This window comes from Cryptomeria japonica, chromosome 10, assembly GCF_030272615.1.
Source record: "Cryptomeria japonica chromosome 10, Sugi_1.0, whole genome shotgun sequence".
In the NCBI taxonomy this organism is placed as follows: Eukaryota; Viridiplantae; Streptophyta; class Pinopsida; order Cupressales; family Cupressaceae; genus Cryptomeria; species Cryptomeria japonica.
In genome coordinates this window covers 325,718,213-325,790,301 of record NC_081414.1, presented here as the reverse complement: position 1 = coordinate 325,790,301, position 72,089 = coordinate 325,718,213, and positions in this window count along the sequence as shown.

Genomic DNA, 72,089 nt, shown 5'->3' with positions numbered 1-72,089 from the left:
GCGGCCAAAACAACTACAGACGCGATTGGATTCAAAAAAAATGTTGTAGAACTAATTGCAGATGTGCTAAGATAGAATGCTATACAAAATTAGAGAAACTCTAGGTAGTAAAAAATGCAATAAAAAGAAATAAAAATTCACTAAGATCTCCCAAAAACACACTAGGAATAACCAGGAACGTGACAAAACCAGAGCCTGCAAAACCCTAAAATTTGCAAAACCCTAGACATGATATAATAGATTGCAGACATGATAGAAGCTTGCAAAAATGCGTTAGAAACTTGGCAAATTAGACAAAACCACAAATGTGACAGAATAGACCGTAGACATGATAGAACCTAAAAATTATTGCAAATTTAGGATCTATGAACTTGCAATCACTTAAACAACAATAAAACGTCAAAAACTAGGGACTAGGGTCCCACCGGGCATGCCGAAATCTATATGTTAGAACTGGAAATTAAAATTATTGTAAAACCTAATTGATTCATTCATATAAACCTACTTCTACAATGAATCCAACATACACCAATTAAGAACTTAAAATCATGCAAACAACAAAATAGAAAGCTTATACCTTCACATGTTTTGAGGGTTTGATCGCCATTGATCTTGCTTGATTGATTATGGTTACTCTCAAATTTGTAGTGCACACAAGAGCTGAATAGAGAACAAATTGTGGTTGCAATTTGATAGAGTGTACGTGCTTATGCTTGAATTCTATATGTAAGGATAGGAAAAGGATCCTCTTTTATAAAGAGTACCCTAGAAATGGAGTGAAGGGATAAATAGTCAACTCAAATTAGAGTGTATGTATAGGAAATATAAAAAATATTAGAGAGGTGGTTAAAGGTAAAGGAAGAGATGAGTGACAAGTGTCATGGAGGGAAAAAGCTAATGGATTAAATAAATATATAAAGATTTTTTTAATTAATAGAAGAGGTGGGGCCAATTAAATAAATACAATATTTATTTAGTTTAGGGAAAGGATAATTTAAATAAATATAATTTTTTGTTTAAATAAGGAAGGGATAGAAAAGGCTTAATGAATTAATTAAATAAACAAAGATCTATTTAATTAATAGAAATCTTAGGCTAAAATAATTTATTTATTTATTTATTAAATTAGGCTAGGAACAATTTTAGGTGTCTACACTTACTATAACATCGTAAAGTGCACCCCGCGCAATTACATGCTACATAAGTGCCTTTTCTTTAAATTGATTGAAGAACCCCTTCAATTTTTTTCTACTTGACTACTTGTCTTGCCTTGTCACCATTGTTGTTGAACTTTTTTTAAATCTATTAACTATGTGACTCATGGACACTTATGTGTTGCGGAGATGTTTGTGCATCACATTAGCATCCCAATAAAATGCAATCTGAAGGTGGCCATTGGAGCCTCACGCTTTCCACTAGAAGAGGTTGTAACACCTTGTACGGTGTGCACCAATGTCAGATTCATTTCTGGGTTCCTTTTCTTTCCCTTTTGGGCTTCATTTGGCTCTCTCTTGGAATATCTAACAATCTTTAGCACTTTAATCAAACTCTCTAGCATTTTGGATGGATTTCTTTAGAAATATTTGAAGCATTTTCACACATCTTTTTGTTCTCCCACATTCTAAAGATTTCTCTTGGCTCTCTTCATTTCTTCATGCTTGAGATTCCATCACCACTATTATTTCATGCTTCAAGGGGATTTCATGCTTCTTTTGCTATCGAGTAATCTCTTCGCTTCTTGGGTGTAGAAGAGAAGTTTCTTCCCTGTTACTTTTACCATTTTATTTATCTCCATAGAATATCTATTATCTTGTTTACTTTGCATATTGTTTATCAATTTATCCATATCTATCTTGGTTGTCTATGGAGGTGGAAATACCAAAATGGGGATCTAACTGTTGAAAACCTCTAAAACATGGCCCCAACATTTTGGTCTCTCTATTTGTGTGCAGGTTGTTGAGAAGATCTATCTTTGTTGGAGCCTTCATTCATGGACTTGTTATAATCTTCTTCCTTTCCCTTGTATTTTCACTTCTCATTTATAGTTAGTTTAATTTCTATATGCATTTACCTCAGAATGCATTAAAACACATATCGAGCCACTTTGTATTTTCTGGTATGGAACTCTATACTCTATCCATATGGGATGCCAATGCATCACACTGTCATACACAACTTGTGTGTGCATCCTTGGGAAGATAATTATTGGAGGTCACTAGAAGATCTATGCGACTTACCCTTTTGGATTCAATGGTCAAAACCTTGTGATCTAGTAGCACTTGACAACTATCATGCTTTGTGCTTATCTTGAGTGAAGAGGCAGATTGAGTGAGTCCCTAAGAGGTTTCCTAAGGCCTTTCGGTGTGGTTTACTTTTTCCCCCTCTACATTTTGGTGAACCCAATGTGAATGCTTATCTTTTGTTTATTCAATTTATTTTAAAAATACTTTTAACATTTTTCTTAAAAATTATTACTTGTGTTTGGTTCTTGTCTATAGTCTTTTAGAGTTGTTGAAGTGTTATAGATTTTGTCTATGAGATTTACAACCCAGACAGACTTTGGGGTTGTTGTGAGGAGAAATTTTAGATTGAGTACTCATCTGAATCATTATAGTCCCACTCGGCCTAGTCTGATGTTCTTGGGTACTGCAAATCCTAATGATATGTTTTCTTCTTGCTCTATTAAGAGTATCATCATAGGGGGCTCTTCTACATTTGGGTCACAACCAAACTCTTGGAACAATACCCCAACAAACACCCCTATGTTGTCTCCTCCTGATGTTGATCATGAGTCTGTTCTTACATTTACACTTGACCAAATTCATTCTTTAGAGGAGAACCCGAGGGAATTCAAAGGGTTCCTAAATTGAGAGAAGGCCATCCACCAGGTTGGATCAGTGGTTAATAGTTTGAGAGATATGTTTATCTCAAAAAACAAGGGAACTATTGGAACAATACCCTGACAAACACCCCTCTATTATCTCCTCCTGATGTTGATCATGAGTATTCTCTTACATTTACGCTTGACCAAATTCATTCTTTTGAGGAGAACCTGAGGGAATTCAAAGGGTTCCTAAATTGAGAGAAGGTCCTCCACCAGGTTGGATAAGTGGTTAATAGTTTGAGAGATATGCTTATCTCAGACAACAAGGGTCTAGAGGTGTTAAGGGCTCTATCTATGATTGCATGATCTCATGTACCACTTGTTGAGGCCAACACTCAGGATGATTAGTCTAATACCACTGGCACATAAATTGGTGTTGCTATCCTTGGGGTGTCATTCCACATGGTATATTTTAGACCTTCTATTCATCCATTATCAGGTGGCACTATACCTAGTATTAGTATTTCTCAGATTCTCTTAGGCTATACCAACATGGCTAATACTTCTACTACTTCTAGTTCCACCACACAGGTTGATTTTGCTAGTGTTGGTGTGGGTGTTGGTGTTGGTCCTGGTGTTAGTGCTAGGAGTGGTTCTAGTGCTCATGCCCATATTTCTCTACCTCCACCTCCTCCACCTAATAATCCCATTTAAAATAGTATCTTGCAAATTATGGGATAATTGTAACAACTTACCACCATTGCATTTGCAACTAATCAACCTTTGCTTCTTTCTTACTCTCAACATAGCACATTTAATTTAATCATTTAAAACACCATACCCCCAAGGGGCAGAATCATTAAAATTTGATTGGTATAATGTATAAGGAGATCCTAATGTTCACATCAATTCCGTCATGATTGTTTATGTAGTGATTATCATAATTTGGACATTTTACTATTGAAGCTATTCTCTTGGTCCCTTAAGGGAAATACACTAGAGTGGTACAACTCATTACCCAATTATTCTACTAAATCATTCAATTAGCTTATGGATTCATTTCATATGCAATTTCATGCAAACACTGGAAGCAAGGTCATTGTAGTGGACCTTGTTCACTACAAGAAAAACCTTAGGCTACCCAGGGATGTGTCCCTAATATTTTTCCCAGGCATCTCAGTCCCAGGGATAGGGGATTCCTAGGGGACATCCCCATAAATTCTGCATATAGACAATGAATTTTGACAATGAATTCTATAAGATTTTTGACTTTGACTCTCAATTTAACACAAATTTGCCATAAGAACTCAGCTAGTTCTTATATTTAAAGGTTCAATAATGTATATGTGCATGTTTTATCCATGTTTTCTTTTAAATATTTTAAATTTTCCTATGTGTTTTAATTTTTCTTATTTTTATATAGTCGTCCTCTTTGCCATCCCTTGCCATCCCCTGCCATCCCCAAAATTGGCAAAAAAAACACCATCCTGGAAACACTTGGCCCTTTCCTTATTGTCCTCGTCTCGTAGAATCAAGGTAACATAGGAAAAAACCTAACAAGAGTTTTACATATTTTATCTCACTATCAATCAATCTCTACTAAGATCCCCTTCGCCCTACTAAATAGTGATTTACAGAGATTGTTTATCAAAAATCTATGACTTGCACTAAGGAGAAGTTGGCTCTTAATCATTATTATCACTTTACTAATCTATGTTTCATGATCACTAATTACCAACAAACTCTAACTTATTTCAAAGAATATTTTTTGAACTATTGATACTTTCGGAGGTGCATCTTCTACAATCAGAGGGTATAAAATAATAAAGTTATGGTGAACGTCATAATTGTGCCTTAAGCAAATGAGAGATCTATGCAGGAACCACAATGGAATTGGGTCTTTACCAAATTGTCCAATTCTTATATGATTATATTGCAAAGATTATTAAAGGATAATCTTGTAAGCCTTCCTGAAATCAGACCATTGCCTGAAAATAGACCAACCCTTGGTGTTATGATGGTTCCAAATTTTGTTAGTATCACCATGTGCCTAGGCACGACGTTGAGTATTGTATATATATTGGACATATATTCTGAGATCATATAGATAGTGGTTCTATCTAGGTCGGTGATCACAAATAAATAACAAGTATGTTGATAAGACCAACAATGAGCTCTAGATCTATACCGATCATTTCCTGCCTCATTCCTCAAACTTTATTTCTGCATCATCAAACATTGCATCGAGTGGTGGCTTGTATGTTAACATGGTCACTATCACTCTACTATTTCCTCCTAGCCAAAGGACAAAGACTAATGAAATATCCTTTACACCTCTGGATGCTACTTATAGTGGAGATCCTACTCCTTTCATCTCGACTAGGATAAATAGGCATACTATCATAGGTGTGATGGTTGATCCCTCATGTTGAGTTGATGTCATCATGGAAGAGGATCTATTTATCAATGAATTACATAAAGAAAGATATGAAAAGTGTTGTTCCTTTATTCATATGCATGACGGGTTGTCTATTCCTCCTCTAGGTGGTACTACCTTGATAGTCATTGTGGGACCCATAGTAGTATCAAGCACCTTCATTATCATTCCTGAGTCAAACCTATTCTGGGTTAATTTGGGTATCTATATCCCTTGGATGACTGCCATATAAGTACTCCCCTTGCTCATTCATAAGTTCTTAAACTTCCCTCGCGAGGACACAATTCATGTTGTCTAGGACACTGGATATTAGTCACTAGTTGTCCATGGGGGCTTTTCATTAGATCATTTTTGGCTTGCTTTGATTGGGCCTATACTTTCCCATGGATATTTTCTATATAAAGCTTAGTATAAATATAAGACGAGGTAGTTGGGTCCTAAGTCAGTTCAACTTGTGATCTCTCTATATTGTCTTGCATTGGTGTTCACTCCTCCTTCCATGTCTCCTATGTCGCAACGAGTTGCAGCCTCTACCCCTTCTTCATCAGGACTAAGTACGTACTCATTTCTCAAAGTAGACCTCCTCACTTGCCTAGGATTGTTTATCTCCTATGATATCCTATTCTCATGTTTGCACCTAGTGCAAACAAAGGAAAGACACCTACATAGTTGATGTTCGCAACCCACCCTCATTTTGATCTTTCGATCATTGTAGATATTTTTAATCTTGTCTAGTACAGTAAGGGTAGTCATTCACCCCAGGATCATCTAACCTTTGGCTCCTACATCACAACCTCCAAGGGTGCCCCTAGTTCCTCTAATTGCTCCTAGAAAAAAGAGAGGAAGGGTGTTCGTATCTACACATGTAGAACTTATTTCAGCAGCACCTGATGGGGTGAATATTTTGTAATCAAGTGACTGATTACAAAATGATATATTCAACCATAATTATGATGGGATATTATCTCTCCTCACAAAGGGGAGGTTTCCTTCTTATTTCTCACTTTATTAACTAGTATCTAAACTACCGCTGTATACACTTACTTATTTGAGTGTTACATGCATCTTATTCTCTTTTTTCAGAATATGTGTTCTTTCTCTTACATTGACACTTGATTCACAAACATGTGACAAATACAGAATATATGTTTCCACAAGATACTAATTAAAGCAATAATAACTGATAAATAATCAAGTTACGCAAAAGAGCAACTAAGAATGTACCAGTGATTCCTAAATAACAAAGAAACTCATGCAAGCCCAAAGTCTTTTATTGTTTCTCCAAGTTGATCACACGAGCATAATTATGATATATGTGTAGCTCAAAGTCTCTCACATACACCACAATTCAAACTAGTCTAAGTAGATAGTAGAATACAACGCAAAGTCTCTAAACTATTATCAATTTGCAGATATCTAAAAATTCAAATATAATGGTGTAGGACAAAGTCTACAAGATCAGATTTGAATTCCTTTAAATAATTTGCCTCTCCACAACACACAACTCAATGAATATAAGATAATGCAATAATAAGGACGTTGTTGGTTGAATATTTTGTAATCAAGTGATTAATTACAAAATGGTAGATTCAACCATAGTTATGGTGAGATTGTATCTCTCCTCACAAAAGGTAGGCTACCTTCTTGTGGTAATTTAACAACTAACATCTAAACTACACTATATTCACTAACTTAATCAAAGGGTGATACATTCATATTACTCTTCTTGCTTTAGGATAGATGTTCTTTCTATTCTCTTATTTCATAATAGACTTTCTCCTTATTGCAACTTGATACTAATTCGAGCCACAATAACCAATATTTAATACAATTAGATGTAAGAATAACTGAAAATTTTAGTAGCAAATCCTAAATAACTAAGAACAAGAAAATAACACAAGCTCAAAGTCTTTCATTGTTTCCACTAACTGATCAAATGAACAATATTGTGATGTAGGTGCAGCACAAAGTCTTACACACACAACCCAATTCAACTACTCTAAATTGATAACAGAAAATAGCACAGAGTCTTCAACTATTATCAGCTGCACAACAAGAGCTTCAATTGGAATAATGTAGTACAAAGTCTACAAAATTAGATTTGACACTCTTTATATAAATAATTTCTTCACAATGCACAATTCAATCGATATAAGATAATGAAATGAGAAAGACAAAAAAACAATCTTACTTCATTAACACACTGAATAGAAAACAAAGGTTGGATGCCACTTTGGTTTCTATATTAATTAAAAAAAATTATTTACATCTTAAGCTCAAAGTCTCAAATTGTTCCTCAAACCAATAGAGTTTTGATGCATAACTTAAAGATGATTATTTACAATGAGGCTTTTTCCTTTATATATAGAAGAGTCTTGAGAAAAAATAGGGATCCTACAACTACTTTGACTTATTCAATAGTACAGTTTGATTTGATCTAGGAATTGTACTATCTTTACATTTAATTTCATATATACAAAAAGACATGTAAAATATTGATAACAAAATACAAAATACAAACAATTGGATGACAATATGCATCTTGAATCCATCAGTCCCGAAAGTATGGCTTGAAATGATGAAAAACCCTTGAGATTGAATCCTTTATGTTGATATATCATTTTTTATGCTTCTTCAAGATTATTTCAAGATTATCCAGTCTCACTTAGAAATCTACTAATTTATCGATAAAAGATAATGTGAAATCACCTTCTCCAACCTCCTTTTGAACTAATCCACTAAAATTGTGAACAACAGTGTCAGCAGGGAGAATTTTTCAATCTTTATTTATAAACTTACAAGGGAGCTATGAAGCCTTGGTGGTAATGTCAAGCACCTTATCTTCATATTTGTCTTGCACTTATTGCAAATCTTTTACCATTTGTTCAAGAATATCTATGTGATGTATCATCGCCCCCTATACTAAATGTAGATTCTTCTAGTGGGGAATACTCTATCATCCACCAAGATTTCCAACTTGAAATACTTGAGCTTTGTTCGAAACCTAAGATCTTTTTCTTGTACTTGTATTTCTTGTGTGAGAAGATCAAGTGTTTGGCCCAATTTAGACTTCATACTTTCCAAATTTTACAACAACTTGATTGAAGATCTCAAGAGATGCATTCCCTGAGACTTAATCTTGTTGGTCAATGCATTGACATCCATCCCCTATGAACCAACTCATTCGACTTTCTTGATGGCTTCCTCATCAACTCATGATCTCACCGGTTCAATCACTTTTGAAGATTGAGTGAATTCGATTAGCATTGTAGTGATTTGTTCCACCTAAATCTTGAGTTTATCTTTGATAGCTTTATCTCTGTCATATCTCATAATCAATGCTTCAAGTGCAATCTAAGCATCCTCCTTAGTGCTTTCATGGGTCTGTTTAACCAATTTGAACCTACTTACCATATAATCAGATGCTTGGACCTCCCCAATAGACTTATCCTTGGGTGGCATAACTACCTCCACATACTTATTTTCTTCTTGGTCTACTCTAACCTATGAAATAGTTTTGGCCTTCCTTGCATCTTTTGCCTTAGTAGGAACAAGCTGACCAAAATCAAAGTCATTTGGAGAGATGGATTGCTTTTTCCTTTTGGGTGACACTGATTGTAGCCAAGGAGGAAGAATAGGATCTACTTCTACACTTTCAACTATCACCTAAATAGATGTTGTTTGTTATGGTGCAGTGGCAGTTACAATAGGTGTAGTGTGGATCATAACTGTGGATGGGATTTCCACAATTGATGTACTAGGCAAAGAATCGATCATAAATTTGTCAAAGTAAATGAAAGAAACATCAAGCATGGTGGTAGACACCTCAGACAAAATAGGAAATGAGGAGAGTGAACCAAAAATATTTCCCGCATTATCTTGAGGGCTTCAAGGATCGATTCACTTGAAGTAGAATAATGAATAGAGATTGGTCGGAATGGTTACAAGGACTGTAGAAACAATGAGTGTAGATGCAACAACAAAAACAATAGGTAAAGATTGTACAATAGATACAATAGAAACAAGGGGAAGAGATTTTACACGAATGGCATGAGAAGTGGTTGTGGTAGAAATAGAGGTGGGAAGCTTTGAAGCCACTTCTAAGGTATAATCTCATTTTGCTGTAATAGAAGGTTCTAAAAGATATTCCTCTTGATAGTCCTCTTCTTGTCTTTCTATCTCATCATCTTGTTTGAGAACCTACTGATCAAATTGTTCTTGAGCATGAACATATGCTTCCCATTTATCTTTCCTTTTATCCCTCTCCACTATAAATGTGATTTCTTTGGGGCAGAGACATCTTCCATATTCTTTGTATTTAGCTCTGAATTATTTTCAGAAGGTCTTGCAGTGTCCTCTTGTGAGCCCATTTTGAAGGGTTTCAGCTTGATCCCTTTCTTCTACAACCAAACATCGGTATTTGCAAGAATAAATTGAAATATTTCCCTTATCAAGATTGAATCCTTTTTGGACAGTTGGATCATTGGGAGAGAGGAGTTTTATCAATCTCATTCTACATGTACACTAGGTCCATGATGTGTCCATCATGTTTCATGGTGTTAGGAACAACTGCAAGCTCAATATTTTTAATTTCTTCTAATGTGAGTTGACTGTAATCTAGCCTTCTTACATCTTCTTCAATTCTACACTCAGCTCATATTTCCTTGATTTGATGCACATGTGTATAACTCTAATTGAGATTATCTTTCATTCCCCAGTAGTCAAAATCCTCTCTTCTTTTGAACCTTTTCATGGTGGCCCATTGCATTTCAGTTTCCATTTTCTTGGCTTTATATGATGTGGCCATTGCGTACCTACCGATAGATAGAGGAAACTTAAACCTGACTTTAAGTGCTTATGACTGTTGACTATGAAAAATCATTATTTGTCATCTCAACTCCATAAGGATAATTTTATCGCTCGGATATCAGGAGATCCGTTGTAGCAACCAATCCTGATGTATGATAATATAGAGAACTATAGGAATATACATACATACTTCTTGACAGTATTCCAAGCATCTTCTGACACTCTTCTTTTTTCTAACCCTTTGTCGAGTGAACACATGATTCCACCAAACAAAGCATCATTGACCCTTCTAAAATGATTCATTATTTGCTTAAGGGTTAATTGGGGACAATAACTATAAGCAGGGACAAGATTTTGTCTCCTTCTGATGTGAGACTTGGTAAATTTCTCATAGAGGCTACAACATATACCAAGTAGGAGGTCATGTAAAACTTCAAGGTAGTTGTTACCTAAGACAATTGTTCATATATTGCATCACTAATCTACTCTCCCTAATAAATCTTGTCACTACCTTTCTTGATTACTTGGATGTACTAATACATTACTAAGGAGAGTTATCATATCTCCAATTTCTTCCTTGAAATCACTTATGTAAAGAAACTTTGGCCACCTTGTGATTGTTGTCTTGGATGCCTCTAGCAAATTAGTACTTATGTTTCTTTTACATTTATTAGAATTTTTATCATAGTGATCATGACATGACTCCATAGTAATATCTACATATTCCTCTACCTCAGGACACTTAAAAATCTTGTTAAAGAAATTTGTATTGAGCCTAATTATCACTTTCCTGTCTGTGTCCTTGACACTCCTTGTATTCTTGTAAAAAATGTGCAGCTACCACAAAGATAAATTTAGGATCATGAGTTTCTATTGAGAAGGATGTAGCTAGATGAAGGTCACTATTGATAAGTGCTTGAATATTGAAACTTTGTGGTTGTTTCTTTGTCTACTCTAGGAATTTGGACATGTCCACATGTTTGATTTTTGTGTCTTTAATATTGGTGACATTTGAAGACACAAAAATTTATAGGAAAACACTTTGATACTTGTACTTTATCTTTTTACTTGGGGAAGGTTCTGTCATCCCAGAAGAAAATTGTAAGTTTTTTTTACATCTATTCTCATAGTTAGAAAAAACAAGCATTTTGACAAAAGTTAGAAATTGGGTTTTAAAACCCGATTTGCACAAGGGATAAATCAAATATTGCAAGTAGGAATGATAGTAAAAATAATACAAATATGTGCAAATCAGGTTTTGAAACCCAATCTGCACATTGTTGGAAGTGCAGTGAAAAAGTGTTAATCAGGTTTCAAAACCCAATTGACGTTTTTGGGGAAAATTGAAATCTTGCCAATTGAATTTTGAAACCCAATCGATAGAAGTCAATTGGCATAGTGTAGGTTGGTGTTTGAATATTGACCTACACCTAAGGGGAGATACCCTAAGTATAGGTCAAGATTCAAATCCCAACCTACAATAAGGAAATAATTTTGCGAGGTTGGTTGGTGTCAACCAAGAATTAGAACCCAACCAACACACTAAGTGTGTTGGTCAGGTTCCATACCCTGAACGATACACTTGATGAAGGCTATAGTAAGTAAATAGAATAGGGTGTTAGTATGGTTTTGTGACCCAACCAACATAATGAATCACGTGTTGGTCGAGTCATGAAACCCAAACAACACTCTCTTGTCTTGTGCCATTACAAAAAACCAAGTTAACTAAGGTAGAGTATCAGTTTGGAATCCAAGACTACATCAAACACAAATATAGTTTGGGCTTCCAAACCCAAACTCTACCACGAAGGTGTAGAAAACATGAAAAGAGGGATGGGGTTTAAAACCCTACCCTCAAGAAACAAAAATAAAGAAAGCATAGGAAATTAACGGCTAAGATGAAAAAGAAAATGAGAAAATAAAACAAACACATACATGTGAGTAAGAGATGAAGATCGTGCAAAGGTTGTCCTTATGTGATGCAAGAAAAATGTAGGAGACGCTAAGAAATAATAATGACTAAAAAAATGAGAGAATGATAATAAAAAGGTGTTTACATCAATTTTTAAACCTAATTGTAAGATGTATTTAATGCAAAGTGTATGAAATTTGGACTGCATTTTTAGTTTTGAAACCCAAAATGTAGTGTTGTGCATTTTAGGTTTCAAAACCCAAAATACAGTGACATGCATTTCAGGTTTCAAAACCCAAAATGCAGTTATGACAAACTTTAAACTTTTATTTTAGGTTTTGAAACCCAAAATATATGTGTATTTCAAGTTTCAAAATTTGAAATACATATGATTCTAATAAAAGGGTGCAAACTTAGGTTTTAATCCTGAATTTACACCAAAGGATGAAAAATACTAACTCCTAAAACTAAAAACTTGACAAAAATAAAAAGACTTATGTCTATCTCGATCAAAGAAACTTTTGAGAAAATGAATAACATGTGAGGGAGGACTAAATATTACCTTATAAAGCATTCTTAGATCATGTGGGCTACAAATAGACAAGTTTCATAGGGGTTGTCCCATGATTTGAGTCAATTACAAATTGGGGATAACAGATTTAAGAAAAATCTCACCAAATAAACACACTAAATCTAAGAGAACGATTGGAAGTTAATTTATTTATTTTATTGATTGAAACTTGATTTATAACTTAAGCACAAAATCTCAAAGTATCCTTCAAACTGGCAAAGTTTCAATGCGTGAATTAAAGATCCTTATTTACAATGAGGCTTCCTGCTTTACATAGAGGAAAGCATTGAGCGAAAAATAGGTATTCTACAACTAGTCTAACTTATTCGACAATACAATCTGATTTGATTCAGGACTTGTGTTATCTTTACATGCTATTGCAATTTTAAAAATTACATGAAAGGATAGTTCAAGTCATATGCAAATCGGGGTTCAAAATCTGATTTGCACTTGTGAAGGGTCACAGTGCACATCAAGTTTTAAAACCTGAGGTGCATGTAAATGATGCAAAGGTGGAGATCAAGTTTTAAAATCCAATGTGCATATGACACGGTGTGATGGAAAGTTAAGTAAATTGGGTTTGTAGATGGAATGATGTGAATCAGGTTTTAAGATTTGATTTACATGTCTATGGGACTCATGAATTCATGATAATTGGGTTTTAACACTTGATGTGTATTGCAAATGTAGAGGTCAAGGTTTTTCGATCAGGTTTTAAAACCAGATTGACATTAGGTTCAATGGTTAGTGATGTAAGGCAATGTAAGGTGGTTAGTCAAAAGGTGTTGGTTAGGGTTTGAAACCCAACCAACACTTTGTTGTGTTGTGGTGGTAACCAAAGTGCATTTTGGGTTTTAAAACCCAAAATACATGTACAATCAAAGATGTCCCTTTTTAATTTTAAAACCTAAATTGCATGTGGAAATGGTGAAAAAGTGCATTTCATATTTTAAATCTTGAAATGCATAATGACAAAGGGATAAATTGTATTACGAGTTCTACAACCCAAAATACATAAAGTCAGAAAAACTAAGACTTGAAAAACTAACTTGCCAATTTTTCAATAGACAAATTAAGCGGTCCAAATGAGACAATTTCTCGAGGAGCCTGACTATGCATGAGGGGGTTGATAGATGCCTCAACATATATTCTTAGAGCAAGCAGGCTAAGAAATAAATAAAAATTTGTAGGGGTTATCCCATTATTTGAGTGAGATAAAATCGAGGATAACACACCTCCTGCCTCATTGATTGGGCCTTTTGCTATGTCAAAAATGGCTCATGAGGCCTCTCTTATGGAACGAGATGTTGTTGGGCCTTCTCAGATCTATATACCTAGTCCCTATTTACATTAGAACCAACTTGCATGAAAACATAAGTGTTGTCAATGGGTGATGGACCATGAACATGAGGCCACCTTGAGAGATAAGGGTGAGTCGTTTATGTCCGCCCTTTCTCCCACTCTCGTTGTTTTAGTTGTACCTGTGCTCAATCCATCTTTCATGTTGTTTTATACTACTCCTGAGACCGTTTATGAGTCTCTCCACAAAAGGGTATAGGTTTTTATTGCCTCCTCCTTGGAGCTACCCCTTATCACTTCCTTTCCTGATATCCCTCCATTTTCCCAGCCCATTGACATTCTACATACATAGGTTGTGTCTAGTGAAACATTGTCTACTTCACCTACCTCTTAGCCTCAAATTTGTTAGAGATTTCTTGGGGCACTAAAACCTGCTACAATTAATCAGATGCCTTCACATCCATAGGAACCTAAGAAAAAGTTTCAGTATGGCCCCATTCCTAAGTTTCATCAATGGAAGCAAGCTCCAATGACCTCTTTATCTATTTCAATGTGTCTTTCTCTATCTCCATTTGTTTGCTTTGTTGAGGAGGTTCCAACTTCTCCAAAGTTTTTCTTCATCCATCTTCCAAAGGTTGACATGGAGCTTCCGTTTCGTCACCCCAGGTTCAATCACCTGCCTCTTCTATTGAGGATCATTTGTTTGACTCCTTAGAGGATATCCCAATTTGGCCCATGATCATTACATGATTGTTAACCCTCACCTCTCAGGGCTCTAGGATGAGAATGTGGAAGCTACATCATCCTTAGCTCTTGCCACTGGTGAAGTATTTGGTGTTGCTCTCATGGTTGTCCCTCTTCAGGCTCGTCCTCCCTCGACCGATATGATCAAAGATTGGGAGGATGATGATTTGATGGTGGGTGACTACTAGGACAATACCCTTCTTATCTTGTTGATTAGAGAATACCTTTATGTGTTTCCCTATGCTTTCTTTACATTATTTGTGCTTAATAAAGGACCAAAGTTAGTCCATAGGTACTTGGAAGCAGGGGGTGATGACCATCTTTATATGTTTGTTCACTCCTAGAGGATCCAAGTCACTTTGTAGGTTCTTGGAAATAAGGGATCATATGTCATAAAATTCTTCTATTTGTCATATCTTGATTTTTGATATTTAGGGATAATGCAAAGAATTGATGACATTTAGGATCTCTTCCATGTTGACCTAAATTTCTATTTGTTATCCTCAATTTTTTCATATTACGAAAAATTTGATGGTACCCCACAAATTTTGTGCCCATTTGTAGTATCGATGCTCTATGTGTTGGCATATGATGAACTGACATGTTGATATGATGATAATGTATGTTGTCATTGATGTCAATAAGTGTAAGTGAATTGGTATGCAGATTGAAAGAAGTTGGTGAACCAGTATGAAGAGATGTAGTGAATCGGTGTCGGGGTTTCACTAAGTGTGACTACCGGTTTGTAGTCTCAGCTCTAGGGTTTCCGGTTTGGCAATCTCGCTTGTGTGATGCAACCGATGGCATTTTGTGATGAGTTAACTAAGAGATGAGGATGAGATCATGATACCACATCAGCTTTGTGTACGTGAAGGATTTCCTTGAGGATCTTGCATGAGAAGATCGACTACATTAAAAGTCTACCTTAGGAATGAACATTCTTCTTGGCGGTATGAGAAGAAAGCGTGATGAGTTACTGATTCCCATGTGCGGTGAAGAATGGACGATGTGGATTGTCTTGTGATCTATTTGAAATTGTATTGCTCTATGCAAAGTGTTTGGACAGTCTGGATTAGACCACTTGTATTGTAAACCTAAGATGCTTAGGGTTTAGGGTTTATGCTACTGACCTAATTGTTGTCTATAAGGTCGATGATGTTTGTTATTGTAAGTAGTTGGCAAATGTTGTGTGTGTATCCGAGTGATAAGATACTTGCCAGAACAGTAAGAGAAAATTGTAGAGTGTGATTGCAAAAGTAGAGGAACTGAAAAGGATCTGCCTTGGTATGTATTTGTTGTTATCAGATCAGAGTTTTTACCTATTGTCTTCTAACCATTTCAATAGTTGGAAAATCCCTTTATCGAGTAGCTTTAACAGGCTTATTGTATATCCTCTAACCAGGTGACTTAAGATCATTGAGTTCTTCAAATCCTCTAGCAGGGTAACCTTTAACAGGGTATACAGCCATCCCTTAACTGGGTGATCTTTAACAGGATCGGTTCCTAGCAGAACCTTTTTGTAAAGTCTTTAACAGGACTAGGATCTCAACAGAGCGAGATTCAAAAGAGTTTGAAAACAAGCTTGTGGGTATTTATCTGCACCGTGGCTTTTCCCATTTGGGTTTCCACGTGAAAAATCTATGTGTCATGTGTTGTGCATTTTTCATGTGATGATTAAGGGTTCTTTATTTGAGTGATTATGCATGCAGAGCTAATAGGTTATGGTATTACTGGTATACCACATGCATATGTTTATGAGTGAAGTTGTTATCAAGTATTGAATGTATTTGAAGTGTTCAGACTTATCAGTTTATGTAGTCTGAAGTCTTACTGTGTTTAACTGGTATTGTCATGGTTAAGTTCAGTGATGAAGACAACCGGTTGGTATTGCTTTAACTTGATAAGTTGTTGAGAAAGTTTTTGTCTGTACTGATTCACACCCCCCCTCTCAGTACTAGTTAGGGTATCTGTTGTTCATCGTTATTCATCACTATGCACTCTTTACAATACATCATGTCATTGTAAGCACATTTTCCCCCCCTAACTTTCCTTTTTCACTTAAGTGTGGAATTTTGGTGCAAATCAAGTTTGTAAACCTCATTTACATTGTATACCCTTTAGGTACAAATCAAGTTTATAAACCCGGTTTACACCTCTCTTTCATTTGTTTTGCCCCTTAGGTGCAAACCATGTTTATAAACCCTATTTGCACATATTAAATGCACTTGAGTTATTAATTTTTCATTAGAGGAATTCTAATAGGAGTCTTTTTGTTTGATTTTTAAGTCTCCCTTTATCATTGTAATTTGCATTTGGTTCATTTTGATTTCACTTAAAGCTGGGAGAGGAAGATTTCAACTAATTCCTATTTGGGTATGTATTTTTCTCCCCGATTTTTAGGGTTTTAGAAACCCTTCTTTTAAATTTTGAATGCTTTCTTTGATTTAAATTCAAATGTACTCAGTGATATCTCACAAGATCACTGGCCCGAATGACATCTTATTTGGGATGTCATTTGGGTCAATGGTCCCAGGTGGCATCATTTTTTTTGGTTTTTGTCTTGCTATCGTAGTGTTGGGTGAGGCCGCCAGTTCGCCTCACACCACATTGTGGTGCATGGTGGGTCTGTGACCTCTCCTTGCACTTTATTTTCCCCCTACATGTTATACTTTGTACAATACCACTGTGCTATGTGTGGCAAGGTTGTAGGCTTGTCACACACCACATTGTGGTGTGTGGTGGGTCTGCAACCCCGACCACCACCATCCTTATTTCCTTTTTTCTTTGTATTACCATCATGGTGTTGGATGGGCCTATAGGCCCACCCCACACCACATTGTGGTGTATGGAAGGTCTGAGATGCCATCCACCACCACTAACATCATTCATTGTTTCATTTGTAAGTACTAAAACATGGTGTTTGGCAATTGTATAACCCCGCCAAGCACCAATTTACTTTCATTTCTCTTTGAGATTCGAAGCGGGTTTGTGTATCCCCTCTCCAATTGAGTTGCACCCTTTCTATTCCCTTAAGTGTTCTACGGGTTTATAACCCTACCCAACACCTACTTTGTATTTACACTTTTGAATGTGTAATTTGGGTTTCTAAACCCGAATTACACCCGAGTTTGTCCTTCCCAAGTGCAATTCGGGTTCAGCAACCTGAATTACACCTTGGATCCACACTTTTTAATAGGTGAATTTTGGAAGCTTATAAACTTGAAATTCACTTATCACACAGACCTAAATTGAGATTTTACATCTAATTTACCTCGGAGATTTCAAGTTATCAAAGAGGGTTTTGGAAACCCTAATGACCTAAAATGTACCATTTTCTGACAATTGTTCAGTTCAAATGAACAAGAAGATTGATCAAATGTGACATTATACTATTTATGATTTTCTTTTTTTTAGTGTTGTTATCATACAAATGATAGAATCTTCTCCAAGTAAGAGGGTGATGAAGTTCAAAAAGCAAGATTCCCATCTAGTGTTTTCGCCTTCTTCAGTCACATCCAATATTGGTCATATAAGAGATGTAGAGATAGGTCATGTTGACCTATCTGATTTTCCAAAGAGGTTTAAGAAGCCTTCTTCCTACTGTCAGATGGAATCTATCATCAACAATAGTATCCACTTGGTAGCAGCTTTCCCCATGTTTGCTCAGGACCCTGAGTTTGTAATGGCAGTTGCAAATCACTTTGATCCAGTCAGTAGAAGTGTAAAGAATGAAACTAAAAAGAAACTGACCAGGCTTGATAAGGACTTCTTTGATTCCATCTTCAAGTGTCCCAATATTGAGAAGTATTATGATATCACAATGCAATCTACCATAGCCTATTTTGATAGAAATTCTTACAAATGCAGAAAGAACATGAATGATAACTAGCTAAAGATCTTGAGACCTACAATTGCTAGGTGGCTAAAAACGCTTCCTAGATGTGACTTCATTAAATAAGTCAATGATTTGATAACTCTTTTGAGAGGGGTGAAAGGTCTTCCCACTTCTAACACTTTCTATTAATAAATGTATCAATACATTCATGTGATCAGGCAAAATAAGGAAAATATATTTTGGGGAAAACATATTAGTGATACCATTTGCGAACAACTCACCAAGGTACCTACCACACTCAAGTATTACATGACTTCCTACTTGGTGTATGTTATAGTTTCAATGAGACATTTTCCTTGTTTGTCTACAACTAGTGACATGAGACAGATTGAGGTACATAAATACTATTCCCAGTTGGTTCTTCAGAATAGTCATGGTCATTTTTGGAGAGTAAATGATTCATTATTCAGTAATTATATGGTTATGTTGAACAAGAATTTGTAGAATAAAAGAGTATTTGATCATGCATGGGAGGTGGTGAACCAATATGGATGCATGTTCCTACAATTCGCAATCTTCACATACCTCATAGCTGGTTGTTTTGCTGGTGAGCCTTTCATGCTCCCTAGGTATCCATTTGATAAAATTGTATTGATGGAGCTAGCTCATCAAATGAATGCAATACATGAGGCCCAATCAAGTTCTCATAAAACAGGTTTGAAGTTCTCTCTTACCATTGGTAAATATTCCATCAATTCTATCTACAAAGCCAAAGCAATGGAAGAGGAGACGAGAAGAGTGAACATGAGGTTCTTCAAAGCTAGGAAGGACTTCGACTACAAAGGAATGAGAAAAAAGCTAAAGAAGGCCTATGTTCATGTGCATTGAATTGAAGATGTTTGGGTTGATTGCAAGTTTGAGCATAATATAAGAAAACTTGACTATTGTTGGTTGACAGTTGATGAAATCAGGGAGTTAAACTTCGCTGATGTTCAAGATGTTATTGAGGATGATGGTAATATCCCAGACTTTGCATATGTTGATAGTAATGTTTATTCTACTCCTTTTCCTCTCATTCAATGGTCACAAAAGAAATGTACTTCCATCAGAGAATGGTTTCAGAGTATTCTTATGAATACAAATATGTGGCTTTGAAGAAAAGTTATTCCATTGAAATCCTTTCTCTTTGGTTCTGATGATGACACTACTAGCCCAATGGGAAGAAGGTCTGAAATTAGAACCAAGAACAAATAGGATTCCACCACTCCAGCCAAGGCTCCTAAACTAAAGTTCACAGTTGGAACTAAGAAAGGGAAAGACCAAGGAGATCCATCAGCCCCTAAAGTTCAAGAGACATAAGAGTCATAAATACCAGCTGAACACATGGAGGGAGAGCGTCTTGATGAAGAATCGATTGATTCTGATCAATTGGAAGAAGGTCATGAAGGTGATCAGGAACATGGTGAATTTGATGAAGAAGAGTTGTTGCAAGTAGATAAATCCTTACCCCAAGTTCCTCTTTCTTCATCTACATAATAGGCTCCTTTTTCTACCTTTGAGTTAGAACCCCTTTAAATATTATTCATTTATCTTCCATTGGTGCTAGTGAGTCCACTCTAGACACTCCTCATGAAAACATTGAGAATGTCTTCTCAGCTTTTCCCATGTTATCTGAAGCATTTGCAACCATGCTAGATGATTTGGCAAGTTCATGAATGAGTCGGCTCCTAGGTCAAACGAATTATCTCTCGAAAATCCCACCAATATAGTCACTGTTACCTCTCCTATTGTAACCACCACCGTTCAAGATTCTATCAGTTCCTCTTAGGATGTGGTAATAGGTGAGGATGATGATTCAACTTTACCACCTTGGTTGGTGTCTTATGTGCCGAAGAGAAAGAAGCAAGTTGTCTCTGTTGAAGACTATGATTTCAGTCAACTTATTCTTGTCAAACCCAAGACTATAGAAAAAGATAAAATATTGTCAAGGCTTAAGGTTGACAAGAATAAGAACAAGTATGTTGAGGTTGTTGTTCCTCCTGCGAATGTGTAATGTTCATCAAAATACCCTAGAGAAATAAAGCTAGATAACATGTAAATAGAGATAAAAAGTTTTTAAAACATCATCTAACACAACACATATTTCAATCATGAACATTAAACAATAAAAGCATAATCATATAATCTCATAATGCAAGCGAAAATAAACATAAATCAATATTCATCTTCCCTAGGGTATCTGATCATCAATACTTACAACATCACCATAAGCAATAACATCATGAATGCAACCATAAAACTACTCTTCTAACTACTACTTCTTCCATGCATAAATATAGGATCGACTTCTAATCTATCTATCATGAATTTTGTCATTAATAATGCAACCCATATAAACCCCATTAGGTTCATTTTAAAACACCAATCCAAATGTTCCTAATAACAATTTCTTAATCATCATCTAACATCATAATTTATTTCCAATATAATCTACCACATTACTAATCCCTTTCTTAAGGCACAACAAGCATCCAAATGACACTAATTGCATATCAATAGAACCAATCACATCATTACAATTAACCATTCAATATCCAATATACAATAGGAATACATCAATATGTCCTACTACAAGAGTCCTATACATTAACTAACATTACATGTACATTATCCATTTATATGAAGGATAATAACATACAACTACACATGAAACCTACAAATACATATGCCATATAAATCATGTACATCCATCTGCTACAATATCCATCCATAAGTTGAAGAGATAGAATCCAAACCATGCACAAGAGCATCCAACGAAGAACATCCCAATGGAAGAAGGCATCAAAGGACCTAACCAAGGGGAACCAAAGGAACTATCCCCCATGCTAGGAGATGACACAAGGTCCCACACACACTCTAGACCTAGGCTGACTCCTAACAACCAAAGAGACTCAACAAATCAAGGATTAGAACCAAGAAGCAACCAAAAGAAAAAGGCCAAAACATCTCACATGGATAACCATAAAGCATTGAAACTCCTAGAGTCATACCAACAACCATGGCATAAGAAATCAAGGAACAAGGACACATGTAGGAGTAGAGTGTCATCAAATACTATCATCAAATAGAAGGGAAAGTCGCACCCTAATAGACATGTCTCTACATGCTATCCTCACATAGAAGGGAAATACCAACCTTGATAGACATGTGAAACCGTCTCAACCTATGAGTGATTCAAGGGAGTTCAGCTTGCCATAAAAATGGACTTCCCAAGATTATCCTAAAACATTCTCCCTAGGAATAAGTCTTGGGGCTCAAACAACCATTATTATCTTGTTTAGAAGAATCCTAATTACCCAACCCATATAATCAATTATTAATGTTATCACTTATTTAATCAAGGAAAACTTCCAATGTGCCCTAGTGTTCTAGACTAAAGAATCCTTACTAGGCACCTCTTAGTAGCCTATCTCTCATGACCTCGGTCATCACATGAAAGCCCACTGCCCCAAACCATGTTTTGAGACCTTAGGGAAACACATGAAATAACAAGGAGGCTCAATAACAACATCATAAAGAACCCACATGACCATATGCAACAAGCCATAATGCCAATACATAAGAAAGAGCCTCAACAAAGATCAACATATCAATGCATAAGAGTAAGGCACATTCACTTACTCAACCATAAGAAACATTAAATCCTCAAAAATGAGGCTGAACCATCTCACTAGATCTAGACATGAAATCCACCTCATCAACAAGGCTTATCAACTTGCCGGAGAAAACATAACAACCTCTACAACAAGGCACTAATGAACTTGTCGAAGCCAAAAATCAAATCAAGTAATCAAATATGAACTATGGCAATACTGAAAATCTCAGAAACATCATCAAAAGGCTCTAGTACAAAGAGTGAACCCAGAAAATTTGACTCAAAAGATCAAAATAGCCTCAGGCATAAAAATACTGCAGAATGGTACATATAACATATTCTATAACACATCTGGCAGTTTCCTCAACGCTTCCAATGCCCAGAATGGTGCATTTAACACCTGTTATGGTGCTTTTGATAGTTAAACTGACACATATAGCAGATACAATAGCATTTTCAACACAGACTGCAACACCCTTGACACATACTATGGGGCATTTGACTTAGAAAGTAGCGCATACAAAATAGAGTTCTAGAAACACAGAAAACAGACTTAGACGTTTGAAAATCCAAAAAAAAATTAATTTAAGGAACAATAAGGTCTTAGATCGACCCAAAAAGAGACAAAATGAAATACAAACTAAAGAACTTAACAAATTACACAATGCAAATAAAAAACATAGAAGGATTGATCGACTCAACATAACAATTGCACCCAAAAATTCATAGGAAGCCAATACTCTGACTGAACATGAAACTCCATGATTCACACATTGCCAATCCAGAATATACTTAATAGCATTACACTCCAACACCTTTCAATCTAGAATAAACTCTCAGGGAGTTTACAACAGTTACAAGAAAACATAATGTCGTTCATGGAAATATAGAACAATCCAAACTAAATACAAATATCAATGCCCCAAATAACTCTATATGAATATACATATTTGTATTTTAATAAAACCACATGATATTTCTCCCAAATTTCCCAGCAATTAAGCTTAGCACATGCACAGAGAAGACATTCTTTTCCGAAATTGAAATGCACATAGAAGTAAAAATCAACTGACTTGGAAAAATAGAAGTTATGGCAAAAGAGAGCTGACAGAGAGCAATCCAATATCTAAACCTGACAAGCTCTAACAATAAAAAATCCAAGCTCAAGCCGAAGCCAAAATCCTCAATCGCATAGAAATTTTTCCTAGAAGCCAACCTCGGCAACACACTAGAAAACCAAATAAATAAAATGCATTTCAAAACTATATAAGAATTCCAGCCAATGAAAATATTCCAATAAACTATATTCTATACCAACCCCCTTCCTAAATTCAAGGTAAGAATATAAAATAGTATATTTTACTTACCCCAAATCTCAACCAATGGAATAACAGGGTAGGTATGAGTATAAAATTAATTAACCCATGTAGTAACAAAGGGAATAGTATTAATAATATAATAACCAATAACAATTAAATAATAAATCTAGGCCCAATAAAATAAACCAAAGCCAATGATAAATAAATAAACGACAATTATAAATAAATGCCACAATTAAACATAAAATTATAACCAATATAAGAATAATATTTAAACAATAAACAAATAATAAATAAATATCAAATAAACAGTAAATCAATTAAATAAATAGCAAAACACTAAATAAATATTAATCAATCAATAAAACATTAATAAAACAACAATAATAAATTGCTCAACAAGGAATTAATTTAATTTATTTAAACTTTATAAAAAAATTATTAATTAAATAAATAATCAAATACTCAGAATGCCACAAGATTATAACAACTCAAGATACTAACATGATGACTTGCGCCAAGATGCTCAACTTATAAGAACGACAACTTAAGCCTAGAGTGTGTAGAAGGAAGTCATGCCCTCTAGAACAACTTGCCATTGGGATAAAGACACGCTCCGATCTGTGAAACCAGGTGGATTTGGTGTCTAGTACCTGCAATTCCTACAACCACCAATAACCACGATACAACATATATCATAGATAATCAGGCAAGTGATAGATAATCACAACGTTATATCATGCTCATAGTGAGTGGTATGACATCGTCCCTATCTTGAATGCGGTAATAAGAAAATCACATACATCTTAGCACCATCTCATCTAATATAATCATGAAGTAGGGTTAGCATAATAAAGATGCCATCATAATCTCATAATCAATATAATCCATCTAGAATAGCAAGTGCATATAAACCATCAATGCAAATCCATCATCATAATAAACAAGGATAAATGTCATCATCCATAGAAGTCATCATATATCATGTGTCCACATTTATGTCTAGCATCATCAATAAACATCTAGCATATAGATAGAGTCAAAAACATGAATCAAAACATCATACGAGAGTCTAATAAAGTCTATCGATTCATGAACAAAAAGATAGGTCAAGGAGGGACAATACATCCTCCCCTCTTTGGCTAGGCTTACTCCTGGAATCCTGAGAACAAATAGGGGTAAATATTTCTCATTCATGCAACATCCTCCCAGGTCGCCGATGAATCATCACTCAGGTTCCACTGGACCCTTACCTGCTCTATGTCCCAACCATTGAGGGTCAACTCTTGATGCTAAAGAATGTGCACGGCTCCAAAGAAAGCTTCTCGTCCTCTACCTGCAATGTATTCTAATCCAAAACATGTGATACATCAAGTTAATAAGGCCTTAATATAGATACATGAAACACATCATGGATGTGGGACAATTTGGCCAGCAAGGCAAGGCAATAAGCCATAGGAAAAATCCTCTCCAAAATCTTAAAAGGTCCAACAAAATGAGGTGCCAATTTGGAGCCTTTTTCATAATGGATCGGACTCTTTCATGGACGAATCCTCAAAAACATCGTGTCGCCCATTGAAAACTGCCTGTCTACACGATGAGCATCTGCATACTTCTTTTTCCTATCCTACGCTGCTATCAAATACTCTCTAATACATGTCAGCTACTGCTCCATATCCTACAACATCTCTAAACCAAGAAGCACTCTGTCCTCCAAACGATCCCAACTCAAGGGCGTACAACATGGTCACCCATACAATCCTAGAAAGGATACATACCAATTGAACTATGATAACCATTATTATATGCAAACTCCACCGAATAGAGGTAATCCTCCCAACGAGACTGTTGATACATCACATACATCTACAACATACCCTCCAAAACCTGATTGACCCTCTCAGTCTAACCATCTATCTCAAGATGATATGTTGAACAAAAGTTCAGCTAAGCTCCTAAATCATGCTAAACAGAGGTCCATAATGCTGAAGTGACCATTGGATCTTGATATGATATAATATGATGAGGAATACCATGCAATCTCATTATAGTCTCCATGAAAATCTGAGCTATTGTCGTTATTGTGTAAGAAGATCTAATGGGAGATAAGTGTGTTGTCTTTGTCAACCTATCAATGGTGACCATGATAACATCATGACGACAAGAAGATATAGGCAGTCCAATAATAAAATCCATAGATATGATATCCCATTTCCAATCTAGAACCAAGTTTGACTGCAACAAACCTGTTGGATGTTGATGCTCTACCTTCACTCGCTGACTCTTTAAGCAACAAGACACAAAATTGGCTATATCTCTCCTCATGTCGACCCAATAATACAACTGTTGTAGATTTGTGTGCATCTTCTTGACACCTGGATGTGCTGAGTAAGGTGCACTATGAGCCTCTAACACAATCAAATCTCAAAGACCATCTAAAGGTGGAACACAAATACGTCCCAAATGTTAAAGAAGAAACCCAACTCTAGTGAATAACCTGCATACGTCTCCTCAAGAGCTTTGCCTAAAGCAACCTCTGCACTAACCTCCTGGTACCAAGCATCTAAAGGAAGTGCACTAAGAATATGACTCCACAAATCCACGCTAAGAGTCAACAATAAAACCTCATGCCTCCTACAGCTCAAAGAATTTGCCACCACATTCTCCTTACCTTGGAATATACTTCACCTCAAAATCATATTTACACAGTAACTCCATCCAACGCCGCTACCTAGCATTCAGATTTGGTTGCATAAAAATATACTACAAACTATGATGGTCACTATGCATCTCAAACCTATGCCCAAGAAGGAAATGCCTGCATCTCATCAAAGCATGCACAATTATTGCTAACTCTAAATTGTGAGTAGGATAATTCAACTCATGATCTTTGAGTTTAGGTGACTCATATGTTATAACACGATCATCCTGCATAAGAACTGCTCCAAGACCCTCCAAAGATGCATCCATATACACCAAAAAATCTCCCAATGGATTTGGTACTGCTAGAATAGGTGCACTAGTCAAATGCTCCTTGAGGATACAAAAAATTGTCTCACACTAATCCGACCACACGAACTTCTTCCCTTTCCTTTGAAGAGAAGTGATAGGATGAGAAATCTTAGAGAAGTGATAGGATGAGAAATCTTTGAGAAACCCTAGACAAATGGATGATAATAACTTGTTAGGCCCATGAAACTAAGAACCTCACCCACATTAGTGGGTGTCAGCCAATCTACAATAGCCCAAATCTTAGAGGGATCCACTACAATACCCTCACCTAAAATAGCATGGCCAAGATATTTCACCTATGTCTGGAAGGACTCACACTTCACCATATTAGCATACAACTGGTTCTCTTGAAGACACAACAAAACTTGTCTCATATGCTCCTCATGCTCCTCTATTGACCTTGAATACACTAATATATCATCTAGGAAGACAAGAACAAACCTATAAAGATAAGTCCCGAAGACTTAATTCATCAAACTCATGGACATTGAGGGTGCATTAGTAAGCCCAATTGGTACCACTATAAACTCATAAAGTCCATATCGAGTAGAGATTATTGTGTGGTAAATATCCACCTTGTGAATCCTCAATTGGTGATACCCAGATTTAAGATCTATCTTGGAGAAGACCTTTGCATCCTTAATCTGACCAAAGAGGTCATCAATCCTTAGCAAGGGATATTGGTTCTTCACCATCACCTTATTAAGATGTCAATAATAAATGCATAAGCAAAGAGATCCATCCTTATTCAAGAAAAACACCGATGCACCCCATGGGGAGACACTAAAATGTATGAATCCCTTAGCTAGCAACTCCTCCAACTGCAACCTCAACTCACTCAACTCCTAGGTAGCCATCTGATAGGGAGCCTTAGATATAGGCTTTGCTCCGAGAAATAAATCTATCCAAAAATCAATGTCATGCTTAGGTAGCATACCCAAAGTCTCGCTAGTGAACACATCTGAAAATTCTTGGAGAATGGGATGTCGATGAAAGATATCATCACGATCCCCTATATCCAAATCATTCACCCTCACTGCAAACAACTGGCAACCCTACCACACACAATGCTTCATCTGCATACTAGAAATCATGTGAAGAGAAATAGGTCATTGAACTCCCACTATCTCCACATTCTCCCCATTATCATTAAGACACCGCACCCCCTCTTACCATAGCAATCAATAATAGCCTGATGATCCTCGAGCCAATCCATGCCTAGCACAACACCATAGGAACCCAAAGAGAGAACATGAATATCCACTTAGGTGGTACATACTCCGAAATCCAATACACAACCATGCACAAGGGAATCCACTGCCACCTTGGATCTAGTAGCCAACTCAACCTGCTACCTAGCATCTTGATTTTCCACAACAAGCCCCATCACTCTACTACTAAAGGAGAAATGAAATAATTTGAAGCACTTGAATTAAATAATACTAAGCAAGAGATACCACCTATCTAACCCATGGTCTCAACAATTGTAGCCTGATTCTCAGCCCGACGGTTTTCAACGGCCACAAATATATGATGAGATTTCCCTGCATCACCTATTGTAGGCTCTGAAGCAACTCGTCTCTTTCCTGACATTTGTGTAGACCTCTAAGGATAATGAATAGCAATATGGCCTGGCTGACCATAAGAGAAGCAATCTCTCCTACCAAAACCTCTGCTAATTGGAGGCACACTAGGCTGTTGAACACTGCCTCTGTTGGAAACCTACTAAGAACTCTGAGCTGGTCGAAAAGGAATAGATCACCTATCATGCTACCTGTTGCAATTCCTATTACCTTGTGGTATAGCACCACACACAAATATCTAACTCTGAGGATACTTCTTCTGATACTGGTGACCACTCTGAGAAGAAGAGGGATAACTCCTAGCAACTCCTGAAGACTTTTGTTGTGCACCTCTAGCAACTGATCTTGAAGATGAAGCACTAACCGTCTGCACATCTGGCGCACCACCTAGTGCTAAAGTCAGGTTCTCCTCAGCCAAATGCACCTTCTCCATAGCTACCTCCATAGTCTTAGGCTTGAGAAATCGAACCCCACCACTGATATGGTCACTAAGACCTCTAACAAAGTGTTGAATCAACATGTCCTCATCATTTTCTATCCTAGTGTATTGCTTAAGTTCAAAGAACTTACACTCATACTTCTTAATTGTCATATTCTGCTACATCAAATCATGAAACTCATTTTCCTTCCTCTACCTCCAGTGGTCTAATAAGAATCGGGCACAAAACCTCTCAAGAAACAACTGCCAAGACATTGTCGCAATGTCCAAATGCAACTTCTTCTCCTCAATATACCATCATGTAGACAAAAAATAACAAAGACTCATAATCTCACACCTGGACTTGTTGTTACTACTATACGGATGCATAGAAAAATACCTACCCTCTGCCTCTACGCCATTGATAGAACCATCAAAATTGGGAGGATGAGACCTAAGAAGATCTCTCATGTGACTAACTCCACTCGCATCCTAATCTACAACAACATCAACTCTCCTTCAAGGTCAACGTGAACGTTCCATCTCTTTCTTCTGATACTCAACTCTCTCCTGGCATCCAGAATGATGAGACTCCTCCTGCTTATTCTCCTCCTATCTTGGCACCAAACAACCAAGAATCTCTTGAAGCACATTAACCAACTGCCGAATTGCATCACCACCCTGTTGATCTTGTTGTTTCTCCTTGTGGCTTCACTCTTCAAAAATCCCAGGACGAGGATTCCATTGAGTACCCATGCCGCCACCATTTCCACGACCTCTACCTCTAGCAGGCATCTTGTCTAAGTAGGACACAAAGAAACTATAAGCTAAAATATAGGGCAACTAAAGTAAAAGAAACAACTACCAGGGGTAACCATGTGGCTAACCCAAGCTAAAGTGGTAATATGCAAAATGGGCTCATATGAAACCATAGTACCCAGTATATGAACATGGGCTCTGATGCCAGATGTAATACCTACCAAAATACCCTTGAGAAATAAAGCTAACTAACATGCAAAAAGGGATTTTTTTTTTTAAAACATCATCTAACATAACACATATTTCCATCATGAACATAAAAGAATAAAAGCATAATCATATAATCTCATAACACAAACAAAAATAAACACAAATCAACATTCATCTTCCCTAGGGTATCTCAATGTCATTACTTACAACACCACCATAAGAAATAACATCATGAATGCAACCATAAAACTACTCATCTAACTAATACTTCTTTCATGCATAAATATAGGATCAACCTCTAATCTCTCTATCATCAATTCTGGTTGGAATCAAGGAACACAGAGAGGGGGGGGGGGTGAATTAGTGTTCTATCAGTTATTAAATTTTCTGACTTAACCTTAAACCACCGGAAGCATAAGCATGAAACTGAAATGCAAAAACACAAAAAAATCAACCACAAAATCATAACACCAGGATTTTTACGTGGAAACCCAAGTGGGAAAAACCATGATGAGATTTGAACCCATAATATTATTCTACTATGGCCAGTAGAAAAACAATATTACATGAAGGGGAATGCACAAGCATTCAGGCATACCGTATAGAGATTATAACTCAATTAGAATAAGGGCTACAACCCCGAAAGGCTGACTACCTTATAGATCAATTACAATGAAAGAACTCCAAAATAGCCTCTAACAATGCCTGGATGAGTTCTAGTTAAGTTCAAAACTCTGATTGTACCACCTCTACTACTCTGCTATATTTATTATCTCAGTCAGCTACCATATCAAGAATATGCATGCACAACTGCACCAAAAGGGATTCTCAATCACTAATTGCTCATATTACCTCATACCATACATCAAAAACATCTTCTCCACCATTCTTATATATTCACAATCACAAAATAGACAATTATCAAGTCGACCTGTAGTGTAATGTGTAGAATTGAGTTGGCTTGACCAGATCACCAAAAACAAAAGTTGATCACCAAAAGGATGATAAAATGATGTCTCTATGTCATCCCTATCATTCCATGCATGATTCATAACACCTCAATCACCGAAAATCTTCTAGACCAAAACTGCTCTACTCAACCTGAAATACCGGTTAATTGGTTACTGATTCACATCCACTTTTGGTTATCAAGATCCATGGTTACCAGATAGGATTCTCATGAAGAGTTTCCATCAATGACAACCCTAAACTATTATCCATGCACCGAAATTCATTGGATGAGTGTCAATTGCCAACAATCTCCCCCTTTGGCATTGATGGCAACACTCGTGAAAAATAACTAAGTGTTGAAACCTGTACACTGGATCAAAATTGCTATCAAAATTTCTAAGGCTCCCCCTTAGATCAAGAACTCAAAAACTTGTAACATTCTTTGTACATTTTTTACCTTTACTCTCCCTCTTTGACAACAATGCCAAAGATGGGGTGGTATCCAAAACTTATATATAGGGATATCTACCAGAGACTTTACACATACTTGAAGATATCAACAAAAATAGTCTTCAAAAATCCTAAGTGAGTGTCCCACCCACTCTTCAAGTCATCCAAAATTGTGATGAATGAGTTGAAAACATAGGTGTAAATCTCCACATCCTTCAATTCATATGGAACATGTTGTGCCATAGTCTTCATACAATCTACTTTATTACTTAACATGGTGTCCATTCGGGGGCAATAAGATTTTGAAGTTCACCAACTCTTCTCAAAACTCTATCCTTATCCGTATTTAGGCTCGAGATCTTATCATTGAGAGCCATTACCTACCCTTTTATATTGCTGGTTAGGGATACATTAGAATAAAAAGACTGTGAAACATCGGCTAGCTTATCCTGACATATACCAATTTGCTTGTCTATATCTACTGTAAACTTTGGCAAAATAAGACAAGACTTATATATTTTACCGCCTTCAGTTAGTGCATCAGCGATTATCCGCAAACCTTTATTTAATCAGACTATGTCATCCTCTATCATTTTCTAAAATATTTGCATTCTCACCTCCTTGAATCTATCTAATACCTGCTTAGTGGTAAAATTCTTCAAAGAATCAAAATTGGTATTTACATTATTAATCAATTGCAATAATTTACCAGAGGGGCTAGAATTGGGATCTAGTTAAAAACCTAGTACCACCTTCTGCAACACATCAACCGACATCTGAATAAGCTTTTTATCTTCATTCTCAAACTTGACTGGCATGAGCTTGTACTGTTGTTGCAAGCATCAACTTCTCAATGGCTGACATTTGTCCAATGTCAAGAGGGCCATCAAGATTGATTGAGATTTGAGGTAGGGTCCTTGTCCCTTTGACTGGAGGAGTGTTAATTGTTGGAGCATCAATAACTCTCTTCCCTTTATCTACCTCTGCACCTTGCACCTTTGTCTTCTCTAGTTCCTTTTCTTTAGCATCATTCCCTTTATCCTATGCACCGGTGTTAACACTTGGTACAGTGCCATCCTTTGGAATCTTAGGGACTACATTAATATTCTCTACCACCAAAAGATTCACATTGATCTCAGCATCAAGGGTTACATGGCCTTGATCTTCCAAATGTTCCTCTGTCTGAGTTTCATCCTTCTGATCACCAAAGACACCTTCCTGAACTTCCGGATGGGAAGTTTGAACTACATCACTATATAAAAGATTGTTCTTTATGATCCTTCTTCAGATTTCTTCAGTTTCCTTCCTCACTTCTTCAACTTTGCCAATCAGTAACCTATTCACCCTACTCCTACTTCTAACTTCCTTCTTATTTGCTTCCTCAATGAGCCTTTTACCTTCATCTTGGGAGATACAAGTATAGACATTGATCAATTCTCTCTCTTTCATTTCTTTATCTATTCTACTAGTTGTCAACCTCCTCACATCAATAATATTATATAGATTCTTAGGGATGCTACACTCCAGTTCAATCAAAGTTTTACTAAAATTGTGTAAGTACAAAACAACAGCTTCCTCAACTTTCCTTTGATCTACCTCAACTAGATTTTTCATAATAAGCTCCAATGTTCTTCAAATTTCCATCAACAATTATCTCGTCAACCAATTGATCTGTTTTCATTGGAGGAACAAATGTATACTTACCTTGCACATTACTGATTTCAAGATCATCATGAAGTTGAGTTCTGAGCTTCCTTCCCCTCTTGGGCCTTCCGGTAAGGGTAGGTTCTGATTTATCTTTCTTGCTCTGCACTGCACTACCAGATTGTGGTTTCCTCACCACCCTTACAAATTCTCCTTTCTTTTTGGCCTTTTCTGCTTCTTCATTTGATTGAGTCTCAGATGCCACAAGAGATACAACAACATAGGTTCATTTGGGTTTCTCCCTTTGCTTCAAAACTCCCTTTTTGGATGAGCTCTTTCATGTTGATGGTATTACCGGAGTAGGGGCAGACTTGGTCTTCTTTGGTTTTGTTTTAGAGGGAACCAATTCAGCCTTGGGCTTCTTGGATTCCTCCTTAGCTTGCATGTGATCATGCTTCTCCCTTGCTTTCTTCACTACCTCTCGAATAAATCCCATATGAACAGCCACCTCCTCAACTATTTTAGATACTTTTCTCTTTGTTGCAGGCTCTGTGAACTTCTTGTGCAACTCCATATCTTTCTCCTTAAAGGTGTCAAACCTTGGTTCATTTGGATCCACCGGTTTGCTTAGAAGGTGCTAAACATAAAATTCAAGGGTCTGACCATCCACCTCATAACCCATTGGAAAGATCCAGACTATCCTAGGCTCCACAACTTCCATGTGACATTAGTCTTGGTACATCATGAAGCAGATAGTATTCTCATATTTCTCAATAATCTCTTTGGGAATTCTTTCTCTATCTTTCATCCTGCCTTGGAAAGTCTTAAAGAAACTCCACAAGGTTGTTGCCTGATTTTTTTGTTACCCAATCTTTGCAAACCTTGTTTGATCTGGGTGGCCAGTGGTAAATCAAATTTCCATTGCACTCTGCCTATATCGGGAATTTGGTTCATGAAGTACAGTGCTAGACACTCAACTAGAGAACCAAACTTAACTACATTCTTCTTATTAGATTTTATCTTCTTCAAATTTCTTAGGAGATCTTCAAGAAGGACTGAACAAAGATCATACTGCATGTCCTTTTTCACCGTCTGATACACTTCATAAATGATTATTCTGGAGACTGAGCTCAGTTTGCTAGACTGGTAGACCTTGTATCTAATAATCATGGACGCAAATCTCACATCATGCTCCAAAAGATCATCAATTATCATAGATCTATTATCAAATTGTGCATTAGTTTCCTTTGTGATAGTTGTGTTACCTACCTTCCTCAGATTCATTTTGTCACCGGTTTGATGCACACATGTGACTGCATGAATGGCTTGCTTGGTGATTTTGTATGGCTTGTCTAGCCAGATAAATTCATCATGCACACAACTTAGAATATATCTTACCCACTCATCTTCATCAAACATGGGGAAATGCACAAACTGCATGAAACCCTTCCTTTGCAATTTCTCATATTCCAGTTTAAGGCTTCCATCCCTATCCCAGAGGTGTTTTTTGTAAAGTGATAGGATTGCCTCATTTCCGATCTCCTCAAATTTTTAGTGAATATAGGCTCTCACATTGTCAACATGCAAAACATCATAGGGAACAAATGAGAAGGCACCATTTGGATCATCTTCTATAGACTTATATGGGTGCTTCTTAAATCATGACCTTTCTCTCTCCAAAACCTCAACTACTAAAGGCGTATTAATAGAAGATGATGCCATTATGAGAAATTTAGGGTTAAGAGAGTTCTTCTGTAAATACCTCTTATTCCTGATGAATGCACAATAACTTCTATCAGATATTCAAATATTTTGATCTCCTTGGAAACCAGTTTGCCTAGCTCTGTTGCTTCAAATCTTCACTCGCAATGTGATAAATGATTCACATTTGCCCTTTTTAACTTTGCAAGCCATAATTTTAAGTTGACATAAATGCACTGATAAAGTTCAACCGGATGCCATGTCCAACATCAATCAACTCACCAGATGATCTAGAGATCTGGACAATCATCTCCAAGCATTTGCAATCTACCATGATTGATCACAGATCTCTCCAAGGATGTTCTACAAGATTTTACATGAAGATGCCACCCCTAAGGACAAATGCCTTAGTTATTGGATGAAGATCTTGCACCGAATTCAGGTGTAGATCCATTGTCTACCTTGAATTCATCTTTTCTGACCCACATATTCTCATGCTTGTCTCTAATCTCCTCTACCTTTGCCTTGCCTTTATCATCAATTTTGTTCTTGTCTACCAGAGAACTCTTGTTAACATTTTTGCTTCTGCAATATTTTTCAATGTGACCAGGTTTATTGCATGCGTGACAAACAACATTCTACATAGGTCTGAAATTCATCTGATTTGGTCTCATCATGCACTAGTTAGAGATATTTCCAAACATCTCACAAGCATAACATCTCTTGTTTTGAAAATTATTCATTATTGCTATGCACATGTTTGACTTGTGACCAAAATTATTGCATACGAAACACTGACCAATAAAGGTAGGACCATTGTTCATATTATTCATCCTACTTCTGCATCGATTCACCATATGACCAAAATTATTGCAAGTGAAGCATCTACCATTGAATTTATAGGCATTAGGCTATCTTACCGGAGGGTTCTTGTTCTTGTTCTAATTCGGCTTTGCATTGGTTTGACCAGATCTGAAGGATTCTCCTTTCTCAAATCCAAGTCCTCTAATGTCCTTCCCATGTCTTTGACTTTCCAACATCTCATCAAGCCTTGTTGAGCTAGCATTGAATGTCTTTGTATTCATTTGCAATAGTAAGTTCATCTCTTACGGAAATAATCTATCTCTCAAGTTCTTGACCATTATTCCTTGATTGTGTCAATTAAAGCTTCAATTGATCATTCTCAAAGGTAATCCTGAAGCATTCATCTGCTCTTTCCTTCAGTGATTGACTCAAATTATCTTCATTTTTCTTCTGGTCTTCAATCTCCTTAGTCAGCTTCATCATAATGGATTGCATCTCATTCTTCAATGCAACATTCTCTCTCTCAAGCTTGTCAATTTTGTCCTGATTCTCCATGCATTGATCTTCCTTCTCCTTCAACTTGTCCATCAACTCTTTCTTGTTGTCCCTTGAAGTGTTCACTTGATCCTTCAAGTCATTAATGAAGTCTTCAGATGCATTCAGGACTCTCTTTAAGGAGCTGATATCATTTCTTGTTGTATCAAGATCCTCAAGTGCCACACTAAGTTGTCTCTGAAAATCAGAATGCATTGATTCAATCTCCCAGACCTTCCTCAAGCGGTTAGGCTTCCTTAAAGGAACAAGGCTCTAATACCAATTGTTGGTATCAAGGAACACTGAGGGGGGGGGTGAATCAATGTTCTACCAGTTATTAAATTTTCTGACTTAACATTAAACCACCAAAAGCATAAGCATGAAACTGAAATGCAAAAACATAAAACAATCAACCACAGAATCATAACACCAGGATTTTTACGTGGAAACACAAATGGGAAAAACCAAAGTGGGATTTGAACCTACAATATTATTCTACTATGGCCAGTAGGAAAACAATATTACATCAAGGGGAATGCACAAGCATTCAGGCACACTACCTAGAGCTTACAACTCAATTATAGTAAGGGCTTAAACCCAGGAAGGCTTACTGCCTTACAGATCAATTAGAGTGATGAATTACAATGAAAGAACTCCAAAATAGAATCTAACAATGCCTGGATGAGTTTCAGTTAGCAATACTCTAACTATACCACCTCTGCTACTTTGCTTTGTTAACTGTCTCAGTCAGCTACCAGATCAAGAATGGGCACATGCAACTGTGCCAAAAGGGATTCTCAATCACTACTCACTCATATTACCTCATATCATACATCAAAAATATCTTCTCCATCGATGTTATATATCCACAATCACAAAATAGATAATTATCAAGTCGGTCTATAGTGTAGCTGTTAGGATTCCCAAAGATACTGAGAGGGCGGGGGGGGGGGGGGGGTGAATCAGTATCTAACCGGTTAAAATATTTTCTTAACAAAAAACATGTAAAGCATATCAATAATGTATACTGGTAAACAAGAAATAATGCAATAAACAGAGATAACAACAACCACATGAAAAACACACCATAACACAGTAGTTTAATGAGGAAACCCGGTGTGGGAAAAACCTTGGTGGGATTTGTGACCCACAATATTCACTTACTAGCCAATAAGAGAATATTACTGCTACAAGAGGGGCCTGCACATGCAGGAAGGCCAAGTGCCTAGAGCTCACTGCTCAATTACAAAATGGGAAGTCTCACTGACTTACAAAAATGGATTATATAAATCCAATGTCTTGTACTGCTTCAAAATAGCATCTACTATGCCAGATCCAGTACCGGTTCAAGCTCTGCTTTATACATAAAACCCTTAACCTATAATTTGCATAACAATTCTGCCTTATTTCACCTATCTTCTTCCTTTTTTCATTACTAAAATGTTCTACAATGATCTCTTATATATATGAGTCATTTTACAACTTGCCAAGTCGGCTTACAATGATTTTACAATAATTTACAAAATATATTATAAACAAAATTCCTGTCGGCTTCTGTGCCGGTATACTTCCTTTCACTGCCGGTGGTCTGTGTGTTAGTGTAGAGTCTGACCTTGCTAGTGCCGGTAAATTGTCTTTGCCGGTGTCATAGGATTGTAAGGTTGCCATCAATGACAAAACCTTCAATCACCTATAATATCTCATTGGAGTGTGCATTTGCCAACAATCTCCCCCTTTGGCATTGATGGCAACACTCATGAGAAAAATCCAAAAATTGTCATCCAAAAAGAAACTGCCAGAATTGTCTTACCAAAAATGTGTACCAAAAGAATATGTGCTCCTCCTGAGCTGATGATCCATTTTGCTGATTATTTTTCTCATTACCACTACTCCCCCTTTGGCATCAATGACAAAGGTTGTCAAGGTGTCAATTGAGTGTGGTTTCCATCTTCAACCTTGTAACCAGTTGGTTACAATCTGAAAAAGATATGCCAGTACCAGATTCGGGCTCTTAATGAACCGTTTGCTATCTTTTAATGCGGCCTCTATCCTTTGAACTGTACTGGTGAGGTGTTGCATTTGCTCTGTTGGTGTTTTCTATCCTTGAATTAAAGCATCAGATATTTCTTTTCTTAAGGAGGTGAGGTAGTCCAATTTTGGATTTAGTCTCCATTTTAGATCTTTAGCCTTTCCTTTTATTCTCTCTTTTTCTCTTTCCAACTTTAGAAGCTCCTCCTCGAAACCTGTTATTTTTTGCTCAAAAACTGATAATGGTTCAGATGAATTAATGAAATTATCAGCTAGTTGATTTATTTCTTCCTGTATCTTGTTGATCTTCCAGTCTATATCTACTGTCAAAAATTTAGTTTTACATGTATCCCTGTACAAAGTTTTAAATTCCTTCAATGTACTACATAGTTCCGGTAAAAGAGTGTCAAATTGTCTTGTACACTTCTTTATTTCTTCTTCAAAGAATTTGTGTTTTTCCTTCTCTAGTCTCTCCTTGAATGCTTCCTCTTTTATATGTTCAACTGCCACAATGTGTCAAGTTGTCTCAAAGAATCTTTATTATCTACATTGCACTTAGGTACTATCATTTTCAAAATTGGAATTGTGTCATCAATTGCTTTGTATGCTTCTGAACTACACTCTGTTATCTTCTTGATAGAATCCAAAAGAACTTCTGTCACATTTGTCAATTTTAAATCTGCAGTGGAAGAACCAACAATCTATATACCGCTGGTGGGAGCAATTTCTTTTCTTGTGGTGACCTCTGGTAGGTCAGTTTGTGTTTGCATTTCTTTAAACAAAGGTTTGGATTGCTCAGCTTTTGCTAGTGGCATTGTCTCTACATGAACTTGTTGCTGTGAGGGAGCCTGTTGCTCTGCCTATTTCTCAGTGTTGTCACCAACCGGTTTACCTTCTGTGCTATCTGTTGCCAGTGCCTCATTTGCCACATATGTTTTCCCTGTTGAATCCTTATCTACCACAATATTGACTTTCTGAGTGTCAATGTTCATTGTATATAACACCTCAGAATCTGGATTTGTGTCCTCATGTGATGTGTCCATACTCTCATTAGCCGTTTGATTGTCAGTGGTAACTACCGGTGGAGTATCTAGAGGTGGTGGGGATAAGTTATCTATTATTTTTATGCTGGGTGGACCACCAACCTTACCTTTTCCCTTATCCTTATCTTTTTGGTATACTTTGATGGGTTTAGGATTTTGATATTCTTCCTGCTTTTCCTTCTCTACAAGGAATATGTCCCATGCATTAGTTGTTTCCTCTGCAACCTCATTCACTCTACCAACCATAAGTGCTACATGTTGGCGTGCAGTTGAAAATACTGACCGGTTAGCCTCAGAGATCAGATCATCTATCTCTTTTGGTGAGTTGATAGGATGTACATTGAGTAGTTTTTCAATTTTTATTTTCTTATCAAGCTCTACTATAGCTTGCCTTCTAGCTTCAAGTCTTTTGAACAGTTTTGTTGGTAATTCATCCACAACTTGCATCAAAAATTTCTTGAAAATATCCAAGTGTAGGATTACACTGTTTTCAACTTTTTCCTTGTCATCAGTTGATAATGAGTCATATAATTTGTTGATGTTTTTCAGCTTTCCATCCTCTATTATTTCATTGAGAAGTTTGTCAATTGGAGCAATGGTTTGTTGAGTCTTCTTCTTGGGGGTTAACTTCTTCTTTGGAGTTAATTTCCTAGTTGTGGGCCTTACTGCCTGTTGTTTCTGTCTGGTTCTTCTAGGAGAAGGTGTAGATACCGGTGAAGGTTTCCTTTTTCTCACAACTCTTTTGAATGCAACTGGTATATCACTTTCCAAAGAATTTCCAATCGGTGAAAGGTGAGTTTCTGGTTGAAGTGCTTCTAACTCATCTTCAGTAATACCAGTTAGTTTGAGTACATCATCCTTAATAGCTTTTGCTTACCTGGATCCTCTTCTAACTGTTGCTTCAACCTTCTTAACCCTTTTCTTTGATTGAATTTGGTTTTCAATAGTCTCAGCACTACCAAATACCTCTTCTTTAGGTTCCTTAGGTGCTTCCAGGAGGGCTTTTGCATATGTTTCTATTATATGGTCATCAGTTTCATATCCCATTTCAGTAACCCAAATGGTTCTTGGGATAACTACCTCCATCCAAATTTCATCCTTCTTTATAACAAAACAAATTTCATCCATATAGTTGTTTACAATTTCTTGTGACAATCTGACTTTGGTCTTCATCCGGGCCTTCAATGCCTAAAAATACTCATCTATGTTCTTTTCTTTGTTCTCTCCCATGTTGTTTAGTAAATCTGACAACTGTTTGCCTACTGGTATGTCAAAACCAAGATTTCTATTACCGATACTGGGTACTTGTTTGGTTATGTGTAGCATTAGACAAACAAGTAGGTTTCCAAATCTGAATGTCCCCTTTTTCTCTTTCTTTATCTTTCCCAAATTGTCAATTAGTTCATCTTTAAGCCATTTGCACACATCTATTTTTGCATTATAATTAACCATGTCATAGGCACTCTTTATGCATAGGCTAGAGACTGAGTTTAACCTATTTGCATGTGTGGTTTTGTAGCCTAAGATCATACTAATGAATCTGTCATTGATATTTGTTACATCATTTACCCTTAAAGATCTCTTGTCAGATGTCGCACCGGTTAGGTTAATCACTAGGTCATTTGAGACCTTCTTTGTTTTATCAGGTCTGTTACTGGTGGAGGGTAACCCTGTCATAGCTTTTACTGCTTCTTTAGTGATTTTGTGAACTGAGTCCAACCAGAAGAATGCACCATGTACCCTACTTAACAATATCCTTATAGCATCCTTAGGAAAATCTGGGATACTGAGAATTTCAGTGAAACCTAGGGTTTCCACTATCTTGTGTTTAGGTTTGATATTGTTGGTTTCATCACAAATTTCAGTTTTACACATACTCTTGATTTCCTCATCACCTAATTCCTCTATGTGATTGTGAATATACATTCTAGGGTCTTTAGTAAAAACTACTCCCTTGGGGATTTGAGAAAAATCACCAACATTATCATCTTTCTTGGCAGTCTTGAGAACTAACTGAAATACAGGTCTAGGGCGTTTGATTACTTCGACAACAGTGGGATTTGCAATGAATTCAGGAACAGATGAAGAAGCCATGGATATAAATACCTTTATCTACCTTAGGAATGATTGCTTGATGAATTGCTTCTCTTCTTTTCTTGGGATGCCTTCGCTCAAGAATTTTCGCGCTCTCGAAGGTTTGAATGCTCAGTGAAGTGAAAATGGAGCCAAAACACTATTTTATAATGTTAATTTTGCCAACCACCACATTTTATGCTTGCCGGTTAAGTAATGACTTAACTTATCTGCCGGTATAGAATTAATTTCAACTTCTCACCATCAACCGAGGGAATAATGGCATTTTTCACATTTGATTGCCAAACCCTCAAAGAAATTTTCTTCAGTTGGATGAAGAGTGTCCTGCCGGTGGAGTGTTACTTTGTTCAGTCGGTGGAGGAGAATTCTTATCAACATTTAGTTCTGATTTCCTGATCCATTGTTTTGAGAATTCCTGCTTTACCTCTTCAACTTTTTCTTTACCTTTCAAACTAGGACCTTTGTTACTTACCGGTGAGGACTTGCTTCTACAAAATTTAGCAATATGTCCAATCTTGTTATAGGCATAACAAGTCACATTATTTTTCTGAATAGATTTTCCATATCCTATGCCGGTTTGTGTTTTGCATTGATTAGATAAGTGTCCAAATATTTCACAAACATAACATCTTACATTCATTCTGGAATTCTCTGAATTATGACCAATTTTGTTGCATTTGGAACATTGACCAGTGGGTGTATTAGTGCTTTGATAATTTCTAGATCTACACTGATTTGCTCTATGACCATACTTGTTATAGTTAAAGAATTTGCCATTAAATTTATAAGTAGTAGGTTGTCTTACTAGTTTGCTATGATCATGTGTGTTTGCAGTGCCAGAGCTTTCACCAACTTCAAAGCCAAGGCCACAAGTGTCACCATTAGGTTTCTGATTCTTCAACAAGTCACCAAGTTCTTCTGAGCTTTTCTTGAATTTTTCTTTGTGCTGATTTGCAGTATCCAGTTCTTTTTCCAAGATACCTTTCTGTCTCATGAGTTCATTTGAGTTATTTTGTGCATGCATCAGATCTATTTTCAACATATCATTTTCATAACTAAGTCTTGTGTTTTCATTTGCAACATCATTCGGTCTTCTAGTCAAGTCTTCTTCATTCTTCTTTCTATCTTCAATTTCTTTACAAAATCTCATAGTCATATCCTGTATCTCATTCTTTGTTGTCATGTTTTCTTGTTTCAGCTTATTCATCAGATCACTAAGAGTTTCCTTTTCATCATTTTCATTTTGCATCTTTTCACAAAGTTCTCTTCTCTTGTTCCTTGCAATAGTGAGATTTTCTTGAAGTGCTTGAATAATATCCTGTGTAGCTTTTAGATCATCTTCAAGTTTGATATTTTTCAACTTTTCTGCATCATAGTCTGAGAGAGCTCCTTCTAATTGCTTCATCAAGTTTTCCATCTCTACCGGTGTCAAGATCTTCCTCAATTTGTTAGGCTTTTGAAAATAGAGGACCAAGCTCTGATACCAATTGTTAGGATTCCCAAAGATACTGAGAGGGGGGGTGAATCAGTATCTAACCGGTTAAAAGATTTTCTTAACTTGACATGTAAAGCATATCAATATTGTATACCGGTAAACAAGAAATAATGCAATAAACAGAGATAACAATAACCATGTGAAAAACACACCATAACACAATAGTTTAACGAGGAAACCCGGTGTGGGAAAAACCTCGGTGGGATTTGTGACCCACAATATTCACTTACTGGCCAATAAGAGAATATTACTGCTACAAGAGGGGCCTGCACATGCAGGAAGGCCAAGTGCCTAAAGCTCACTGCTCAATTACAAAATAAGAAGTCTCCTTGACTTACAAAAATGGATTATATAAATCCAATGTCTTGTACTACTTCAAAATAGCATCTACTATGCTAGATCTAGTACCAGTTTAAGCTCTGATTTATACATAAACCCTTAGCCTATAATTCGCATAATACGTCTGCCTTATTTCACCTATCTTCTTCCTTTTTTCATTACTAAAATGTTTTACAATGATATCTTATATATATGAGTCATTTTACAACTTGCCAAGCCGGCTTACAATGATTTTACAATAATTTACAAAATATATTATAAACAAAATTCATGTCGGCTTCTGTGCCAGTATACTTCCTTTCACTGCCGGTGGTTTGTGTGCCGGTGTAGAGTCTGACCTTGCTGGTGCCGGTAAATTGTCTTTGCTAGTGTCATAGGATTGTAAGATTGCCATCAATGACAAAACCTTCAATCACCTACAATATCTCATTGGAGTGTGCATTTGCCAACAGTAATGTGTAGAATTGAGTCGGCTTTACCGGATCACCAAAAACAAAATCGAATCAACAAAAATATGATAAAATTATTTCTCTATGTCGGCCCTATCATCCCATGCATGATTCATAACACTGCAATCACCAGAAAGCTTCCGGACCAAAACTCCTCTGCTGAACTTGAAATATCGGTTAACTGGCTATCGGTTCACATCCACTTCCAATTATCAAGATCCGTGATTATTGGATAGGATTCTCATGAAGAGTTTCCATGAATGACAACCCTAAACTATTATCCATGCACCAAAATTCACTGGATGAGTGTCAATTGCAAACAATTCCTTCATTAATAATGCAACCCATTCATGCAACCCATTGAAACCCCATTAGGTTCATTTTAAAACACCAATCCAAATGTTCTTAATCATCATCTATCATAATTTATTTCCAATATAATCTAGCATATTACTAACCCCTTTCTTAAGACACAACAAACATCCATATGACACTAAATGCATATCACTAGAACCAATCACATTATTACATTTAACCATTCAATATCCAAGATACAATAGGAATACATCAATATGTCATATTACAAGTCTTATACATCAACTAACATTACATGTACATTATCCATTTGCATCAAGGAGCATAGCTCACACTACACATGAAGCCTACAAATACATATGCCATATAAATCATGTACATCCATATGCTATAGTATCCATCTATAAGATGAAGAGATATAATCCACACCACACACAAGAGCATCCAACAAAAAACATCCCAATGGAAGAAGGAATCAAACCACACGACGATGTGGAACCAAAGGAACCACCCCTCATGCTAGGAGATGACACAAGGTCCCACACACACTCTAGACCTAGGCTGACACCTAAAACCCAAAGAGACTCAACAACTCAAGGATCACAACCAAGAAGCAACAAAAAGTAATAGGCCAAAACATCTCACATGGATAATCATAAAGTATAGAAAATCCCAGAGGCATACCAACAACCATGGCATAAGAAATAAAGGACCAAGGACACATGTAGGAGTAGAGTGTCTGACATGCTATCCTCATATAGAAGAAAAAGCCGCACCTTGATACACATGTCTCTACATGCTATCCTCGCATAGAAGGGAAATAACAACCCTTATAGACATGTGGAACCATCTCAACTTATGAGATATTCAAGGGAGTTTAGTTTTCCATTACAATGGCCTTCCCAAGCTTACCCTAAAACATCCTCCCTAGGACTAAGTCTTGGGGCTCAAACAACCATTATTATCTCGTTTAGATGAATCCTAATTACCTAACCCATCTAATCAATTAGTAATGTTATCACTTATTTAATCAAGGAAAACTTCCAATGTGCCTTGGTGGTCTAGACTCTAAGCATCCTTACTGGGAACCTCTTAGTAGCCTATCTCTCATGACCCCAGTCATCACATGAAATCCCACTCCCCCTAACCATGTTCCAAGACCTTAGGGAAACACATGCAATAACAATGAGGCTCAATAACAACATCATAAAGAATCCACTTGACCATATGCAATAAGCCATAATGCCAATACATAAGCAAGAGCCTCAACAAAGATCAACATATCAATGCACAAGAGTAAGGAACATTCACTTACTCAACCATAAGTAACACTAAATCCTCAACAGTGAGGCTCAGCCATCTCGCTGAATCTAGACATAAAATCCACATCAATAGCAAGGCTTATAAACTTGCTAGAGAAAACATAACAACCTCTATGAAAAGGCACTAATCAACTTGTCGAAGCCAAAAATCACATCAAGTAATTAAATCTAAACTATGGCAATACTGAAAATCTCATAAACGTCATCAAAAGCCTCTGGTACAAAGACTGAACTCAAAAATTCCTCTCAAAAGATCAAAATAACCTCAAACATAAAAATACTATAGAATGGCGCATTTAACATACTATGTAGTGCATTTGAAAGTTTCCTTAGCACTTCCAATGTCCAAAATGGTGCATTTAACACATGTTTTGGCACTTTTGATAGTTAAACTAGCGCATATAATAGATACAGTGGTGCTTTGAACACGGACTGCAACGCCCTTGACACATACTATGGCACATTTGACTCAGAAAGTAGCACATACAAAACAAAGTTCTAGAAACACAGAAAACGGACTTAGACATTTTTGAATCCAAAAATAAATTAATCTAAGGCACAATAAGGTCTTAATTCGACCCAAAAAGAGATGTAAAACCAAATACAAACTAAAGAACTTAACAAATTACATAATGAGAATAAAAAACATAGAAGGATTGATCAGCTCAACATAACATTGGCACCCGACAACTCACAGGAAGCCAATACTCATACTAAACATGAAACTCCATGATTCACACAATGCCAACTCAGAATACACTTAATAGCATTACACTCCAACACCTTTCAATCTAGAATAAACTCTCAGGGAGTTTACAATAGTCACAAGAAAACATAAAGTCGTTCACAACAATACAGAACAATCCAAACTAAATACAAATATAATTGCCCCCAATAACTCTAGATGAATATAGACATTCATATTTTAATAAAACCACATGATAATTCTCCCAAATTTCCTATCATTCAAGCTTAGCATAGGCACGGAGAAGAGATTCTTTTTTGGAAGTGAAATGCATAGAGAAGTAAAAATAAACTGACCTGGAAAAATAGAAGTTACGACAAAAGAGAGTTGATGGAGAGCAATCTAATATCCAAATCAAATAGGCTCTAACAATCCAAAATCCAAGCTCAAGCCGAAGCCAAAATCCTCAATCACACAATTTTTTTTTCGTAGAAGCCAACCCCGACAACACAGAGGAAAACCAAATAAATAAAATGCATTTCAAAACTATAGAAGAATTCCAACCAATCAAAATATTCCAATAAACTATATTCTATACCAACACCCTTCCCAAATTTGAGGTAAGAATATAAAATAGTATATTTTACTTACCCCAAATCTCAACCAATGGAATAATAGGGTAGGTATGAATATAATATTAATTAACCCATCTAGTAACAAAGGGAATAGTATTAATAATATAATAACCAATAACAATTAAATAATAAATCTAAGCCCAATAAAATAAACCAAAGCCAATGATAAATAAATAAAGGGCAATTATAAATAAATGCCACAATTAAACATAAAAATATCGTGTTCTTCATTTTGGTTCATCTTATGCAGTCTTTATTTGCTCCTTTCATTGAACCCATTGGATGTCGTTATAGAAGGTGACTCTCAGCTTGTTTTTTATATGGTCACTAATCGCTCATCGCATTCTTGGCATCTCAAATATTGGTTGGATAAGATGCTTGCTTAGCTTGAGTTTTTCAATTCCTTCTCTATAGTCCATTGCTATAGGGAAGCCAACAAGGTGGTGGACTTCTTGGCCAATAAAGCATTAGATGAAGATATCTACTCTTTGGTTGATGTTGATTCTAGTGTTTTACCCCCTCATCCGGTTTAATCGATCCTAACCTATTGGCTAAGTCACGATCTCGTATATTGTTGGTGATTATATCTAGGTATGTTGTTTAATGTGGTGGTGTTGGTGGCCTTCTTGGTCTTTCATATCTCCTCATTAAGTCTGCATTGTTGTTTGTAATTCCAGCCAGGGTACAGGTTGGGGTTTTTGTTTTAATAGGTTGGGATTTTTTGGTTTTCACAGTATCATGTGCATGCTGCTTGGGTTTTTTTGTTTGTCCGAAGTATGATTTCTTGTACAACTTGCACGTGGTTTTAATCATGATTATCTTTGAAGTTTTGTACTTACTGTCTAGGCGGCTTGCTTGAAGTTTTAATTATTGTTTCATTACTTCCTTTGCGGTGGCAGGCTTGGAATTACTTCTTTTGCATTTGGGGGATCTCATTCATGTGACAATCTTGTATTATTATTTGTTACGATTATGTGTATTTATGGTCATGCTTTTTGAGAAGAAGTTCTCATCATTCTTTCTTGAGGTGGCGGTCTATGGTTGTTTCTTGGCATGTTTGTCATGGGTTTGCTTGTGCTAATATATCTGTCACGTCCTTTGGTGGCTGAGCTTGTTCTTCTATGATGGCATTTGTTATCTTTATAATCCTGGTTTCTCTTTGTTTTTGCATTATCTCTTTTATGGAGTCTGTGGGATATAGAGTATTGATGCCTATTAAGCAGCATGACTTCTAGGACTCTCATGATTTTGATGATGAAAATCTTGGCTATTTGTTTCAAATTTTTTCTCTGGATTTATCTCTGGCTTTTCGCAAGGTTTTGGGCAAACGATGGCTGGTGGAAAATGCATGTTGTTTTCTTGTTGAGGTTGCATCTCATTTTTTCACTATCTGTATGGGCTTTCTCTTGGATTCTTCTATGGTCAGGGCACTTTTTGATGCATACTTCCATCCCTACTTCTATTCTACTACTGATTTGGATAATGCATTATCTCTCTATCATTTTGAATTTAGCAATTTTGCTTATGGTGGTTTCCTACCTCGTTCTCAATTAATATCTTCTGGTTGGCATGAGGAACTTCTTTCAATTATAAGAAATGTCTTGATTTATAACCTTTATGATGATACTATGTTTGCCTTGGTAGCTTTGTTAGATCATGTCTCGCTAGATTTTTTGGCCGCAGCTGTCAATATATTTTCAGGTATTCACTTTCTTCTGGACTCGATGAAAGCGGTAATGTCTTCTCCAACTTCAGTTTTGCCTCTTCAAATGGTGCCTCTTGCAACTCTCAATGATGATGGTATCCCCCCTTCTTCTCCTTTGTTGGAAAGCACTAGTTCTTGGTTTCTGCTTTCTTAATGTAATTCTCTCATTCAGAGAAATTTTGTACTCATTCTACAGGGCTGGGTTTTTTGTTGCACATTATGGTGATTGTGTAATCTTTGGGTTGGCCTCTTATTTGGTTTTATTATGTATGAGCAAGACCAGAGGTTTTCTTTACCTGGTTATTTCATGCCGGTGATCTTTGAACCAGGCTGTAAAAATTATAAAAATTAATAAAATTTAGTGGTTCTCCACTTTTATCAAACAATTTAAAAAAAATAAAATAATAAACAAATAATAAATAAATATCAAATAAACATTAAATCAATTAAATAAATATCAAAGCACTAAATACATATTAATCAATCAATAAAACATTAATTAAACAAAAATAATAAATTGTTCAATAAGGCATTAAATTAATTTATTTAAACTATATGAAACAATTATTAATTTATTAAATAATCAAATACTCACAATGCCACAAGACCGTGACAACTCAAGATACTAACATGAGGACTTGCACCAAGACGCTCAACTGACAAGGATGACAACTTCAACGCAGAGTGTGTAGAGGGAACTCATGCCATCTCCAACAACTTGCCATTGTGATAAAGACATGCTAAGACTTGAGAAACCAAGTGGAGTCGATGTCTAGTACCTGCAATTCTTGCAACCAACAATAACCATGATACAACATATACAATAACATATATCATAGATAATCAGGCAAGTGATAGAGAATGACAATGTCATATCATACTCATAGTGAGTGGTTTGACATCATCACCATCACAAATATAGTAATAATATAATCACATACATCTTAGCACCATCTCATCCAGAATAAGCATGAAGTGGGGTTAACATAATCAAGATTCCATCATAATCTCATAATCAATATAATCCATCTAGAATAGAAAGTGCATATAAACCATCAATGTAAATCCATCACCATAATAAGCAAGGACAAATATCATCATCGACATAAGCCATCATATATCATATGTCCACATCAATGTCTAACATCATCAATGAACATATGGGATATAGATAGAGTCAAAAAAATGAATCAAAACATCATATGAGAGTCTAATCAAGTCTATCGATGCATGAACAAAAAGATAGGTCAAGGAGGGACACTACATGATGCAGCTATTTGTTAGGTCCAGGATTCATACTGTCTTTCATAGGATTGAATTGGAAAAGCAAATCCATGATTCTGCTTCAAGTGATGCCATATCATCTTTGGAAGGTCTTATCACTAGGTATGATGAAGATAAGGCAAAAAAGGATCAACTCAAGGCACGAATTGAAAAATTCATATTGATTCTTATCAAAGTTACTAAGTCTTTAGAATCTATTGAACTAGTAGCCTCTTCATTGGACGAACAAGTTGTCAAAAGAGATGAGCAAGCAACATCATAGAGAAGAGTTGTAGGGGAATGGGTGGATTGAATGCTGAGCCAAGGCACGCGACCCATAAGTTCATCATGTACCATTGTCAACAATCTTTATGTTGTAAGAATAGAGGTAGATAACACCATAGACATCTTTTCCTAGGAACATGAAACACAAGAAAAGGATTTTGAAGCCTAGTTAAAATTTGAATATTATGACCTAGATGATCTCATTCAAAATGGTGTGATCCCCTCACGATGCATGTACATTGAATAGTGAGAAGCATTGGAGCATCAAATGAATATTGTAGAGCGCCTAGTTAAGGATATGAGGAAAGCTCTATAAGAATGTGCAGATAAGAAGAAAGGGACTGTTGCCAAAATCTTTGAGATCCCATGTTCTTTCCTTGATGAGAATAAAAGGGTGTTTGATGTGGATGAAATCATCAAAGAGTTCATCTTGCTTGTGAATATCGAGGTTGATAGGGAGGACTTCTATTTGTTCTCAATTGATAGATTACTTGATCTTCAGTTCATCTTAGATTTTCTGGACTCACTTCTAAAGAAACATAAGAAATAATACACTGACTTAGAAGATTCTATCACTAGGGTCAAGGTCATCACTAGTAACACTCAAGGACCTGATGGAGTTTAATTAAAGAATGCTCTGCAGAAGTTCAAGGAACTCCAGAAGAAAGATTCAACTTGAGGAAAATAGCAATTAGTCATTTTCATGTTTTTCCCAGTGGCATTTGATTATGTGAATCAACACCTTAAGTGTCATTTTGTAGTTGCTTATGTGCACCTGTTGAGTGCACAAGTCCTACGTCAAATCGAACTCTTCTTTTGACTTAGTCTTAGAATTAGTTATAATTTCCTATTTTCACGTTACACCTCTCTTATATATATATATGAAGGTTATTATTGTAATAAGCATCTTTTTTCTATCTTTTTTTATGTAACAAAACTCTGCCAAAGTGAAGAGAAAATTGAGACTTAGTGTTCGTTTTGTAAATTTGCAATTTAATCAAGAAAGAGAGAAGCTTGGCATTCAAACTTTGTTTTGAGTAGAATCTTTTATGTGGTATGAATGTTTTATGTCATTGGTATCATATGTTCTTGAATGATTAAAGTTGGATATAGTTACTGGTGTTAAATAGTAAAGAGTTTTTGAGTCTTTACAAGTAATCTTTGAGTTACTTTAAAAATTCAGGAATTGGAAATTAGTTAAGAGAAAGTTGCTTTAAGTCTTTGAGATTTTACACGTTATCTCTAGAGTTTTTATTTGAAAGATAAAAAGTAGAGTCTTTGTGCTATATGGTTTATCTGGTTAGAGTATAATATCTTTAAGCTTACAATATATTTAGGTTACAATGGTTGATAGGAGTTTTAGTGCACAAAAGAATCTTTGAGTTCTTGAGTGTATGTAATTCTTGTCCCTAGGTCATTTTCAGAAAAGGGGAAATAACAAAAGCCTTTGTTCTTTCATGGACACTTTACTTTCTAGGTAGATTAGTTTAATATTACTATAAGTTTTCAAGTTGTGTAAGTTAAGGAAAAAATTGTTCTTAAAATAGGATTAGATGTAACTGGTTCTAAAAGAAGAGAACTAAGTTGTTATTGGTGTAAAGTTAATAGGTAGATAAACTAGAAAATAATTGTAGTATAAAGAAGGAGTCTTCCCTTATAATTAGGAGGGATCATATCTTGCCTTCTGAGATATATCATCCCATGTGCTATCATGAAACACACATTTTGTGAACCTGCATCAGTTTTGTTGTCTTCGATTTCAGCATGGCCAAAATCATAAGGTAACCCTACAAAACTGATCTATTTCGTACCTTACGGCCTTCGGGAGAGCTTGATCAACTCTGTCGGTTAGCTTGTTTAGCTTCTTGTTTTTATTTCTTAGTGTTTTCTAAGTTTTTCTAAGTTTGCAGTTTTACATGCAGTTCAGACTTTAAAGTCCGAACTGCAGGGTCTTTCTTTGTAAATTCTTGTGCACATCGGACTTTAAAGTCCAATGTGTACATGTTTGGTTTTTTGGCCTGCAGTTCAGACTTTAAAGTCCAAACTACAGACTGTTTGGCTGGAGAATGCATGTCAAACTTTAAAGTTCGACTTGCAAGGGTTTTTAGCCTGCATGTTGGACTTTAAAGTCTGACATGCACTACAAGCTGGTCATTAATGTAGCATTAATAGTTAATTGAGGGGTTTATTTAAATCACTTTTGCATTTTAGTTCTTCATTTCCACCTATGCATTTCTCCCTCTGCACATCTCCTCATTCATTTTTCTCGCCATCTTGTGGATTCAATCGCTCCATCATCGGATTTTTCCAAATCACTTGTAGCGAAAAAGGTAGGGTTTTTATTTTAGGTTTCTTTTCCTGTTTTGCATTTTATTTTCCCGATTGTTCTTCCTTTGTTTTATTTTCTCCGGGTTTTGCTTGGTGTGTCAAGAGGGCAATCAGACTTTAAAATTTGATTTCCCTCCTTGTCTTATCCTTCTCCAACCTGCATGATGGGGTTTGAAACCCGATCTGCAGTCGATATGGAGACTTCTTTGCATATCAGACTTTAAAGTTTGATATGTTGGATGATAATCTTCACATATTGGACTTTAAAGTTTGGTGTGTGAAGAATTGAGGATTTGATTGACATGTCGGGTTTTAAAACCTGACGTGTTAATCAATGGTTTCTCCCCTTGTGAGCACCTCAGACTTTAAAGTCCGATGTGCTGGTTTTTCCAAATGGTTTTACCCTCGCACATCGGACTTTAAAGTCCAATGTGTTGTTGATCTTCCCCAGATTGCACATCGGACTTTAAAGTCTGATGTGCTAATAAACTTACCCCAAACTTGCACATCGGCAGACTTTAAAGTCCGATGTGCAAGTTTTGTTTTCAAAAGAGCATGTCAGACTTTTTTCCCCGACCTGCTGTTTTTGGCAGTTTTACTCCTAAGCCTGTTTTGAGTCCCGTTTTTTTATCCGATTGAGAAAAAATGATTTTGATAATGATGATAACTAATCCTCAGTGTTGGATGCAATCATTGCGAATGTCAAAGCTCCCTCAAGATAAACCCGATCCTTCCATGAGTCAATTGGAATCTTCTCCGGGTAAAACATCAACGAGAAAAATGAAGTACAAGTACGATAAGTACTTGAATATGTACCCAGAGAGTTCAATGGACTCAAATATCAAGGAAATCAGAGATACTGAGATTGGACATGTTGAGAAAGCTCCTGTATGCAAGAATTTATTGACCGAGTTGAGAAAGCTCCTGCTCGCTTAACCAATCTGATCAAATTTGAGTTGCATAAATATGCATCCTTCCCAGTTGCAGCTCATGACCCATAATTTGTACTTGCAATAGCGGATCACTTTGATATGAATACAAGACAGGTGAAGGATGCAGATCAAAATATCATCATGACTCTGGATAGTGTATTTTTCAATAGTGTTTTCAAAGGCTCTCCAGTTGAAGAAGTAGCTGACATTCCTCAAGAGAGTGCTCAAGAGTACTATGAGAAAAATGAAAGTGGTCAACACTGTGTACCTCTCTGCTTCAAGACATTCTACTACCTCACGATGGCCCAAGTACTTCTATAGGAGTGACTTCAATGAGGAATACAACGATATGGTTACCATGTTGTCAAGAGTGAAGGGGCTAAAAGACTCTCATTACTTTGAAACCTGGATGTGTTACTATATGAATATAATCAGGAAAGGGGCTGCAAGAATTGATTGGGGTGAACAGATCGGTGATGCGCTTTGTGCTCAATTGAAGGAGGTCAAAGTAACTCTAAAATTCTACATGACCTCATACCTAGTTTATGCAGCTGCTTCAATGAGACAATATCCAGGTTTGTCTACCAAGGGTGATAGAAGATTGGTGCCTGTCTAGGAATATTATGATCAACTTACCATCAAGAATCAAGGCAGCCACTTCAGAAGAGATAATGATGCCTTCTTTTTTGTATGGAAGTGCATATTTGATAAGGGCTTGCAAAAGCAAAGATTATCAGAGGCTACTTATAACAGGGTATCTCACTTTGGATGTGTTTTTCTTCAATTTCCTACTTTCACTTACATCGGAATTGGATGTTTCTTAAGCGAGCCTTTTATTCTACCAAGATTTCCTTCTGACAAGATCATTCTCATGGAGTTGTGTAGACAACTAATTTATGTGCATAAAAAAAATCACAAGCACATAAGACTAGGTTGAAGTTCCCAGAGTCAATCGACAGGTACTCAGTCCTAACCAATCCTAAAGCCAAGAACATGGAGGAAGAAATGAAATGGAATACTATGCGAAGATTCAAGGCACGAAACAATTTTGACTTTCATGGCATAAAGAAAAAACTCAAGAGGTATTATACCCATGTCTATAGGTTTGAAGATGTTTGGGCAGATTGTCAGAATGAGGAGGATATAAGAAGGATGTATTTCAGCCGTCTTACCTTGGAACAATTTGAAAACTTGGATTTAGCAAAGATCCCAATGACCATGGAAGACACATATGACATAATAGACCCTATCTATTATGAGAAGAAGATTGTTGATTCCCCACTTCCTCCTATGCAATAGTCGAAGAAGGAAAGCAAATCTATCACTCAAAGGATTGCTCCCATCCTAGCAAACACCAATGCTTGGTTGATAAAGAATAATCTCAGGATGAAACAGTTTCCTGCTAGTTCAAGAGATGATGACAACAATGATGGCCCAGCTGGCAAGACAGCTACAGCTGAGACAAGAACAAAGAGCAGGGTGTGTGTATGAAAAGTGGACCTGTATCTGTATCTGGAATACATAACACTTCAATTAAGTTATTAGATGCATGGTTAGTAAATCAATAATCAATGAACAATAAAACCATAATAAAGCGACCCATTGCCTTCTAAAAGATGCGAGTTTGGATTTCTCTCAGATTGCTAAGCTATCTAGTGACTAGACAACACATAAATGAAGGTTTTAATCTATATGAGCATGATATTAAGCTAGATGGATGCAAGATTAATCTAACATGATTTAAGCAATATTAAGCTAAATGATTTAATCAATATGAAATAATTAATATGCAATATTCTCAATGAACCTAGAGCAAAAATAGTATAATAACAATATATTTTCCAAGATTTTTGAATGAGAGATGAGAGCCTGAATTTATAGAAAATTCAGAAAGAAACCAACGACTGAGATCAAATGATGATGAGCAGTCAAGATTTTCCAAGAGGAAGCACAATCCAGGTGAATTGATGTGATTGGATGCTTTTTTCAGTTTTAAAGGAAATTGAAGTAAAATTAAGATAAAATCAAGAAAAAACTGATTTATTCTCTATTTCATTCAATTTTAAGATTTATTTGTTTTAATTGCTTTCTTTGAGACTATCTATCAATTTTTAATTTGTTTTTTTCAAGATTATCTCCAATTGATTTCTTTTCTCAAATTTTAATTCTTTCTTGGTCAATTAATTTCTTTTTTGATTTATTTCCATTTTTGAAGATTTGTGCTCATAATTTCCAATTCCTCTTTCTTGATTTGTTTCCTTTTTTGAAGATTTATGGCAAATTGATTTATTTAATTAAATATGCTAGGATATTTAATAAAATAAATAAGATAATTGTTTAAAAATGATTTACTTGGAATGATCAATTAATTAAATAAATATTTAATTAATATTGATTGATTAATTTTGCCATGTGACATTTGATGATTAAAGAATTAATTGTGTGCTCAAAATTGATTTAATTGCCTTCGGTTAGGACCTTGGTGATGTTGTCGAGATTAGGGGCTCATGGTTTAGATGACCATTTTTAGGGTATTACATTTGCCCCTCTTTGAATTAATGTGCGAGCAGCGCATTGGTTCAAAGAAAATTTGATGTCTAGGAGATACCAGTTCTAAACTTGATTGATCACGAACTAGATGAAAGCAAGGTGTTTAGCTTGATTAGAAGCGACAAAGCTGAATGAAGTCTGATTAAAGTGAGACCGATCTCAAACTTGATTGAACTTAGGAACGATAGAAAACAAAAGATACCAAACTTGAACTTGATTGATCAAGAAGCAGATCTTATTGATCTAGACAAAATGAGTGATGATAAAAATTGATCTTGAACTTCATTGATCAAGATACCATGAGCGAAGATAAACTGTCCAGCTTCATCCAAAGTGACGAATACTGAACACCTGCTTAGATTGAGTGTGATCAAAGAAACTCTTTAAATCCTTGATTGAGTTTAAACGAATAATTAGCTTGATGAAAAGCGATGAAACTGATTAACGTTAAGAGATTGATTCAGATGAAGACAAATATCAGCTTGATTTGAAGCAATGAAACTGATATGCCCCTAGCAATTGATTCGATCCAGATGATTGAGAAATCTCAACTTGATATAAAGCGATGAAGTTGAGATGCCCCTAGCGATGAGGTCTTATTTGATTGATTTTCTTTAGTTGAAAAAGATTTTTGCTTGACTTTTGATGAAGATTTAAAAAATTTCTCGACATTGAAGAATGTGAGGTCATAAGGTCATGAGTATGCCCCCTCGGGAGTGAAATCAAAAAATAGCGAGGGTACATGATGATAGGCAATTTCTTTAGTGATGATAAGTTGTTTTGAGCATAAATTGATTCAGAGGAATTTTTGAAAATTTTGCATTGATTGATAAGAAATTGAGTGCAAAGTTGATTTGTAAAAATTAAATTGAGCTTCAACGTTGAAATTGAGCACAAAGTTAAAGAAAGAGCATTTGATGAAAAGTGCTAAGTGGTCCAAATTTTGTCAAATTTCGATTTCGATCCCGAAAATGGACTCAGGACAACCGATTTACAAGCTCTTGATTTGATTTCATCGTACTTGTGTTGATGGATCATGAGATGTTGTTCTATATGCTTTATTCTATATGTATGCATTTCTTTTCAGTATGTATGAATGAATGCAAATGGAATATGGGTGTGTATTTTTGTTTCTTTTTATGCAAATAAATGAGGAGAATGGGTAACTAGTAATGCAAATGTTTATTTTTCTATGCAATAAGATGAATGCAAATGAATGATAGTGAATGTATGAATCTATATAATATGTTTATGTATGTAGCTAACATCTCAAAACACAAGTACTCGATCAAAGAAATGATGAAAAGAGACAACTTAGCGAAGAAATGATGAAGCTCCAACTCTCATTCAGACGATACAGAGATTAGTGTTACCATACCAAAATCATTCTAAATTCACAAGATGCAGAATGAAATGCAAAATGAGATGCCAACGAGATGTAACCTAAACCTAGTCACTGGACTTTAAAAAGCTTAGTTGTCATCAATGAGCATTTTACAATTATAGTAGGCAGACTAGAGTTCCTTGCTTTTCATGTGCAATATTTAATGATCTTGTCCACAATGACCCTTTTTTCTCGTTCATATCCTTGGACAAATTACGTGTGGACGTGGATTGCACAATGAAGAAATTCCCTCAAAACAGACAAAGAAATGACATGGAACCTCCCTGTAGCATTCAAATAAGCGGAGTCGAGGTATGCGAGGTGATTTCACCTTGATGTGAAGGCTCTTATTACAAACACCCAACTAATTTAGATGTTTCCAGATCATTGGGATCATTCCTTCAAGCAGAAAACAAAGAAAATATTATGCCCCCAATCCTTGCTCCTCTTAGTCAAGATAGACTTCCTCGAGTTACTTAGAGGGATAATAATCGAAAACCAATATAAAAGACAACACACAAATAAAATTTCCATGCATAGCTCAAATTGTTTAGTGATTTTTTTCCGTTATGTTGTTTTGCTTGTTAACTCAGTGATAAAACTCTTCAGTAGTCAGGGGACAGGTAATTGACTCGGAGTGGACGACCAGGTTTCACTAACGTAAGGTTGACTTGGTTGATACTGCTTAGGAAATTTAATGTGCTCTGTTGATTACCTAAGATTAGGACATTGATCAGTTTCAAGCCATGAGGGTTCCAATGAACCAGGATGTCACAAAAGTGACTGAAAATTATGTACAAACGAAAGCAAAGATGCAGGAAAGCGGGAATGCCAATATTGCATTGATAGATGGAGCGCTTGAGTACAAGAGGCACCTGTTTGCCAAGTTTTCACCTGCTTGGCAAAGATACATATATTTTTTTTTACCAAGGTGCCTGTTTACCAAGTTTTCACCAAGGCTTTTCTCTCTTTTTCCTTTTTTTTTTTTTTTTTTTCTTCAATTTTTCTTTTTCCCTTTTTTTTTTTTGAATTTCTTCAGGACTTTTTTTGATTTTTAGGATTTTTTTCAAGACTTTTTCTGATTTTTAGGAGTTTTTTTAGGACTTTTTTTTATTTTTAGGATTTTTTTCAGGACTTTTTCTGATTTTTTAGGATTTTTTCAGGACTTTTTCGCTGTATAGGCTGCTGGAGCAGAGAATATTCAAGTGAAGAAATTCTTCAGATGGATGGTGTTGATCGGTTCATGGAGCTGTTCTCCTTCCGATGTTGAGAGTTGATAGGTACCAGAGCCAAAAGCTGTAGTAACGATATAGGGACCTAGCCAGTTGGGTTCAAACTTCCCTTTGTTGTCTCGAAACTGTTAATTTTTAGGATTTTGTCTCAAAACTAGGTCACCAACCTGAAATTCTCGATGTCGAACCTTCTTGTTATATCCTTTGGACATTCTCTTTTGATACACTCAGAGATGATCAAATGCCACTTGCCGACGCTCATCCAACAATTCAAGCTCTTGCAATCTAGATATTTTATAGTCTTCATTAGTAACAAGGCCTTACAAGGAAACTCTTAGAGATGGTATTTCTATTTCAATAGGTAATACTGCTTCAGACCCATACACCAAAGAGAAAGGTGTAGCCCCAGTAGGTGTTCTGATACTTGTTCTATAAGCCCACAGTGCAGGATTGAGCTCCATATGCCAATCCTTCCCGGATTTGTTCACTGTTCTATGCAAGATAGTCAGTAGGTTTTTGTTAGATGCCTCTGCTTGTCCATTACCTTGAGGGTAATATACTAAGGACCAGTGTTGTTTGATTTTAAACTTCTCACAGAGTTCGTCTAGATCTTTGTTCTTGAATTGTCCTCCATTATCAGTTATAATGGATGAAGGTATACCATACCTGCAGATGGTATAATTAAGAATAAAGAGAGCTACTTGTTTTCCTGTTGCCTTGATGAGCGGAACCGCTTCTACACACTTAGTGAAGTACTCAGTGGTAGTGATAATAAATTTGTGTCCATTAGATGATGCAAGATATATTTGGCCAATTAGATCAAACGCCGATTGTTGAAAGGGCTAGTGTGTCACAAAGGGTATGAGATCCCTTGCTAGAGCGTGTATAAGGTGCCCATGTAGTTGACACTTTTCATAGGTTTTAGCAAATTTTATAGCTTCTTTCTCCATGTCTGGCCAGTAGTAGCCAACCCTTAGTAGTTTTCGTGCTAAAGTTAGACTGTTCGAATGGTATCCACAAAAACCTTCATGAACCTCAGATAATGCGTGTTGGGACTCCTCAGTTTCTAGACATCTAAGCAAAGTATTATCTAAACCTCGTCTGAATAGGTCATTAGCAATGATGACATACCATGACGCATTTCAGGTTAGGTTCCTTTTTTCATTTTGAGAAAGATTAGCCAGGACAACTTGGTCATGCAGGTAAGAATAAATGTGGCTATAGCGAGATGAGTCATGTCCAATAATAGAATAGACCATCTGGGACTTTGGGGAATCATAGGCAGGATAATGTAACTCTTCCACCAAGAATTCAAAGCGAAAATTAGATTCGTGTAGCTGTGGTATAGATGCCAAAGTGGCCATTGCATCCGCTGCTCTATTTGCTCTTCTGGGGATCTGCTGAAATGTTACAGAGGTAAAGTATTTCTTGAGATCATCCACCATTCTCTTATAAGGTATTAGTTTCTCATCTCTTGTCTGATATAGATCATTGATTTGGTTGATAATGAGTTGAGAATCTCCATAGATGTGTAATTCAACAATCTTCCACTCGATGGCTAGCTTGATCCCGTTTACCAAAGCTTCATCTTCTGCAATGTTGTTTGTGCAAGGGAAGAGAATCTTGTAAGCTTTTGGAATTGAGTATTTTTGGGGAGTAATAAAAAAGTATCCCAACACCAGAACCATGTTGAGTGAAAGACCCATCAAAGAACATCTTCCATGATTGTTCAGTAAGGTGCATGAGGTATGTTTGATCGTGCATGAACTCCATACAAGCGGCACAAAACTCTTTGATGTGATCTTGAGGATCTAAGGTACCATCATATTTGTCAAATTTTGGGATCTCAACTCGTGAAGGAAATGGAGACATGTAAAGGTTTTTGTCAAATGGGAATGGGCATATTGTGTCCAGAGAATATTGTTTTGGCATTTTATCTTTGTCTTCTATTCTTGTAACCATAGTTTGTAATGTTTGCATTTATTTGCTCATTTTTCCCCATGGCATCTCTTCCTCTTTAGTGACGAGGGCCTCCACATTATAACCAGTAGGGAGTTTGGCGCCTTGTTTTGCTAATTCTAGGAAATAGTCTTCTTTTTCCCTAGCCATGATGACCTTCATCATTTTTCAGAATTCTTTATCATTTCGACATCTATGTACTTTGTCTTCAGGAGGTTCAGGAAGCTCAGATTCAGTTGATGAGGAATCACTGTCAGTGGCATGATTGCTGAAATCTTCGTGAGTGTTTCGTTTACTAGCTTCTCTTTCTTGTCTTTCCCCAGACATGGTGGGAGATAAGGGCTGACCAAAGATTGGTATATCGTAAACTAGTATCTGTGACGAGGATGGTTTATTGTAAAAGGGGTTTTCTTTGAAGAATGGATTGTCTTTTGAAAAAAAGGGCGTTTATTTTTCTTTGTCTCTTTTGCTGCAAGAATTTCTAGTTTGAATAGGCATTTGTAACCGACAGGACTGAGAGCCAAATGTTTTGCAGAAGTCGAGATCAAATTGTAGCTAGTAGTTCGTTTAACATAGTGATTGAGAGAATTAACTTAGATCTGGTCTGGTTTCAGGAATGATCTATCCTATGTAAGACGTTATCTAAGTTAACTTAGGTTTGATAAGATGTTTGTTTGGACTAGCTTAAAAGATGATCGACAAAATCATGCAACACAACGACAGAGGTACACTATCAAGGTTGTTTATGCTCAGGAGGATGATAACCAATTTTAGGCTCACTGTAAACTGTTTTGGACAGGTTTCACTGTTCTGGACTGGCAAAATCAGAGACTCGTATGACTGTGTTTCTGAGACCATACGAAAGTATAACTGTAATACCCTAAAAATGGTCATCTAAACCATGGGCCCCTAATCTCTACAACATCACCAATGTCCTAACCAAAGGCAATTAAATAAATCTTGAGCACACAATTAATTCTTTAATCATCAAATGTCACATGGCAAATTAATAACTCAATATTAATTAAATATTTATTTAATTAATTAAATCATTCCAAGTAAATCATTTTAAACAATTATCTTATTTATTTTATTAAAATATCCTAGCATATTTAATTAAATAAATCAATCTGCCATAAATCTTCAAAAAAGGAAACAAATCAAGAAAGAGGAATTGGAAATTATGAGCACAAATCTTCAAAAAAGGAAATAAATCAAAAAAGGAATTAATTGACAAAAAAGAATTAAAAATTGAGAAAAGAAATCAATTGGAGATAATCTTGAAAAAAACAAATTAAAAATTGATAAATAATCTCAAAGAAAGCAATTAAAACAATTAAATATTAAAATTGAATGAAATAGAGAATAAATCAGTTTTTCTTGATTTTATCTTAATTTTAGTTCAATTTTCTTTAAAGCTGATAAAAGCATCCAATCACATCAATTCACCTGGATTGTGCTTCCTCTTGGAAAATCTTGACCGTTCATCATAATTTGATCTCAGCCTTTGGTTTCTTTCTGAATTTTCTATAAATTCAAGCTCTCATCTCTCATTCAAAAAGGCTGGAGAATACATTGTTATTATACTGTTTTTGCTCTAGACGCATTGAATATTGCATATTAATTATTTCATATTGATTAAATCATTTAGCTTAATATTGCAAAGATCTTGTTAGATTAATATTGCATCCATCTAGTATTCATCATGTTCATATAGATTAAATCCTTCGTCTTGATGTTGTCTAGTCACTGGTATTGCTTATAATCTGAGAGCAATCTTATACTTGCATCTTTTAGAAGGCAATGGGTCGATTTGTTATGGTTTTAATATTCATGATTATATCTGTTTAACCATGCATGTAATGACTTGATTGAAGTGTTGTGTCTTGCAGATACAGATTCTAAATCCACTTTTCACACACACATTTTTAGTGCCTACCATGAGGAAGAAAACTACTTTTTCAGCCTCAAAATTATCATTTTTTATCCCCCAGGTTTGGTCCGTAAAACCTCTGTGAAATATCGTACGAGCAGTTTCACTGCATCGTATGACATTATATTGACACTTACAGTTTATCGTATGAAACAAGATCATATCCTTTAAATTATCGTATGAATCAGGATTGCCATTCGTACGACATACTAATTCTTGTATACTCTGTCATTCTGTGCTAATTCCTAACTCATATGACATACTACTTGTTCTATCTTTTGTCGTTCTGTGCTGATTTATAACTCGTACGATAAAAGATTTATGTTGTTCTGCTTTATGAAGATTGTCGTATGATTTTTCTGACAGATTAAAAATAGACTACCTTTTAGGATTTTTTGGATTAAATTTTGATTATGCTAACGCTAACCCTGAACTATTTTCTATCTGCCTGATATTTTCACAACCTAACCTATTTCTTGCAGGACGTTTGTCAAAGAATTTATCGACCAAACATACGACTGTCAAAAAAAAAAAAACATGACTACTGATGCGTTGTTTTTGCAGGTTGCCTAAGGAGAAATCAATCAAACATTGTGTATTCCTTAATTTTTCTAGGCACTTAACTTGCTATCTGGGTAAATGAACAAATCTATCTTTTGTGTCTTTTGGGAAAATTCTGAGAGGTAGGAGAGTATGCTCTTGTCTTTCTAAGACAATCAGAAATCTAGACCCTTGAGGCTTTTTCTTTGTTTGAGATTTGAACATCTTTAGCAGGCCTGCCCTCCCGAGGAGCTAATAACTCTATAGCCTTTATGGCCGGTGAGAGGGGAACGACCTAAGTGGGAATGACTAAATGCCAAGTACTCCAACCCACTATAAAATAGACATGATTTGATGAAAACCAAGTCAACGACAGTGCTCGGGAATAGCTCTCCTCAGTACCTTTGGGTATATTAAACCTTGGTTTTCAAGGCTGTGAGACCTCTTAATTGAGTTTATACCTTGACGCGCCGAACAAAACCCTTACTAGATCTGATAAAAATTAGAAGCTACCTGATTCACCCCCGAAAGGTTGATAATCTTTGTGCAAGAGAGATAGTAACTCTCCCAGGACACTTGCCCTATCGTGCGCCCATTAGCATTTGGAGTCGGCTAATACGGCATTGAGAATCCATTGCGCGACTCAGCAGTCGTATTCTGATTAGCTATTGGGTGTGTAACTAAGTTGGCAAGCAAAGGTTTTCTTCTCTAATCCAACTTCCATAGGGTTTGCATGCTGTGATTGGAGTTGCTATTTATACTGCGTGTTTTTTGTGTTTTCATCCCTCAAACTGAAACTGGAATACTAAAACTTGAGAACACAAATCAGCAAGCTCAGTGATCAAAACTCTGTCTGTATCACAAACTAGTCTATCCTGGTCAGAAATCAGTCCACCTCAGAATTGGTCATGTTCAGTTGCCTTATCCAGTTATTGAAAAACCCATAATTTTTAGTCTCTGATCTGTGAACAGTCGTACGAGTCTGCTGAATTGTCATCCTGCACCAAATCCTATGTCGTACGAATATACTATATTGTCATCCTGAGCCCAATCCTCTGTTGTACGAGACCCAGTAGTTTGTCGTCCTGAGCCATATCCCGTGTCGTACGAGACAGAATTGAACAGAATCATTTGTCATTCGGGACCTACCCATTTGTCATACGGTACTAGGCAGCAACTTGTACAAAACAGAACTGTTGTCATCCTGAACCTGTTATACTGTCATACGGTTCCAGAAATACAGTCATATAAGTCTCTGATTCTATCAGTCTAGAATAGTCAAAATCTATCCAAAACAGTTTTACAGTGAGCCCAAAACTGGTTATCATCTTCCTGGGCATAAAACAACCTTGATAGTGTACCTTTGTCGTTGCGTTGCATGATTTTGTCGATCATCTTTAAGCTAGTTCAAACAAACATCTTACCAAACCTAAGATAACTTAGATAACATCTTACACAGGATAGATCATTCCTGAAACTAGACCAGATCTTAAGTTACTTCCCTCAAATCACTACATTGAACGAACTACTAGCTACAATTTGATCTTGACTTCTACAATACATCTTGCTCTCTGTCTTATCGGTTACAAATGCCTGTTCAAACCAGGCACTCACATAGTAAAATAGACAAAGAGAAAGAAACACCCTTCTCACTTAACAAGAATCCATTCTTCACAGGAAACCTCTTTCAAAGTAAACCATCCTTGTCAGAAATACCAGTTTACGACATACCAATATTTGGCCAGCCCAAATCTCACACCATGTTTGGAGAAAGGCAAGAAAGAGAAGCTAGTAAATGAGATACTCACAATGATTTCAGTAATCATGCCACTGATAGTGATTCCTCAACTAAATTAGAGCTCCCTGAACCTCCCGAAGATGAAATACTTAGGTGTCAGAATGATAAAGAGTTCTGGAAAATAATGAAGGTCATCATGGCTAGGGAAAAAGAAGACTATTTCCTAGAATTGGCAAAGCAAGGTGCCAAACTCCCTATTGGTTATAATGTGGAGACCCTCGTTGCTAAAGAAGAAGAAACACCATGGGGAAAAATAAGCAAAAAAATGCAAGCATTACAAACTATGGTCACAAGAATAGAAGATAGGGATAAAATGCCAAAACAATACTCTCTAGACACAATATGCCCATTCCCATTTGACAAAAACCTTTACATGTCTCCATTTCCTTCACATGTCAAGATCCCAAAATTTGACAAATATGATGGTACCTCATACCCTCAAGATCATGTCAGAGAGTTTTGTGCCGCTTGTATGGAGTTCATGCACGATCAAACGTATCTCATGCGTCTTTTCCCAAGAAGTTTAGGGGGTCAAGCAATGGAATAGTTTGCAAGCCTACCCAAAGGGATAAAAACTTTTGAAGAACTAATCCAACTATTTTTGCAACAATACTCGTACAAAATTCGTCACCCAGTCACCATGATAGAGCTTTGCAATATCAAACAAAAGACAGGAGAACCCTTTCTCACTTTCCTCCAACGATGGAGAAAGATGTTCTCTAGATATTAACAGACTATCCCAGATCTTGAGAAAATGGATATCTTTGTCAACAACTTAGTCCCTGAATTGTAGTACAATGTCTAGATGCAAGTACACCCCTCATTCAACAAAATGGTAGATAACGCCCTTAGAATGGAAGATGTGCTTATCAAAAAGGGAGATATCTCACTTTGGAAAGAAACACAACAAGGTTCTAGCTCTAAAGAAAAGAGCAAATACTGGAAATATGGAAAAGACAACAACAAGAACGTTGTTAATGATGGAGTGGTAGATATTGTCCAAACAAAAACAAAATCCACAATATTTAACTTGGCCAGTGGCATGCAAGCACTCAAGGTAGCTGAAACTACAACAGAGAATCCCCCAAAGAAAACAAGAGAATGGCTTAAAGACAAACCTTGGGTCTCAAAGCCTAAGCGTGATTTTACTCCTCTAGATGAGTCATATGAATCAGCTTTCAAAACCTTATTGGCAAATAATCTGATAACATTACCAAACAATTCTAGACCATATGACCTAGAAATTAGACCCAAGTGGTGGAGAGAAAATGAATACTGTGACTACCATCGGAACAAAGGGCATAACATAAACAACTGCATGAAATTCCGACATGAAATCCAAGATCTCATTTTTAACACAGGAAAGATCATTGTTGGAAATCATGCAACAAATGTTGATCATAAGGCCTTTAAAGATCCCTTACCAACGTATGAACAAGGAGATTCCTCAAAATCCAAAGGAGGAGCTAGAGTCAATTATACCTATAGTAGCAACGATCGTGATCAACATGATTCAATTTGTTCACACTGAACATTGCAATGTGATCATAGTCCAAGATCACCAAAATCAAGCACAAACCACTAATGTTGTGACTCACGCTCAAAGGAAAATTACACTCCCAGGAGCTAATTCCTCAATGTTCAATCAAACAACATCAAATCTACCAAATAGACAAATAGACACAATCGCAGCCAAATCAAAACAACTGGCTTCATCATCTTCTCCTAGTTACAATATTGTCGAACAATTGAAGAGAACCAATGCTCAAATCTCCATTTTGGAATTGCTTAAGATCTCTTTTGCTCATAGAGAGGTCTTGGACAAGGCTCTACTTACCACCAGTGTCCCTAAAGATTTAGACGTAGATCGGTTTCAATCTATGGTGGGTCACTTGACCTCACCTCATTACCTCACTTTCTCTGAAGAAGACAATAACTCACTGAGTCACCCGCATAACCAACCATTACACATAGAAGCCATGATTCATAAACACAGTGTTAAATGTGTTTTGATAGATGGAGGTGCTGGGCTGAATATTTGTACCTACAATCTATTGACACAGCTGGGATTCTCTGAAAATGTTATTGATCCAACAAAGAAGATAACAATCAAGGCTTATGATGAAGAAGAAAGAACTTCTAAGGGTCTGGTACTATTACCAATCAGAGTAGGACCTGTGGAAAGAGATGTCATTTTTCAGGTCTTGGATCTTCCTCTTTCATACAACATCTTACTAGGTAGGCCATGGATTCATGACATGCAAGCAGTACCATTTACGTATCATCAATGCCTGAAATTTCCTCATAATGGAGTTGAAGTTAGTATTCCGGCTGATGCAAGCTATACCTGCAATGCGTTAACGCAGGGTGCTGATGCTTTTGTTCCTAACAATAGAGCAATTTCTGCAGCTGAAAGTTCGGTATCTTTGCTGAGAGATTTAGAAAAGAAATTAAAAATCACAAACACTGGCATGGGTGGCTACAAGATAGAGCCTATACTCTCACTAACGTCTCTTCCTCCATCACCAAGATAGTCGAGAAAACCATAAGAGGTTATGAGGCCACAAAATTCAGCTCCAAAAGTCATTTATGATGGCACCTTTATATAGTCCTCTACTTCTCTTGCAGGTGAAATAGAAGAGGATGATGTTCTCAAATTGCTCTTCAAAGAAGACAGTGCAAGCAAAGAAATACGACATTGTGAGATTTCTTCGACACATATGGTCCAGGATACAAGATGCTTCAACGCATGGGATATTCATGTACTGGTCCTCTAGGCAAGCGTCAACAAGGTATTGTTGAACCCATTCAGTTACAAACTAAGTCTATCAATGATAAAGCTGGACTGGGATATGATCCAAGAAGGCAATCAGATCAGAAGCACACGCCTCACCATCAGCGTAAGTGGAAGAAAAAGGTACTACCTTTAACAATACAAGGGATCAATACTCAACAAACTTAGGAAGAGTGTGACGATGAACAGAAAGGATTGCCCACCCAGAAAGAGGAAACAGATGATAGTCAAGATCCAGTTGTATCGGCTGTAATACCACAGGAAGTAGAAATCCTAGAGGATATGAGAGACGAAGTATATAGGATCAGAGATTTGTTTGCACCACTAAAAGTTCCAGTCACATATACTGGCAGACAACTAACAGAGGATTCAAAAACTAATTCAAATGAGTATGAGTGGGGACTAGACCATATTTCAGTTTTATCTACTACAGAAACCCTTGAAGAATCTAATGATATCATAGATGATGCACAAGAGCTGATACACCTAAGAATGCAAAAGGAGATAGAAGAAATCGGACTAAGGAGACAAGAAGACTATGAACGACAGCTGAAGAAAGATCGGACAGAAGCAATTCCTTCACCTACCAACCCTTCTAATGAAATAAGACAAGTCAGGTATGGAACTACACAAGAAGAACTAGAGGCTACAACAACAAAACCAGTCATCAGTCTAGAAGAAGTTGAATGGAACAGATGACAAGGATTAACAGAACCATCAAAGCTATGTTCACAAGTGTGTCAAATACAAGCAATCAACGAACCAAATCATGAAGGGACTTGCAACATCAAAGATGTGGGTGTTGATACTATATATACCTTTACTAAGCCAATTGAAGATGAGTCAACAACTTCATCCCATGACTCTGATGACTCAGACAGGAGCTCTATTTATAACAACAACTATTCAACAACGCATTATGACTACTATGTCATGAATGATGAGATATTGTCTATTGTCACACCATAGTATGTAGTCCAGTCTGAAGTAGGTGACGATGCTAGAAGTAGGTCAGTTGGGTTAGGTCCAATAAATACTAACATGAATTTTGATAATCATGTCGTAAATCTTCCTGGTCTCGAGACACATATGCAAGGTAGTCTTCTAGAACTCGACTGGTCGGTCTGAAGTCATGATGATAGTACCATGCACTCCCTTGAGCCTATTCCAACCTTATCTTTAATACATCTGGAACTGAATTGTACTCTTTATAACCAACCCTTGAATGTCCCTACCTTTGCCAATGACTATACATTAGCCTACTATCTCAATGCAGTTGAACCCATGTGCTCTTCCACCAGCGAACAAAATAAGAACATGATTGAAGCAGATATCAAGTATCTTAGTCGCAAAAATAGGAAAAATAAGAATAAAAGATCTGATGGCGAAAACCACATTGTGGTGGTGTCAGATTCTAAAAAAGAGAAAATAAAGGACGTACCTAAAGGTGAAAACCTCTCTGAGGCACTTGAAGGTGAGATACTTGATATACTGCCGAGTCACTTCTAGGAGAGATCTTCCATATTGATCGAACCAACTCAGCCAGTGAACATTGGGAGTCAAGAGACACCACATATCATTCATTTAGCCCAATCATTGTCGACAGAAGAATTAAAAGATTTCAGCAACCTTTTTCTAGAAAAGAAGATCAACTTTGCATGGACATACTCAGATATGCCAGGACTCGATCCAGATCTCATCATGCATCATCTCTCTATTACACCAGGAGTTAAACCAGTCAAGCAAAAACTCCAAAAGATGCATCCCCATGTGGCACTGCTAGTCAAGGCTGAATTAGAGAAGTTGCTAAAAGCTAGGTTTATCAGAGCTATAGATTATGCAGAATGGATATCAAATATAGTGCCTATATCAAAAGCAGACAAACCTATTAGAGTTTGCACAGATTTTAGGGATCTCAACAAGGTGTGTCCGAAAGATGATTTTCCATTGCCCAACATTGACATGATAGTAGATATGACTGCTGGATATGAGATGTATTCATTAATGGATGGATTCTCTAGTTACAATCAAATCAAGATAGCACCTGAAGATCAGGAAAAGATAGCTTTCACATGTGCATGGGGAACCTTCTGCTGGAATGTTTTGCCGTTTGGTCTAAAGAACGCGGGAGAAACTTACCAAAGAGCAGTAACCACTATCTTCCATGATATGATGCATAAAAACATGGAAGATTATGTTGATGACACTTTAGTAAAGACTATGAAGAGATCTACGCATATTCAGGAACTCGGCCTCATACTAGATAGAATGGAAAGATTCAAGCTCCAATTAAATCCTAAAAAGTGTGCATTTGGAGTCACATCAGGAAAATTGCTTGGTTACATAATTTCAAAAAAGGGAATTGAGGCTGATTCTGAAAAGGTCCAAGCTATAATGGACATGCCTCCACCCAAGAATATCAGCCAGATGAGAAGTCTACAAGGTCGTCTTCAGTCCATAAGGCATTTTATATCTCAGCTAGCTGACAAGGCTCAACCACTCACGAAGGTATTAAGGAAAGGGATTCAATACAACTGGGATAAAGATTGTGAACGATACTTACAACAGATCAAAGAATATCTCTCTAATCCACCCGTATTAATGCCACCAATTCAAGGTAAGCCACTGATCCTGTACATATCAGCTACAGATACTTCACTGGGGGCACTTCTGGCACAACAGGATGATGATAAAAAGGAATGAGCTATTTATTACATCAGTAGAACATTAGTGTCGTATGAAATGAACTACACTATAATAGAGAAAGCATGCTTAGCATTTGTCTTTGCATCACAAAAATTAAGACACTATATGTTGGCACACTCCATTAAGCTAGTAGCCAAGATCGATCCACTCAAATATCTTCTCAAAAAAGCAACGCTTATAGGGAGACTGGCCAAATGAGTCATGGTTCTTACAGAATTTGACATTGAATATGTGGAACGTAAAGCCATCAAAGGACAAGTTATTGCAGACCAACTCGCTGATGCTCCACTTGAAGACAATCAACCTCTGCATATAGAATTCCCAAATGAATCAATCATGCACCTTACAGAACAATCATGGAAGATGTTCTTTGATGGGTCCTTCACTCAACATGGTTCTGGCACCGAGATACTTTTTATTACTCCCCAAAAATACTCAATTCCAAAAGCTTACAAGATTCTCTTCCCTTGTACAAACCACATTGCAGTTAATGAAGCTTTGGTAAACAAGATCAAGCTGGCCATCGAATGGAAGATTGTTGAATTACACATCTATGGAGATTCACAACTCATCATCAACCAAATCAATGACCTATATCAGACAAGAGATGAGAAACTAATGCCTTATAAGAGAATGGTGGATGATCTCAAGAAATACTTTACTTTTGTATCATTTCAGGAGATCCCCAAAACAACAAATAGAGCAGCGGATGCAATGGCCACTTTGGCATCTATACCACAGCTACAGGAGTCTAACTTTCATTTTGAATTCTTGGTGGAAGAGTTACATTACCCTACCTATGATTCTCCTGAGTCCCAAGTAGTCTGTTCTATTATTAGACATGACTCATCTCATTATAGCCACATTTACTCTTACCTACGTGACCAAGTTGTCCCTGCCAATCTTTCCCGAAATGAAAAATGGAGCCTAATCCGAAACACGTCACTGTACGTCATCATTGCTAACGACCTATTCAGGTGAGGTTTAGATAATACTTTGCTTAGATGTTTAGAAACTGAAGAGTCCCAATGCGCACTGTCTGAGGTTCATGAAGGTGTTTGTGGATCCCATTCAAATGGTCTAACTTTAGCACGAAAACTACTAAGGGCTGGCTACTATTGGCCAGACATGGAGAAAGACGCTATAAAATTTGCTAAAACCTGTGAAAAGTGTCAACTACATGGGCACCTTATTCATGCTCCAACAAGGGATCTCATACCCTTTGTTTACAAGGTGAAAACCTAGTAAACAGGCACCTTGGTAAAAAAAAATGAATGAATCTCTGCCAAGCAGGTGAAAACCTGGCAAACAGGTGCCTCTTGTACTCAAGCACTCCATCTATCAATGCAATGTTGGCATTCCTGCTTTCCTGCATCTTTGCTTTCGTTTGTACATAACTTTTAGTCACTTTTGTGACATCCTTGTTCGTTGGAACCCTCATGGCTTGAAACTGATCAATGTCCTAGTCTTAGGTAATCAACAGAGCACATTACATGTCCTAAGAAGTATCAACCAAGTCAACCTTATGTCAGTGAAACCTGGTCGTCCACTCCAAGTCAGTCACCCATCTCCTGACTACTCAAGAGTTTTATCACTGAGTTAACAAGCAAAACAACATACCAGAAAACAATCACTAAATAGTTTGAGCTATGAATGAAAATTTTCTTTGTATGTTGTCTTTTATATTGGTTTTCAATTATTATCCCTCTGAGTAACTCAAGGAAGTCTATCTTGACTAAGAGAAGCAAGGATTGGGGGCATAATATTTTCTTTGTTTTTCTGCTTGTAGGAATGATTCCAATGATCTAGAAACATCTAAATTAGCTGGGTGTCTGTGATAAGAGCCTTCACATCAAGGTGAAATCGCCTCACATACCTCGACTCCACTTATTTGAATGCTACAGGGAGGTTCCATATCATTTCTTTGTCTGTTTTGAGGGAATTTCTTCATTATGCAATCCGTGTCCATGCGTAATCTGTCCAAGGATATGAACGAGAAAAAAGGGTCATTGCATACAAGATAATTAATATTGCACATGAAAGGCAAGGAACTCTAATCTACCTGTTGTGGTTGTAAAGTGCTCAATGATGAAAATTAATCTTTTCAAAATCCACTGACTAGGTTTAGGTTGCATTTCGCATATCATCTTGCATTTCATTCTGCATCTTGTGAATTTAGAGTGATTTCGATATAATAACAATGCTCTCTTTATCTTCTGAATAAGAGTTGGCAGCATCATCATTTCTCAGCTAAGTGGTCTCTTTTTCATCATTGTTTCTCTGATCGAGTACTTGTGTATTGAGATGTTAGATGCATAAATGGGCATATTATATAGATTCATACATTCATTATTACTCATTTGCATTCATCTTATTGCATAGAAAAAAAGAAAAACAAATTGAATAATTCATATTGCTCGTTTGCATTATCATTTATTTGCATATGAAAAGAAACAAAAATAGACATCAATAATCATTTGCATTCATTCATCCATGCTGAAAAAAGGAAATGCATACATATAGAATAAAGCATATAAAACAACATCTCATAACCAATCAACACAAGTACGATGAAGTCAAATCAGATCTCGTATATATATCATGTCAAGTATAAGAGTACAAAGTGATGTCAAATGACATATACAAACTCCCATCGGAGCAAGAATCATATAGGCTACAAAAAATGGGTGTGTCTAAAAAAAAATATCTGAGCTACACAAAAAGGAATAATCTAGCTCGCACCCTCTCCCTCATCGCTTGGTGGAGGAGGAGGAGCCTGATGCCCAGGATCCTGTCGAGGTGCT